The 56251-nt window shown below is 36.7% G+C and overlaps 1 protein-coding gene across 1 annotated transcript; it reads right to left on the reverse strand.

Moving 5' to 3' along the window:
* Positions 1-3733: 3733 nt before the first annotated feature.
* On the reverse strand, positions 3734-45661 carry PPIP5K2 (diphosphoinositol pentakisphosphate kinase 2). The gene is made up of 30 exons (XM_009284192.2): positions 45275-45661; positions 43540-43735; positions 42739-42829; positions 41756-41841; positions 40203-40357; positions 39676-39777; positions 37697-37858; positions 36450-36571; positions 34779-34880; positions 34133-34219; positions 33101-33176; positions 32904-33013; positions 31785-31870; positions 31006-31131; positions 30785-30906; positions 27098-27280; positions 25204-25345; positions 23885-24108; positions 22156-22283; positions 21845-21959; positions 20412-20519; positions 20209-20325; positions 19278-19451; positions 16352-16525; positions 15061-15130; positions 12881-13000; positions 11928-11990; positions 7932-8063; positions 6213-6341; positions 3734-5549 (listed from the first exon to the last, which is right to left on the reverse strand). Exons 1-30 carry the CDS (start codon positions 45416-45418, stop codon positions 5446-5448), a joined length of 3750 nt encoding a protein of 1249 aa, XP_009282467.1. The 5' UTR covers positions 45419-45661; the 3' UTR covers positions 3734-5445.
* Between the last annotated feature and the right edge of the window lie 10590 nt (positions 45662-56251).

The following is a 56251-nucleotide window of genomic DNA, read 5'->3' on the forward strand; positions in this document are numbered from 1 at the left end:
TTGTCCAAATGCCTCTTAAACACCGACAGGCATGGGGCATCGACCACCTCTCCAGGAAGCCTGTTCCAGGGTTTGAGCACCCTCTTGGTAAAGAAGTGTTTCCTAATGTCCAGTCTGAACCTCCCCTGACAGAGCTTTGAGCCATTCCCAGGCCTCCTGTCACTGGATCCCAGGGAGAAGAGATCAGCACCTCCCTCTCCGCTTCCCCTCCCCAGGAAGCTGTAGAGAGCAATGAGGTTGCCCCTCAGCCTCCTTTTCTCAAGCTTAGACTAATCCAGAGTCCTTAGCCGCTCCTCACAGGACATGCCTTCCAGCCCTTCCACCAGCTTTGCTGCCCTCCGCTGGATGCATTCAAGGACCTTCACATCCTTAAACTGTCGGGCCAGAACTGCACACAGTTTGAGTCAATGTTTACTTGTTCAGAACTAATACTCAACCTAGAAAAGGCAGGAATCTCCAAGCTTTTGCTTTTTTTCATTCTATTTCAAATACAATGTCATTTCAGTCTTTTGAATTCTTTTGGTTTTATTTTCTCCTTTGCAGACCTCAGTAGTAACTCTAGAGTTACTGTGCAAGTGCTTTTTAAAAATTACTATAGACTCTTAGTTAAGATTCATAAAAAGTTCAAAGTATTTCCCAGAGTAGTCTTTTAAAATAATTTATGGAGGCTTTAGAAACGATGTTTTAAGTCTAAATATATTCCCAGGCCTCACCCAAAAAGAGGAATTAAAAAGTTATCAAGAATCTGAAGATAAATAAGACAGGAGGTCCAAGTGGACTTACACTCAGATTTTAAAAGATTCACAAGAGTTTTAGTATTTATATTAGTGTACAATAAATAGTAATAATCTTATGAAAGGAGCAGTTATTCCCTGTTCTGGAGAGACATACTAGAACAGGCGATTTAGTGAGACGTGCACCCAGACCAAATAGGCTTTGTTGGAAGCAAAGATACTGCAATTATATTAGGAGAATTCTTGATCTGGTACAAAATGCGCAGCACCCAATTACCTTATTTTCCCTTGTTGGTAACTTTTGTCCCTTTTACTGAACAGAATAGAGATCTGTAAGTGTGGTGCATCAGAAAATGGCTTTCATGGTATTTCCGTTCTACTTGGACAGCAGATTATATAGATCAAGAATGTTGCACATGAAGTGGATTTCTCAAAACCACATTGGATAAAAGATGCATCCAGGCAAAAATAACTCCCTTTCAGGCTAATCTTGAGATACCCATGTAAAATATGAGAATTTCCTTCCCTGCACTTCTCATTTATCACTTGATTAAAACCAAAATTCTCACTAGAACCTGTCAACCACATAATCCTGTTTAGATCAATCACCACCAAATTAGGCTCTTTTTGAAAGAGAATACACCACTAGACATTGTAATTTCCACATAAAAGTTCCTCTTTTCCAGCAACTTTATGATAGAAAAATATACATTGATCTCAGTATAGCTTGGAGGAAGACAAAAAATTATTTCTAGTCATGTTCAGTGTTATTTTAGAAATCTGATTCTTCCCTTAGTAGCAGATCACATGAAAATTAATAATTCTTAGAAGTCTGGACTAGAAGTCTATTTCTGCATACTACATTCATACCTTATGTGGCGTGCTGACAAACTGTTTTTCATCCGTTCTAATTCCTTTTTTTTTTTTCCTTAAGTACATGTTAGAACTGTTTTTGTATCATCAATGCAAAAGCTTCTTGTAAGGTCTTTTCCACACTCGCTTCTACCTCTTTTATGATACGTATGTTCTCTGTATTTAGTGCATCCTCCTCCTCAAAGGCCCACATTTGATGCCACTCACACACACTTGGATCTCTCCAAGATTTTTCTACAGTGTGAACTGCAAACAGAATTTGTATCCAAAGTACAGATGATTTGCAGGGCTCTCATACTGTGTCATACTTCAACTTGTTCACTGAAAGAAGAAAGAGGGATCAGAGGCAGAACTGCACATCCTTTGAAGACTGAGCCAGACCTCCACCTAGCTATTTTGCAGGGAACTTCAGAGTTGGAATACTGTCTTTGCTATTTTTAATGGAACTGTATTTGATTAGACCGCAAGAATGTTACATTTTAAAATGAGTAGTTAGAAAGCTTACAGAAGTAATACCGTATGTGGTGTAGAGTATGCTGGGTTTTATTTCTTTATTTATAGATGTTTGGTTTATTTTTTTATTTGGCATCTGTTTTCCACAGTATCTGTGGAAAACACTCTGACTGCTTTGTTACGACACCAGTTTTTATATTTCAGAGCAGAAGATGGTTGTTTTTAAGGGCTAAGTGAGGGAGACAAGAAATTAGTATTTGGAAATACTCAGTGAAATTTGTCCTCTCCACAAAACCAACCAAAATTAAAACCATTGTTTAAAAAGAAAAATAAAAAACAACCAACTACTAGAAAGTACCCTTCTTTTCTTCCACCAGTTCTTCCAGAACTGACTTTTTGGAAAAGTTTTTGCAGTTTTTTTCTCCAGCAAGTTACTTATGGGTCTATCAACAATATAATTGCTGTAAACTGATAAAGAAAAAAATATGGGAAAAATAAAGGAACATTATGCTTCCATCTGTGTTAGATGACAGAAAACAGTGTTAAATCCCTACATTCTGCCACTTGAATACTCTATTGCATTGAAATGGCCTTTAAAAGTCTTTGTAACATCTCTTCTGCCATCTTCCTTTGAAGTCTGCTGGTTTTGATGCTATTGATCAGTGTATGATCATTATTTTTTGTATGCATACCCCCCTACGCTTGTTTATATGGATTCCTACAAAATTGAACTATGAAAGCACATCTGCTTTCTCTTAACAAATTTCACTTGCCCATATAATTATATAGAGAACTCAAATGTATGTCTTTATTATAACAAAGAAACATGAAACAGATAAGATTTAAAAATAATTTTGGAGTTTTTACAAACATTTTTGTAAAACCAAAACATTTTGCTCTGTTTGGTAATGATGCTTCATTTTTGAAGGAAATGCTAAATATTTAAACTACGTTTCAGGGTGGTAGTACTTCAGGAGTTACAGTCATATTCAACCACTGATTTTCTATGAACTTATTCTTTGACCTCTGTCAAATCTGGTTGGAATAGGATGTATAGTTAAAAAAGTTTAATGTGAGAGACAGTCCAATTGCATAAAGAAATTGGACTAAAAGTAGGTTCAAATCCGCCCAGTGCAGTCCATGTTCTGCCTTATTGCTGGAGTAGTAATAGGAAATAGAAGAGCACTCACAGTGGTTCTGTATTTAATGTTACCATTCTGGAACATGAGGAAGGACTGCAGAGTGTCTGACTACTAGTTAAAAAAGTTTAATGTGAGAGACAGTCCAATTGCATAAAGAAATTGGACTAAAAGTAGGTTCAAATCCGCCCAGTGCAGTCCATGTTCTGCCTTATTGCTGGAGTAGTAATAGGAAATAGAAGAGCACTCACAGTGGTTCTGTATTTAATGTTACCATTCTGGAACATGAGGAAGGACTGCAGAGTGTCTGACTACCGTTTACCTTTTTGAGGAGTGGTTTCAGTATAAAATGATAAACTCTCATTTCTTCATGTCCTTCAAGTCATGTCCTTCACCGCCAAGAGAAATTTTGGCTTATTTGTATATTAATGGCTTATTTGTAAGTTTTTTTCCACCAAGACTACTAAGTCAAGTACTCACTGTACTTCACATATACTCTTAAAAGAAAACAGAATAGAGAGAAGTTGCCAGCGACCTTGTTTTTATTTACGAGCACATAATAAAAAGTTATGCCACAGCTTTGGTTGACTGGAATGATACGCATACTTAAATTTTAACAGTATTTTTTTTTTAAACGGTAAACAAGTGTACATTCAGTTGTGTTCAAGACCAACACTGTCAACAACAAAATTACACTACAGAAAATGAAATGTTTTAAGTATATAGCTGTGAAACCCTTCATATTTTTGGTATTTAACCAGCATTTTTAGAATTAGTCTGCTGAAGCCATTTCATGTGTGGTAAACACTGAAAACAGACCCTGTGGCAAAGTGAATGTAATTATAGTTGCACTGCCTCTGGAGACGAGTAAGAGCCCTGCTTAAAAATATTACTCAGAAGCTACATCTTCTGCAACTTAAATGTGAAAGGAATTATCTAACTTGTAGTTTATGAATTCAGTTATTAATAATCAGCCACTTGAACTTACAAAAGTGGACAATATTTTCATACACTTGGGATAATTATAATCATTCAATAATTTTTCATGCCACAGATAAAATGACAAGAACTGCTGAGACTGGATGATTCCTCTACATAACCCAATAACTCAAAGTTCCACTGACTTACTAATGCTTCTCACAGCTCTTATAAAATCTTTAATGTGTTGTTTTTGTTTTTTTTTTGTTTTATGAGAGCTGTTGTCAACCACTTAGATTGGAAGGAGAGAGGTATGAAAATTCCCAGGCCGTGATGAATCCTGAGTATTTTGCAACAGTGAGCACTGAGTTCTGGTAGACCACAGTCTCTCTCTACTCTGAAGGGATGATAATAAAGCATAGATGGAATATTTACAACTTCTAGGATAAACTTACTAGCAGACCAGCTGTAACCATTTCTCTTTTTATAAAACCTGCTTTTTAATATCACCTTTTTGTAGAAACATATGGCAAAGCAAATAAAACTGTCTTTTTAGTAAACAAAAGAAGTTTTTGATAAAAACATATAAAAGACAGTTTTATCTGCTGGATGATATACAGGTACCCGTATACAAGCATGTATACTAAACAACAAAAGAGAAGGTGTATTTGAATGTTACAGGTCTGATGTAAACACAGAATAAAAATAAGGAGAGTCAAAAGTGACAATACATTAACTCACTCCATCATGCCTAATTATTGCAGCATATATGATATAAAATAATTCAAGTGCAGAAAACATCTGCTTATCTTCAAAACCAGGCAAAAGAGATCTCTTTGGAAATGTACTTAAATTAAAAAAAAAGCTTCTAGCCAAGATGTGTGTTACATTTCAGCCCACAGAAGAAATTCACAGGGAGATTATAAACTCCTGAAAATAGAAGTTTACAATGACAACAGACGATGCCTTCATTACAGTGACATCAACAGAGCCACTGTAACACATACCACTGCATTGGTATGTTCTTTTTGTACAAGTTTACAGTAAATATTTGAAGACACTGAAAAGGTTCATGTCCAGCTTTTCCATTAAAGGTGTGCAGTTCATCAAACCGATAAATAAATATATTTCCTGAAACGTTTTAGAAAATGAGAAAAGACATTTGACCTAAATATGTAGCGTGCACACTAGTTAAGTATGTATAAACTAAAGGTTCTTAAATGCACTATGAACTGCAGACATGAATGGCTTTTGAAAGCTCAGTAATTTAGTTGGACACACACTAAAGAATTGCTTAAGAAGTTGCTTCCAGTTTTGTCTGATCAACTTCATTTCTTCCCAGAAAGAGTTTCACCACTAAGTTCTACATCTAGCGAGGCCTCTTCAAGAGATAGCTTAACATTAGATACACAAACAGAAGATCCAGGGGTAGCTGTACAGATACAGAAAAAAAAGTATTAGGTTTTACACTTAAGAATATCAGTGCTGAAAAGCATCAAAAGCAAGAAAAATATGTTACCTAGCACAGAAACACACACAAAGCTACACTGTATCTAATGACATCAGAAATGCAATAGGATTTTGTTCTAGGGGCCCTCCAAACAGCACAACTATCCAAAAGCAGACAGTGTAGCTGGCCGACAGTTCAGACTGAATATACTAATGATTGAATACGTCGTCATGTTATCGGCAGCTTTAGTCAGAACCTGGTCACAGAGCAGGTAAATGTTTAGAAAACTTCTTAGAAATGCTGCCATTTAAATAAATAAATTTCCTTTGCTTGTCTTACTTGGAGATAGCTGGAAATATTGTCATACTTAAAAACAAAACAAGACCCCATGAAGTGTCAGGCCATAGAAATTCTTTCAAACACTTCAGAGGATAAGAGAAATTAACTATTAGCACAGTTTCACTGCTAAAATTATTTGTGCAATGCTATTGAGTTCTCGCTGACCCATAAAATGATGCCACTTACATAGACAGGGAATGTTAAGAAATAGCTGCCCTAAGAAACTATGTAATGTGTAAGAAAGAATCCTACTGCTGGAAATAATGTAATGAAGTTAGGCATTCTGCCTCTGCAGAAGTTACTTACATAAGGTTGGTTTCTCTATTGCTAGCCTTTCAGGCAAAGTTTCAAGTGGCGTTGGTTGAATTTTTGCAGGGGTATATGTATTTAAAGAAATTTTTCTTCCTGACAGTGGAATCATGTAAGTTGGAGAAGCTGAAATGGGGCGGGGGGGGGGAAGAAAAGATGCACATCATTAATAAAAAAAATACTCTCACCTGAGCAAAACATCAAAAATAGTAGCCACAGAACTGTGTATCTGTCCAGCAATGTAGATGCCACAGTTACACAACCTGCAGCTCAGCTACCAATTTTTGACTCTAGTGTCAAAACTTCAAAGCATGAAAGACAAATCTAAAAATCTCCTTTTCACTTCAGAAAGCGACACAATAACTCCATGCTGCTAAGGCAGCTAAGCCAAATTTCAGTAACAGCTGCCTTGCCAGAAGACTGGCAAAAGCATTAGTGCTACTTCTCATAGGTTATGAAGATTTCGCTAGAATAGGCATTTAGTTCAAAACCCCTATGAAAAGTTCATACAATAGATTAGTCTCTAGACAACTTCCAAACATTACAGGAAAGCAGAAGGACAACAAAGCACCTACGGCCTCAATTCTATCAGGTCTAATTTCCAACCACTCCTTTGTAGAAAGGTGACAACCAGACCACCACAGAAGTACAAGTTTTTTAAAAATATTTTTTCATCTTGTGTACTCTAAATTCTGAACTGATTTTGAAGAGACACAAACTTCCAGTGTAACAAACTATTTTAAATAGCTAAGAACTTTAAAATACCTGTAAGCCTCCCTGAATTCTTTTTCAGTAACATCAGTTTTCTTAAATTGCTTATCTTCCTTCTCAGATATAGGAGGCCTACCCTATCAAATTAGCTGCTGATTACAATCTAAACTGTATAAAACTAAAATAACAGAGAAAAAGGAAAAATCCTATAACAGAAAAAAAAGGAAAAATCCTAACATCTAGGTAGTCTTTGTATCCGTACTAGCAAGTACAAATTTTCTGATTAAAGCATGAGTCTTTAGAGATTTCCTCAAGAAGAATGATTTTCAATCCCCAACACATGAATTACAAGCGTCCTAATATGTGGTGAATCTGACCTAACTGAAACTGTTTCCAAAGACACAGCAGTAGAATCACAATGGGAAGTCATCTTCCCAGAGACATGCACATGGATAGAACTCAGTTTGCATTTCATTTCAAGATCACTTAAACATTACACATACAGCACGAACTACTAAAAAAATAAGTAACTGCAAGATACTCCACAGGTGAAACCCCAAGTAATATTGAAAGAAACAGGAAATAACACAGTTTTCAGATGCAAAAGGCTTGTAAAAGGCAACACTACTCTGCTCAGGTTACTGCCAGTACAACAGTACAGTATAAAGCTGGAAATACTCCATGCTCACTAAAAAGCATTCCTTGTAATTCAGCTAACAGCGTGGACAGTACTGAGAAGTTCTTAATGTGAGGGAATAAACCAATTACGATTTCACTGAATCCTTAATTTACTACCCCAGCCAACAGAGACATTACTTCAATGAATTATGACAGCATCCATAACGCAAAAGGATACTGCAAAAATTAAAATTATGGTTTATGTACAAATTTCATTTTTTTAAAGCAGTATTCATAGTTTACTTGTTAGCTGTAAAATATCGGAAAGATTAACTAGACAATATTTAACAATTTAAAATGAACATAATTACAAACTAAGATCAGTACATGTCTCCTGTAGATTTTCCCTTGATGGAGCAGCAACAGAGGCAAGGAATTCATCCACCTGCTTCAGAGACAAGGAGTTGTGTAGAGTTTCCAAAGGGCAAATAGAAGGCACCATGGAATATAGTTCAAAACCTGAAAGAAAAATAATAAAAAAAAAGATTTCCAAACATAAGACAGGATTTAAGCTATTGCATGGGCAAGTATTAATGCATGATAAAAAGTACTTATTTTAAATCAGCACATGCAGACATAGTACTCTTGAAATCATGGACACTAAATATTAAAGGAGTTGGAACAAGATGTGCCAATTTCCAGGATGTACTAAACTAAAGACACCATTTAACATACCATGGGATACAAATCCCATGTATGCATAAAGTGGTCTTCAAACATTACAACTGTGCCCTACTCCCAAATCAGTTCATGAAAGATAACTTTCCTCTAAGACAAACTTAGTAAATCACTAAAAAAAAATTGTCAGGAAATGGTAGTATTTCTCCAACTCATTCTCATACCTGGCACAACACTAAATAGGTAACTCATTCATGCAAGTAAAATAGGATAGCTATGTTGTAAACTGTTAGCAGACAAGAGCTAAAAACGCTACAGCTTCCAAGAAATAAATTTGCAGAATTCACGTTCTATCTTCAGTTTTCTGTGAAAACAAACTGTTGCCTTAAATATCAAAGGAAAACCACTGTTAGCACTTTTGTACCTTAAGGTTACATGTTTTAACTCTGTAAGACAGATTTACACCTACCTTTATGCATTTAAAAACAGTACTTAAAAGACTAGAAGTTTCACATATTAGAACAGGTAAGTATAGCAACCCAAATCTAAAAATTTATTGGACTTCGCTTTTCTACATTAGTATTGATCATACACCAACCATGCATATCCATATTACTAACATACTAAAAAGCACTTAAACATCTTGGCAAAAAAAAACCCTGCAGTTCTCTGAAGTGATGCAAGTTTGATAACTCAATGAACAGCTCTTCATCCAATTGCATTTCATAAGAGGAAAATATGTCCATTAGTGTTTTCAACATACAGCGGTAACATTACAACTTGGCAATTCAATATTGTAAATTTACAGTTGCTACATTTCTTTTAAGATATTTAAATGAAGAAACGATAGTGAATGAAATAATGTTCAGAATTTCAGTTCAAGGTACATTTATTAGAGATAGGATTATGACTGTGAACTGTTCCCTCCCCTAAAATAATAAACGTCAATATTCCTGTGATATCCAGTGTTCCCCATTCACTCCCCATTTAGTGCTTTGCATAGAGAAGTAACTCAACAAAATTTCAACCCCCAAATGTCTGTATTTATATTTGGATCCACCTTGGCCATACTCAAATTTGAGGGACAGTCGCTTCAAATATACAATCAACTGAAGTGTACTTAAGTCAGCTTCACTTATATTACAAATAAAATGTTGCATTTCATGGAAACTTGATTTTCATGTACAAAAGAAACACCACCACATACTTAATTTCTATTTTCCTATAAAGTCAGTAGCTAAGCTTCAGTGTAAGCACTAAGATGTTTGGCGTACATATTAATATCCTAAATAACTATGCATGCATGCAAAGCGCAAACCCTTTCTTTGCATTACGGTAAAATGTGAGATTTATCTCTTTACCCTGACAGAAAAGTCACTATCACTTGAATGAGAATTTATTTTTTTAATTTTGCAAAGAAAGTAGTGGGACAATGTCAGGTTAACTTTTTAATAACTATTACTGTTACAGTGCAGTGTTACAGAAAACCAGAAAGGAGTTTCAAAATACACCTATGCCCTTTCAAAAAAGAAAAGAAAAAAAGTTGTCTTCTTTCAGGAATTTCCCCTCCATAGGTTTTTTTTCAGTTTTGACAATTCTGCTATCAGATAGCCATATCCCAACATGTTGTTGTAGTATCTTTGCATCTAAGGGATATGACCTGGAAATCTATCTGCAGTGTTTTATTTGAATATTTTATGATAAATATTTTATGAGAAATAAATTTTAATTTTAATGATGAAGAAGCCTGACAGTATCCCTTTAAAAAAAGCAATTTCCTGTAAACTAACAGCCTTTGAGTTTTGGGTATATTTATTCTTAAAGGACTGTCCGCATCAAAAGGCAAGACAATGAAAGGGTTAACGCAGCACCTCAAAAAGCCACCCTGCTGTCTTACATTTAAAAGCTATAGAGACATACCACTGGAGCCTAGAAATTCCACAGAGGAAATGGACCAGCACCTAAAGAGGTGTGGGTGTTCTGCACAGAGGCCCAGAAAATAAGGTAAAGCACTGTCAGAAGATACTTGTTTCACCATGTTCCTTGAACTAAAGATGGGGGGGTAGTCTGAAATGAGTTAAGAGGGTGTGATAACAACATAAAAATAAGAAAAAACAGAGTGAAATGGACAAGGAGAATCAAAATGATAGTGCAGAGGACAGACAAAACAACATCAATATGTTCTTAATGTTAGTAGAAAACCCTTGGAAGCCTGCAATATACTTAGGTTTCATAGGAGCTCATACAGCATGCATATAATTAATCTTGAAAAGATGTGTGGTAAAACTACTGTATTAAATGAATCAGAACAATCAATGCATTCATTAAAAGCAATTTAGATTCTTTTTTAAAAGAATGCAGTCACAAAAAGATAGTGCTAAATGAAACAGAAAGTAATCGTATTATTAGGCACTGATACTCAAATGCAGTTCTTACTTTCTGACCTTGTATGTTTTGGAAATACTATTTGGTTTGAGTCTAAAGACAAAAAATGGACTCCTAACTTTCCTATTTGAAATAGGACACTAGAATTGGCCTTTTAGATCAAACACAGTCTTAATGGTATTAATTCAGCCTTACTATAGCAGTTTCCCTTCAAGAAGCACTGCAGTGCAAAAAGTCACTATGGATTCCAAATGAATATAATAAAGGACTGCTTTGCTTCTCAGCAAAGCCAAACAAAAACTCAGTCTTTTTTTTTTAACCTTGTTTCTAAGCAAATACATTTTGAATCTAACATGAAAATGCTGATGATTTCCACTGCAGTTTCAACAATATCACTATCACTGTACTCAGCCAGCAGTCATACACATTTTAAAACTGCAATTAAGAAATCTGGAAAAGCTACATTAAGATCCAGTGGATGCTGAAGACCAAGTCTGGTTTTCATGAACAGGATATATTTTGGGCCTATTTGATCATGTAGAAAGGTAGGCACGAAATATTTTGCTGAGGAAGAGAAAGACGTACCTCTGTCCTGTGTGTTAAACCAGACTTATTTTGTAACTATGGTAGACTGAAGACAAGTTAAATCTCACTTTTGAAGCTCAAGAGGTCAATGTAAGCAACAGGCAGCTCTCTTACTGTGATTGTTAGTGCAATATTTAAGTAATTTGCACATCTGATGAACAGAGAAGTATGATAAGGTAAAATAAATTTTTGTCCAATGACAAATATAGCAATTTAGCAGGAATGGAACCAAAGCTTCTGCTTGAGTTTTTTAATTTAGCATCACTTCAAGAAGATAGTCATAAACTCCAGTTGTCAATTCAGTGATTTATTTTAGAATCAGGAAGCTCAGGGAAACAGCTCAGCAGGAGAAAGACAAAGAAGAAGCAGCAGCTATCAAGAAGTGTATGCCCAATAAAGATCAGATTTAATTCTGTTTTTATCTTGTACCATACAGTCTGATCACGCAAGAAATTGGAAAGAATAATTTATTACAGAGATCATGATTAACAGTAGCACTTCAATTTTTTCAAGGATTTTTCTAAGGAATTTTGATGTTGTATTTATACTAATGAATGGTAAAGAAGGGATTTATAATATCTAATGATTACAAATATATTTGGAGTTGTGCTTGAAGTTAGGAACGACAGACGGCTGGATGATACTGTACACCCCGTATTTGAAATAAAAATAAAAGGGATGAAGCAAGGAACCTTTTGTTTTTGTTTTTGTTTTTAAAATAAAAGCAAAACGTACCATTGGTTGGGTGTCGAGCAAATGAGATAGAAAACCTTTTAACAGCAGAACCGCGTGTGGTGTCTGAGAAAGAGAAAAACAGGTACCTGAAATTTGTAACAGCTACCAAAAGAGGGACATTTTAAAAAAGGAAAGGAAGAAGAAAGAAAAAAAGAAAAGATAAGAAGGTATTAGAACTGAGTGGCATGCAGAAGGGATCAAGGAAAAGGGCTAAAATCTAAATAGAGGTTAAAAAGAAGAAAATTTGGATTGTTGGTAACTACAAGATGTGTAATGAAGTGTATGAAAACAAGCAGAATGAGCTGGTGATTCTGGCATACAAGGTTATATCAGGTTAGAGTTGAACACCGAGTAGTGAATTGGGGGGAAAACAGCATGAATACTGTTTCACCTCAGAGTTATAAAGGTGTGCTTTGGCATCTTTACATTCTGAAATCTAGCGAGAGTTTCTTCTCTACCCCAGATTATCCAAAACTGAAAATCTGCTGCTCCTTTGTAATCCAAACCCCAATAAAAAAAGTCAGGAATCCTAAAATTTTCACCATCAGTATTTAAGTTATTAGTTTACATTTCTTTCATTCCTTGTATATGCTCCAAGTAATTTATTTCATTTCAAGATCAGTAAGTAATGATAAACCCCAAAGTTTAAAATGAGAAAAGAATTTCAAAACTAAAATTTTAGTTTACTTTTAAAATGCACTTCCTGAAATCTCCTGGCACGTATTACAAGTCTGTGAGCTAGTGTTCAATTCAAGACAGAAACAAGAATTAACTATGCTATTAAGTTAAACATAAGCAAGCTACGGGCAATAAAGAAGCAATAGAAACTCATACAATTAATACTAAGGCAAAGGATTCTAGGATTCCATTAAAATCAGTAACCTAGGATCTATCTTTAGAAGTTTAATGTGGCACATGGATTTGTGCGTGCATGTGCGAGAGTGTGCACATACCATCTATGAAGCCAGAAGAAGTCAGCTTTTTACGATGAGTACGAGCATAATCCTGTAGGTTAGGTGCACTTGAAGAACCCCCGAGCACTGAGGTGCTAAACAGGCCCGCACAGTGAGACCCTGATGGGAGTTAGAGAAAATACATACAACAACCAGGTGTTTGTCCATTCACATTGGGATGCATGCAGCATGCAAGCACATGGCTCTTACCACACAAAAGGCAGCTTTTGGCAGTGCCTTGGACAGGTTCACAATATGCTTGTAATGTCAGAGTGGTACTTGTAGGCTGAAACTATCATAATTTATTGTGCTTCTACTCATGACACAGCACCCTCTGCTATATGTGCAAAGAGAGGACTGGCTTTAACAAAGTGAGTTCTTGTCCTGTTTTCACTTTTGGTAAAGAAAAGTTACCAGTTAGCATCAATGTAAACATAACCAAAACAACAAAACAAAACCAAGATGATGATGATGTGAAAGTTGTGTGTTTTAAAACCTGCAGTTCCGAAACAAATATAAACTGGAAAAATACTGCTCATTGCTTTCATCCAAATCAACCTTTGAGATGACAGGCTGCAATGAAGTACATGCATTTCCACGGACTTAATATGGAAATATTTCCCTTCTAACCCCAACAAAATGTTAACCAAATTGGCAATACTCTCTCTATTCGTATTTCAGCTACCATTGTTGACAATGTTACAAACTGAAAATACCTAAAAGCTCCACCAAGTTTAACTTGACTTCCTTTCCTGAGAAGACTTTTGTACATCTCCATGCAACTGAGAGTTCTTTTGCTACAAATCATACATTCCTGCCACTAGGATGGAAGTTTTAACAAACCACTGAAAGCCACAGACAAAATATAAAAATAACTTTTATAATCATCAACCATAAATGAAATTTACATACAACAATGAACAAAATGGAAAAAAATGTTGCAATTTTTTTCCTTTAGTTTTTACTACTAGTTGAAAGGAGAAGTGTTTTTTCACTCAGAACTTATCTTTTACATTTTAGATAAGTAGCAGCAGATTTTTTTTGAAAACCATCTATCTATCCAGTGACACTTCCTTTCATTACTTTTAATGACCCAATGAGGGGAAACATTACTAGCACATGTGACCAATCACAGCCAAAATAAATTGGTGCCTGGTCTATGGCAAAAGCCTTTCACACCAAATGTTATACTTTAATCTACGCACAGAAATACATCAACTTCCACAAGCCATATTGTGTCACACATTGGCAAAAGAAAAGTTGTTTAACTAGCAAGCACACAATAAAAAACATGACTTCGATAAACAAGAGCACCTGATGTATGCATTTTACTAAGGGAAAAATATAATAGGGAGAAAAGTATCACAGAAAGATTAGACATACAAAGAATACACATCTTTACAAAGATAGGCAAAACTACTTCTAAGTTTATGCATATAGCTTACGCATTTTCTACACTTCATTTTTCCCATGAAAAGACACACTTACAGAAAAAAATGCAATATTGATTTACAGGAGTGCAAGATTTCATATTTTTGCATATCAGTCATATGTTTGCCTGTTTCGAAGAAGCAACAGAAAAGCACCACTTGAATTAAAAGAATTTGAAACAACTCATTGAATTATAGCATGATTCATTCTAATGCTGAAAGGAAGAAATTGGTTTTAGGAGAGGGAATGTGTGCAAAACCCCTGATATTATCAAGAAACTTAAGGTTTGTTCATTCCCCATTCCCCTCCCCTTGGTAAAACACCTTCAATTCCATCAATTGCCCACAGTAGGAAACGTTAATTTTCAAGAAAACTGTTTTAACAGTTTCCAGTGCAGGCCATTTCAATCCAAAAGGTTCTTGCAAAACCCAAAAACTCAGTCATAAACTATATTATCTTAAAAATCTAATTTATGTTACAATAATCCTATGTACCTGTTGCAAGCAGTAGAGAGTCAGTAGTGTGAACAGCCTCAAACAATTTGCTCTTTTCAGTTATAATTTATTTAAAAACTTTTGCTGCAGAAAAATTGTCAAGTTCATAGACAGACACTCAGCATATATTATTGATAACACGTATTATTGGGTCCTGTTAACATAAAAGCTATTCAAAGAATGTACAACTGTACAGAACAATGGGCAGATGAAAAGCTGCTAACATCAAACAAAGTTTCAGTTGTAGGCACATACCTAGACCACTCTGCTTTTGTTCCAGAATAGTTCTCGGTGTTCGTAAGTTACTATTGCTTTCTGATAGGACCTGGATATAAAAAACAGAAAAATAAGGGAAAGTAGAACAGCAGCATGAAACATCCATTTAACTTGATACAGCAGCCTGTTTCAGACAGACAAGTGTTAATAAGCTGTATGATAAGTGTTAGTAAAAATATGTAAAGGAAACATGAAAGATCATGCAATATCCCCTTCTGAAGGGAGTCCATTTCACATATGAGTTCCTTGCAATGAAGTGGTGCAAAGCAAGCATTCAGAATGGGAAAGGACACAGACCAACACAGATATGAGAACAGATATTTGAGACATTTTATTTCATTTTACCAAATGCACTCTCCTAAACTGCGCCTGTATTGAAAAAAGGAGGGGAGGGAAGGAAAGACAGACAAGCTATTGAGGACACCATACAATTACTGATCCATGCACGGGCTCAGTGTGATCTTCAGATGCTCACAGCCTTTACTGATATAAAGTTTTCCTATGTAAATAGTTTTAGAATTTTCCACAATAAAAAGAAATTATGAAAATTTTCAAAGAAAAAGGATATGGTTAACAGAACACCATCCATTGTCATACATGTAAACAATATCTCGACATACTAAACAATCTTTAGATCTTCACTGGTACTACAAAAAAATTTACTGTTTTTTTCCTGCCTTTCCCCCCCAATATTTAGAAAAATCTTCAAAATATTGTACAAGTCAATGGATGATGTACTGTGTTGGGAGTTTCAGATACCTCCGGATACAGAAGGCGAGAATTATTAGTGCTAGAGTTTGTTCCCTGCAATAGTTAATACCCGGCCACTGAAAATATGATATATGCAAAACAAGTTTTGAATAGCAATATGAAGTACCAAATAAATTATTTTAAATGGTATTGGTTGCAATTATTAAAAAAAAGTTTTTCAATTTACCTACCACCAAATTAAGCAATGCTGTTTTTAAAGTCTTAAAGGACAACTAAACCAAAGCAGAAATCTGTTTCATTAGGAAGTAGACTAAGTTTTTTTACTGTGGTAACATTTGCAATTCCTATAAAGAAACCAAATTTTTACGAAAACATGTAACACATTCAGTGGAAAAACATGCACTTGCTCTTTTTCCCCCAGACATTCTCGGGAAGTAATTTTAAGAAGTGGAAGAATTTGCTTCAAACATAATCCATAACAAGGGATTAGATGTCCTTAAAGACAGTTGGTTGTTGCTTGGAATGCATAATAATGTTTAATGAAGTAAAGTTTAAAAACCTGTTGCCATGAGCCAAAAATACTGGATGTGAAAGCCAATGATTTAGGGGAGACAGGGGAAGAAGTGATTTGTTCCCCTGATCTGCGTCTTCGACGCCCAGTACCCACACCACTGGTGTAATGCAGCCAGGTACCAATACACTCTGGGCTAGACACACTCAGGGGGCTCTCTTCCTGGAAGTGAGAAAGGGGGCAAAAAACAGCAAAGCATGCAAAGTTAGATTCAACAGAGCCAAATGAACAGAAAAGAAAAAAACCCAATCTGCTTGCACCCTTTTATTTATTTACTGCTTTTAAAACTATTAAACAGCGAATAGGGAAGAGTAATATTACAATATTAGGAAGTTATCAGTTCCACTTATATCTTTTAATCCAATTGTATCTTTTAATACAACACTTCAATCAAATTTCTGGTAGACTAATTAGATATGAGAGAAAAGTAATTGTTATCAATAATTGATTCAAAATTTTAAGAATTTCCCACATGTTGGAAACAGAACATCTGTTATCCTTGACATACTGTTTAATAGTTTTCCCCCTCTAAGTACATTAAAGTTTCCTATTTATTACTTAATAGTTTTCATTTCTAGTCTATAACCTTACCTAAAAGAGTCTCATTTTTAGAATCGCCTTTGAGACTTTACAGCTGACTCACTGGTAGTAGCACCAACCAGACTGGTAGTAGTTCTCCAACCTTAAAAAAGCCCTACAAATTATCTAATGCTGGACACCTATTAAGACTTCAAGGGAGGACAGTGTCAGGCTAAGAGTCCCCCATGCCCTATGTCATTATGTATCATTAGCAATCAACATTTTCAGCAATACAGAATTTGATTTCCCATGCCGATGAGCCCTACTTTCTTGTTTTACTGTTAGAACTTTGTTTTTTTTTATTTTCATGACTCAATCACAGTTGCAATCCTTCTGTAAATATTGTTGATTATACCCCAGATTAAAACTTCCATATAATCTCACACCTGACAGTGTCCTTTCAAATTAATGGACATAGGTGAAGAGAGACTTGCCTTATAAGGAAGAAAAAAAAAAAAAAGGTTCAAGGCAGTTGCAGTTTAAGTTGCAATGACTTTTTTTAAAGACTTGAAAATACCATTTAGTTTAAATATTCCAAATACTGGTTTTGCAGATTTCAGTAGGCCAGATGAAACTTCCAATTTTACTTTTTCGAAAAAAGTTTCATAGTGTATGTTTTCTTTAAATCAGCTGTTTTCTTCCAGCAAATAAACAAGCACTGAATGCTGAAACACATTCCATCTGAGCATATATTATCTGCACAGTCAAAATTTAGCAATTTATCTTATTGATACCTTTTGAAAGTAAATTCTACATAATTTATGAAGATGAAAATAGTTAAGAGTTTGAAGTAATAGACTATTAAGTTGTGTGTATGTGAACTCATAACTAGGAGGGGAGTTTGCATGATCATAGTGAAAACAGCTTTTAAAAATCCAAAATATTGATGTTGTGAGCATTTGTTTATGATAAAACTTGGAAATAGAAAATGTAAGACATTCACATTTATTATCTCTGTTAATTTATGGGAGTAATGTGAAGTTATACAGATATCCTTATGGAAGGGAACCATGCATCTTTTTCTCTCCACACTACCAATAACCAAGTTACTTGCAAATCTGTAATACTTTCATTGCATACAAACAGCCCATTCCCAACACAAACATGAAAGGAAAAGCTTTTGGTGTGAATCTTCATTTCTGATGGTTTTAAGCAACTGAAAATGAGGCAATAAGAAGCTGTTAGTCTGCTTCTAGCATTAATATCACTGAAGTGCCACTATGCACCATCTGAAGCTTTGCAACTCAACTATACAAATGGTATCAGTGGTACTGCCGTGCATCCCCCCACCTCTGTGACATTAAAGCCATATCTGTGAAGCACACCTGGATGTCATGGCCTTCAAGACAGAAGAATAGACTGTTCAAGATGTTATCTAAAGAATTAATGAAACACAAACCCCACCCACTTAAAAAAAAGCTTCCAGTTTATTCTCTTACCTTCAAATGCTTGACAAGTGGAGTCACTTTCACCCCACGTGAAAGCAAACACAGCAGAAGACATGTCTCTCACCTCCTGTACCTCCCCTACCACCCTCAATCCCTCTGTTCCCTCTCAGCATGATCACCCTGAAGGTTTGCTTAATTCCCAATAGCAGCTGTCTTGTAAGGATGAATACAAAAGAAATGTATGTTAGTTTGAAGATGTAGGTTTAGACTGAAAAAGCCTTCATTTTCAAATATCAGCTTTTCTAAAATGGCTTAAAAAGAAAAAAGGAAATAAGTCTTATCGCAAAATAATAATTAATTAAAAAAAAAAAAATCCTTCAGACAAATTACTGCCATGGAGAATTTCCCATAGAACAAGAGCAACCCTTTTGTGAGACATAACATCATACTGGTTCTGCGTAATCAAAAGCAGAATTACATTTGTTTTTGTTTTGTTAAAAGTAAGCAAAAGTTAACTTCTGTGAAAGACTTTATCTGGAACATAAACACCTTCAACAGAACCAATCTTCCTGGATCTCGTCGGGGGTGACTTTCTGTGTATGTGAATTGGGTCTGATACCATTGGCTTGAACATCACTACTGACCGATCTGTTTCATCTCTTTTAGAAGCATAAGCCTCCTCATCACTATCATTTCTATGAGAGGTTTTCTTCGAGCCTTCATTCTACAAACAATACAAAAATAATAATTAATTAAAAAAAAAAAAATCCTTCAGACAAATTACTGCCATGGAGAATTTCCCATAGAACAAGAGCAACCCTTTTGTGAGACATAACATCATACTGGTTCTGCGTAATCAAAAGCAGAATTACATTTGTTTTTGTTTTGTTAAAAGTAAGCAAAAGTTAACTTCTGTGAAAGACTTTATCTGGAACATAAACACTTACTTCAACAGAACCAATCTTCCTGGATCTCGGAAGGGGTGACTTTCTGTGTATGTGAATTGGGTCTGATACCATTGGCTTGAACATCACTACTGACCGATCTGTTTCATCTCTTTTAGAAGCATAAGCCTCCTCATCACTATCATTTCTATGAGAGGTTTTCTTCGAGCCTTCATTCTACAAACAATACATAATTAATTTTCAATTTAGCTGCACACCTTGCAATAAGTAGACAGAAGTGGCTGTCAAATAAGTCTTCTGCATAAAGTAAGCCAATTTTAAAAATACAAGAGGTAAATCACATATTATTGAACAAATTGCTCTAGACTTTAATAATCTATGTGTATTTGCTCCTAACCAGCCACTGCATATGATAGTGTGGCCCTAATTAACCACACTGTTCAGCCAACATATCTTACTCCAATTTTCTGTTGACATAGTAATAAAATCCTGGCCTCCCATGTCAACAGAAGAATTCCAGTCAAGCTTTGCTTTCATTCATTTCTCAAAAAGCAGGTGGTCAACTCCACAGACCTGCCCATACATCAATATACAAAAATATCAATCCTTCCTCAACAATCTGTATTTACAAACATGCCAAACTACCTTACCTTCTTAAATATTTCTTTCAGTTGTCAGAATATCATTGATGTGACATTGATGTGGATATCACTTTTCTTACAATGACTATTTCGTATTTCTAGCAAAAAATTCTGGCAAAGCCATAGAAGGTCCAAATTATCTGTGTCCATTACCTCACTGTCCATTCAAAATGGAATAATACATTGGGACTGCCTATATTTTACTAGATGTTTTTCTACCAAAATAAAAATCACATTTGTATTTTTTACCTAACAATTTCCAAGTGTTTATTTTAGGTATATCCACATCCAGAAAAACTAACTTTTGCTTTAAAGAAAAGCATAATTATTACCTCTCTAGAGGCAGGTCTGTATCCATATCCAGCTGGTAAATTTTTATCTTCCTCACAGCCTTTGGCTCCTGGACTAAAGTGCAGTTCTACATGAAAACGTTCTTCCGAAGAAAGTTCCTGAAGAAAAATTATTAAATAGGTTTACACTTTAATACATAGCTTAGCACTACTTGTTTCTGAAGATATTTATCCATTTTAAATACCTTGTTTGGATCCTCATAAAGCATGATAACAATCTGTGTCATGTAATTGAGTTCATTGACAACATTTAAATAATCCATAGCTCGTTTCCATTGTTCATCTTTTGATTCCTTATGAAGGGGGAAAAAAAATATCAACAAATAAAAACCAGCTATTTTCTTTAAAAAGACTGATGATTTCCCTTTTTCCCCATTTACATGGATTTTACATTCACAGAAGTACGAAGCTTTTCACAGCTAAGGAAAAAACAGAGATACAACCAGAAAAAAAAAAAAGTCACTTAAAATTACTCATCAAATGAATGAAAAGTGGGGATCAGAACTTCTCATATTTTATTTCAGTGTATCTTTCATGTTCTTTCGCCAATGATGACATATGTCTTGTAGACAAGAGTTTTAAACTTTCCTGATGGGAGTTGTTAACTTTGCAATAAACTCATTTCAACTAATATATTCTGGAAAATGCTTCTAAATATCACTCTACCAGTCAAACAGACAGAGTAAATGAAGACTTCCAGTATACAGAGGAAAAACAACCATCACATCCCAAACTATTTAAAATGAATATTCACTTTTTTCATGCTCTAGAAAAAATACATTTAGTAATCCACCTTAAAGGAAACTTAAAAGTTCATCAGCCTAAAACTAGAAGTGTATCTGCTGTAGCATGTCACAGAGGTCTAGGATTAAAAATGCTTTTGCCATCAGTGAGTTTAGTCACCCACTACCAGAAGCAAGTATGTCAATACATCCATTTCAAAAGTTAACATTTTAATCAAGCTCTGTCTTAGAAGCAGCCATGTAGGTTTTGTGGTGCTGCATTTATCCTCTCCAAGAGCTCAGTTAGGTAATTTCTGAATCTGGAGACCTTGTCTTTTTTAGTGCTTTGTTTCAAAGTTAATGGGATGGAGAATAATGCACCACCATCAAGGTATTCTATGACAGTATAGGAAAGTAAGACAATCCACTGAACAGGAGAACTTTTCACTAGATGAGCATTCTTGAAGTCAGGTAGGGAGGTATTGACAATATGCCAATGGTCAAAAATAATAAGTGAGTCCAAAAGTGAATTCAAGAGAACCCTGAATGATAACTTGAAAGAAAAAGAGTTGGAAGACTTGAGGTGACAACATAAGACAAGAAAATGGATTATCTGCCCTTTTCAACCTCTTTGAGACCATAACATATACAGCTGAACACAACAATGGAACTCAGCATTACTTTAAAGGGCATGCTTATTTCCACCAATGTGCATGCCAGCAATTTGAAATATGTCTCCGCATATATAATAGGAAATAAATTGTTTGAAAAAGTACGATAAATTTCAAAGCCACTTAAGAAAATTAAGCTTTCAATTGATACAATTTTAGTGAGATTGAGTCCTTTTGGTTCCTCTCAAAATATCAGAGCTTTAACAGAGAAAGTGTTCAACTTACATCACATAAGGCACCATAACGAAGGGTAGATAACAGGGAGTGGACATGACTCTCGCTGGTGAAATACAGCCGTGTACGAACATGGCGTTCAGGGGACATAACACCCCTGGAGTAACTTGAAAGAAAAAAAAAAATCTTATTAGACCATAATGAGATGTGTTCCTATTTTAGAAATAGCTGTCAACAAAGAAATAAATCATACTTTTTAAATTACTACGAGCTAGTAAGACATTCCAATATGAAAGCTATGGAGTATCTCCATTAAGTCTTACGGAAATCAATGTAATCATGTAAAAAAGTAAAAGACTTACAGAGGGTGAAGCTTATTTACAGTATCATCATCTTGAGTTCTCTGAAGGTCAGAACGGATTTTTCTAACTAGAGGAGTGCAGTAACCTTTGGCAATCTCTAGTTTCTCAGCCTTAGAAATACCATATTCCTGTGTGAGAAGAAACTGACTTTTAAAATTCAGTTAAAGATTAAAATGCCTTCTCATTCAAAGCTTGTATATTAAAGCCAATTAGTTATCTACTAGTTTGCTCTGGCTGCGAACTGTTTTGTTTAACATTTTTATTACATTTGATTACTACGTTCCTTCAAGTAACAAGGAGTTTGCCTTTTTGCTGTTTGATTTGACACAGAGAAACAGTTTTTCATTCACTAGTTAAACCACAAAAGTGGATTCACCTTCTGGTATGATGAAGCTCTCTTTCTTAAGCAAAACATCTAGGGAATTATTCCTCTTCCTCTTCCCCCCCTCCCCCTCCCCGCCTTGGATTTAGACATCTATGATGCATTTCATCTCACTTGATTTCAGGTAACTTTTTTTTTTTTTAAAACCAGTCTATAAAGAGACATAGGCACATTACGTTTTTAATATGTCTATCTTAGTTTGGGGTAAACCACCCCAAAGAAGATCTTCTATTCACCTCAGATAATACTGAAAATGGTAGTTAAAGACAACTGGAAAATATTATATCTGTTACAGTATCTACAGTATTTAAAAATATCCTCTTCCAGAAGCTTCATGCTCTGTGCTGCAAATGATATGAAAGTGCTTTCATCGTTTTGATGGATCTTCTGGTTACCCAAAAAAACAACATAAGCACTTTTCCTTTGCATTGTGTAGGCTTATCAAGTTTTCCTTGTTTTTCTTCCTTCAGTATGTGTCCTCAGTTTTAACTACTCTAATACTCTATTCAAAATTTAATCTTAACAGGCCCACATAACAAAACACATACTTAGTATCACTGCTCTTTTTGTCTTCCTAGCTGTCATGGAATTTGAGAGATGGGCAGAGGAAGAAGGTCCCTCACTTTCTGCATACAGTACGGATAATACCTCTCTTACAACAGTACTCTGTAACTGCAGGGACACTTGGGGAAAGCTTTAGTCTGTTCTGTCCTGTTATCACAAATCAATTTTATGTGCTGCAGCCTACATCATTTTAGAGCTAACCTGAGTTTAACAGCCTATCGTATATGGAAGTTTAACTTGTCTGCTTCTGGCCTGAAATTCTGTGAAACTTAATGTGTACATTTTTATCAGGGAGTGTTAGCATTTCAAAGCAGCAGAAAGGTCTTTTTAAATTTAAATTGATTAAGACAAGTGAAATTACATAGATTAGGATTAACAGTGTCATTTGCAAAGAGCCTGAAAATGAAATTTCTAAAAGCAGGAGGAATGAAATTAAATGCTATTTCAGAATACACAGTTGTTCACAGGGGCTCCACTTAAATCTATGAAGAATGGCTGAGATGAACCACTTTATTTTAATACACTGCATTAAAGGAAGCAGACATGTTCACAGCTTAAATTGCTAGAAAAATTAATTTTGAACACAGCTTAATGAATTATGAATCACATTTTTCTTACAAAAAATAATCAGCTTGCTACCAGAAAATAAGAAGGAACGTTAAAGGCTTCTATTACTGCAAAATACAGGAACCTTCAATAGAAAAGACGGATTAGATATTTTCACAAAATCTGAAAAATCATTTATTCTACAATTTATTCTATTTAATAACTGAAAATGCTTACCTGAGGGATCACAATGTCAGCTAAAGCCTTTGAAAGCCTGTATAATTCCATTGTGTTTTCTAATTTTAAGGAGCCATTGTGCTGCACGTCATATTTTATACAGTCATAAATATCAGGAATTTTGCTAATATCATATCTTCCATTTTTTGTTTTAAAGTCTTTTTCCAGCTTGGCCCACCTGCGCAGCATCAGTTCTAGTGTTTCACTGTGGTACAGCTGAATATCTGGGTAGACACATATCTCTCATAAGTAATCAAGACCATCCAAGTAACAAAAGGGAAATTTTAATTACATGGTAGTAACAGTTGAATACAGAGGGATAAAAGGGATCAAATAAGTTAACTGCATTACTTCTAAGGAGAGGGAACAGATGTGCATATGGTTAATTTTACTGCTGAAAGCATCACAGCTACATTGCTACATCAAGACAGCAGAAAGCTTCGCTGCAGAAATGCACCACTGGCCCTTTAAGCAAAGTTACAGCACCAAGAATAAAGCGTCCTACAGCACAGATCATATATATAAAAAAGAGAAGCAAAAAAAGCTGCAAGAAAATTCTAGCAGGGAGGAAGAGCAGCAGGACAACATCTCTGTTTTAGAACAGACCACACATCCCATTTGTCTCTCTCTCTTGCATGTGTCAACAGCAAGAACCAGGAGACTGGCAGAAAGGATGGATTATCCCCATCCCAGGACAGGAGATTAGATCAAATAGACAAAAAACACTGATACTATGTAGAGGTGACACTTGTACTGCTCAACCTCAGAATAGAAGCTGTTTGCATACTATACCACTGCAGAGAACACTGATAGCAAATATTCCAGTATTTAGCTAGTACCAAAAAAACACTGTGGTCACTTCCAGCTCTAGTTTTCCTGTGTCATTGGTTCACCACCATTAATACTGAGCATCACTTTATGCAATACTACTACACATCATACAGCAAGCAACAGATCTTCAGCAAAGATACTTAAATATAAAAGTGTACCTATGTGACTTAGCTTTAGTACCATCTGCTTTTCCTATTACTCTTGTCAACTGCTGAGTTTCAAATAATTAAGACAAGAATTTCTGCAAACATTTGAGGACTAGCCTGAATTCTGAACACCACAAAGAGCCCTTACCTGCAATACGACCACGTGTTCCTCCTGCTTTTTACTCTAAAATTATGCACATGGAATCAGACTGTGAAAATCCCTAACCCACTGTTGATTAAAGTTCTGCTAAAAGTGAGTTCAATGAAGAAAAGTTACGGTACAGTTCTCTCTCAGATTGTAAACAAGAGAAACTAAATACAACTACAAAAATGTTTAAGTACCTGCAGACTTTGGATCTTCCATTCTTTGCCTGATCTGAGAAGTCAAGCTCTGGATCAAGGAATAGACCTTGTCACATGTCTTTACAGGATTTTTAATAACCTGCATTGATTTTATCAATGAGATGCTTCCAGATGGAGTAAGCTGCAATTTGAGATAAACACAAAATTATCTAAACAAACTGACTAGATTTGAAGAACTCGGGAGATAAGATGTTCCAAGACAGGAAAATTGGAAAGACATTTAAAACATTGGACATACTTAGCAACTTTCCATAACTTCCTTTCAAGTAACTATTGTATTCAAAAGCTTACAAAAAATTCTGTAAGAAATGTTATTGTTAGGCTATGTGCCTAACAAAATACTTTTTGTTCTATAAAGTACTCTCCTTAGCAAAACTGAAAGGAAGAACCAGATTGCAATAGTAACTGATACCTAAAAAAAGTTTCTCTCTTCCTGTTTTAGGTTTCTGTTTCTATAGGACTGCAGCACACAAACACAAACAAGAAGAAACCCTTTAAATGCACATATATGAAGAACATACAAGATGTCCTTCAGAGCTGACTTAATTGTAGAAATTGTAGAAGCTACAAATTATCACCATCAAGTTGAGTGTCACTAAAACAATAGAGTCAATATCCATGTAAGTGAGGCTGAGCCTCATTTTTTCAGAAAAGTCTGCATAATCCCAAGTAGGCAAACAATGATATTAAGCAGTAATTTATATACATAACACACATACATATTTGCACTTTTCCCAATTTCCTCAAATGCATAAAATAATTTGGATATGGAAAACTTCTGCCCTCTACCTAATAGTAAGCAGTTCCTACCTCCTTATTATGACCAAGAAAAAACCCCCATATTGTTTTCCCAAATCACAAGTTAGTTTAAAAAAAAAAACCAAACCAAAACAGTTATTATCACTTTATAATCCCAAAGGTTAGTTACTTTCAGTGACTGTCTTAGAAGAGTGTGCTCTATTTGTTCCAGCCACCTTTCAAATCCCATTATATCTAAATCCCATTATATCTAAATAGCAAAAAGAAGGGGGAATATAAATAAATCCTTGAGACCCTGTACCCTCTCACTTTTTACGAGTACTGCTGAATCCACTGCTGGCAGTGGTTTGGATGATACTTTTAATCTATATGTTTAAATGAATCCACATAGACTATACATGCAGGGTAGTAAAATTATTTTTTGCTAATTTGTTCTCAATACCTTTTAGAAAATAGCAGTTTAAGCTTAAACCTCATTTGAGGACTTGTATTTGGTTGTTATACCAGACAGAGTAAGGGCAACTGAAAGAGAAAGAAGTTTCTTAACAATAACAAACATTACTTACATTTAAAACCAGGAACAATTGTGTGTTCTGTACTAAGTCAGCATAAACTGTATTAAAATTTAGCATGTTAATGAGACATTTCCTTTCACTGATTAGAAAGTATTCTACTGGTTTTCAACTTCTTAATATTCTTAGAGTTAAAAAAAGAAAAGGTCTTGTAGCAGATTAAATATTGAAACAACTGCAGTAGGCAGGCAATACATTTTGTAATACCACACTATCAAAGTAAAGATTACATAAAATGTAAACGATACAGTTTCATTTCTTGAATATTTGAAATTTTTTTAATGGAACAGTTAAAAAGATTCATGAATGAGGTCCTTATCTACTCCTATTTCGAAGTTTGTAGCTATTCTGATTACCCAAATGGCAGGGCAGCTCAAAATATCTAATACTGCAATTGGTACAGCTTCCTTTGTAGTTCAAACTATTTGCAAGGACACAAGTAATTTTTCAAAATAGATACATAAAATCACAGCTCATTACTTTTACACAAGCATTTGCGTGGCTATTTATTTCATTTCATAGGAAACTAATCATATGCTAACCTTATCATAGTCGTCAGCAGTAAATTCTCTGTCTCTCTGGAGAATTTCATGGAGTCTTGCTTTAACACGATGCTGACAGCTGCTTAAAGAATCACTGTCGCTGTCCAACAGACCATTCATATTAGCACTTTTTACCATCTGGACAAGAATAGGAGTCAGCTCACCTTCTAAGGCCAGTAGTCCCTGAAGCAAATAATACAATTAATCAGGCAAACAGATAAAGATGAGAATATAACAGTACCTTAAAAAAAAAACCACCCAAAACACTAATTTAAATTCAAGATTGTATCACTTGTCTATGGGTTACATAAACAGGGACTTGGCAGACAATGCAGATGTTTGCATAGAAATGGCCCCCAAAACACTGCCTTGGTGTGCAGGATTGCTACAGTTGGTGCAACAGTGATGGTGACATGTCATAGAGCATGCTCTCCAGCACCAGCTGAAGTGACCCTAGCATCTCAGTGTGCCAACATTACTCCTGGGAGGCCACAGATGTTCACGTCTTGGGTTGCAAGGAGTGCATGGTGCCTTCTCCCTGAGGCTGGGAACAGCAGCAGCCTGACTTGTGGGAGACATGCTTTGCTCAAGGCATTAAGTCACCAGATAGTAGCTATGGGAACAGTTAGCAAACCGAATAGCATCTCAGATGACAAATGGGAGATAAACAGGGTCTTTGCAGAGACCCTAGAGAGGCAAAAGCCCAAAACCTGTGTGGCACAGGACAAACAAAGGCTACAGCTCAACAAGATGTGAATGGAGACTTCCAAAATGGAGAAGGCTGGAAACTTTTGTGACTTTTCTGGCAACAGAAGGACTCTGGGATAAGGAAGGAAATGGGGTGATGTCTCCTCAAGCCTGCTGACCAAGGAGAAAGAGGACAGATGGCTGAAATAGTTCTTCACCAACACATGCAGCATGGAAACAAATAGGAGAAATAAGAAGTCTGAACACTTGCAGAGCTTTAAGTTTATTCAGATTAGAGAGATGCGGTGGACTAGTTCACACGAATGGAGTTTTGCTATAGCTAGATACAGGGCCCTTTGGAAGCCAGGAAGGCAAGGAAGCAGAGTTGGGCTCTATATAAAGGAGTAGCTTGAACACCAGGACCTTCGCTTTCAAACTAGTGACAAGCAAGTTGAGATCTTATTTGTAAGTATCAGAGGACAAATAAGCACAGGGCAACATCATAGTAGGCCTCTGCTACAGACCACCCTATTTAAAAGGGGAAAAAGATGAAGAAGCCTTCTTAACACAACTGGAGAAAGCCTCCTGATTGCAGGCCCTGTTTTCCATGGGGGCCCTTAGCCCTGGGTACCTCATGCATGGGCAATGTTGCAGGGGACAAGCAATCCAGATTTCTGGAAGACACCCAGGACAATTCTTTGACACAGGTTACTGATGAACTATTGAACAGAGGCATTCCCCTGGACCTGTTACTCAGGAGTGTCAGGAATGTGGAGGTCAATGGTATTCTTGGTAAGGGAAACCTGATATTATGACAGATCCTTGGAGAAGTGAACAAGACAAATAATTGCATTAGAGCCCTGGACTTCAAATGAGCAGACTTTAGCTTTTTCACAGAATCCTATGGAGGAGTGTCCTGAAGGACAAAGGTGCCCAGGACAGCCGGATGATCTCCAAAGACAACCTCCTCAAAGCACAAGAGCAGTCCACTCTGACATATGGAAAGTCATGCAGAAGGCCAGCATGGACAAAAAAGGAACACACAGAAGGTGAAAGCAGGGATGGGCTACTTGGGAAGAACAGAGACATGACCTGAAAATGAGAGGTGGAATTAAAAACCTGGAAAGGCTCTGGAATCTCCATTCCTGGAGAAACTCAGAACTTGACTGGATATGATTCTGAGCAACCTCATCCAAACTGGCTCTGTGCTGTGTGGAGCTGGACTAGATGACCTACAGAGGCCCCTTGAAACATAAACCTAACACACTGTATTATAACTGAAAACTCTTTCACCCAAAAGTAACACTTGCGCTGTGTCCTCTCACACGATTAAAAGATTTGTATCACTGAAATGAGGAAATAAGTGAATAAATTATTAACAAGCAGTAGTATTATGCATGCAAAGGGTTACTTGGAAGGAGCAAAAGAGGAATTTGCCTAGCATGAAGAGGGGTAAAAGAATATTTTGGCAAGCATTATAGACATAGAAAGTTCTGAATTCTGTGGTTTATATTAATAGTTCCTATAAATTCACTTTTGTACTGAAATAAAGAGTTCATGCTTTTTAAACATCACCACAAAATTTTTATAGTTTCACATCAAAAAATACATGTAAAAAAATACTTCTATAAAGTGCCAAGATGTAGTACTACTACCATGTCTTACTTATTAGGCATCCATTTTTACAGGTCCAAAGTAAAAATTCTCCTGTAACAACTTACAAGAAACTACTTCTATTAATTCCAAAAAAAAGCATGAATGTATAGTCTGTAAAATTTCCCATTAAAATATATGCAAAGTATTTTATTAATTCCACATTTCTAATAGCTTCAAACCCTCTAATTTCCTCTATAAAGTTACAAATCAATGAATGAAAGATGGTTTCAATGAAAAGTGTTGCCTTTTGAATTCCAAATCTTCTGGTCCAAATCACTGAAGTGACTGAAAATTGCAATTTTTGCTCATGTAAAATGAATACATTATCTCAAATCAGTTCTAATGTCTGTGCTTTAACCAATACACATGTGTAATCTGTCACAGAAATCTGACAAAATTTGAGGAAAGTAGGCCCTAAACAAATAAGCAAGGTGCAAACTAAAAATGTTGCAAATCACACATCCTGGGTTGCATCCAAAGAAGCGTGGCCAGCAGGTCGAGGGAGGTGGTTCTGCCCCTCTACTCTGCTCTGGTGAGACCCCACCTGGAGTACTGTGTCCAGCTCTGGGGTCCCCAGCATAAGAAAGACACGGACCTGTTGGAGTGGGTCCAGAGGAGGGCCACAAAAATGATCAGGGGGATGGAACACCTCCCCTGTGAGGACAGGCTGAGAGAGTTGGGGTTGTTTAGCCTAGAGAAGAGAAGGCTCCAGGGAGACCTTATTGCGGCCTTCCAGTACTTGAAGGGGGCCTACAGGAAAGATGGGGAGGGACCCTTTATCAGGGAGTGTAGTGATAGGATATGGGGGAATGGCTTTAAACTGAAAGGGGGGTAGATTTAGATTAGTTATTAAGGAAGAAATTCTTTACTGTGAGGGTGGTGAGACACTGGAACAGGTTGCCCAGAGAAGTTGTGGATGCCCCATCCCTGGAAGCGTTCAAGGCCAGGTTGGATGGGGCTTTGAGCAACCTGATCTAGTGGAATGTATCCCTGCCCATTGCAGAGGGGGTGGAAGTAGATGATCTTTAAGGTCCCTTCCAACCCAAACCATTCTACAATTCTGATTTTGGAGGTTATTACTGGAAAGGACTAAGATATATTGCTAGGGCTGTATAATTAAAACCTGTCTGCATCTGCTCAAAGAACTTCAAATGCTTGGCACATTAATTGGATACTTTTTCACACTGAACTAAATATGCTTTGAAAATACATTTCTTTTAAAACACAGCCTCATTATACACTGTGGACTCTAATAAACCATAAATCTCCCCCAGTCTTCAAAAGAAAAACCAAACTTGAGAACATCATCATTTTTAAAATTGAAAATACAATTTCACATTGTACCTTTGCAAAAGCTGCTGCAGTCATCTGAACTCGTCCCTCATCAGAAGCGTAGATTTTGAGATCATGTCGGTAAGTGCTATGTAATCTAAGTAAACCACATCCAGGAAATCCAGCATAATCTCCTACCAAACAAACATTTTGCTCAGACTCTTATTTTGCACTTGATTATCTTCAAAAGGGATTTATGCCATTCAAGATATATATATATTTTTTTTTTTTACCTTGTCCACCTGGATACATACATCTGAAAGCCCTTCCAAGCTCCTCTGCTTGAACCCTGCCTGCAGGGGTCAATTCTCCTCCCCATTTTAGAACCAGAAGCAGGGATGGCTCATTTCTTCTATTATCTAATTGCATACAGAGAGAGGAGTTTAGTAGTGAAGTATATTATAATTTTTTTTTTTTTGCATGTGAACAAAAAGATTTGGACTATGTAGGGCTTCAGTAAAGGATGTCTTCAACATTATGAATCTTTAATAGCATTCTAACATCAAGAAAATATGGAACTGTAGAACTAAATGGGCACTTAAACAGAGAAACGTGAAGTAGTTAAACTACAGAGAAAACATAAGTGAAAAATATTTAGCATGCAATCTGAAGCAAAAAGTAAACTGAGACAGAAAATTTAAAACAAATTGGATGCTAAATATTCTATAGTTATTTCAGTCAATAACCATGGGTCAAGGACCAGAAAAGCTGTAAATGTTGAGTGAGATTTTCCGATCCTGGCCCCAAAACAACATTTTTTGGTGAATCACTGAAGCTTCTTTTCACCCTACTTTTCTGTTACAAAAAAGCAATGTTACAATACAAATTTACTACATAGTTTTAGGTGTACAATTCAGCAGATTAAGAGACTCTGAGTATCTGCCAACAACACAAACATTCATTCAAAACAACATATTCCTTCTTCTTAACATCAAGACATGTTATACCACTAGTCCGTGACTATTTAAACACACATGATATTAAGTGATTAGGTGCAAAAGTAATACAATACCTTCCTCTTCACTGGAAGTCTTTGGGCAACCATGAGGAAGATATGTTAACTGAACTTTGCGATTTATGCCTGAAAAATGCCCATACCTGAAGTAGGAACAGGGGAAAGTAAGGGGGGGAAGAGGGAGAGAAGCATTTTAAATATTTTCCTCCAAACCTGCTATGCTCCTGTAACAGGATATAATAAATCTATGCTGGTCATTGATTTGTGCATTTGACCACCATTTATTGGAGCAGTGCTTAGAACAAACCTAACTTAACAAGCATAGAATGACTACAGAAATTTCAACCATTCTATAATGAAACATTTAAAAATACTATCTACTAATTTTTTTCCACAACACTAAACATAAAACTGAAGGGAAGAAAAAAAAAAAGCATTTGCAGATTGCACGAGTAATTCATCTATTCAGATCCACAATTACAGTGGCTATCAGTATCCAGAATCTGATCTGGCAGTGTAGATGGCCACTATTTTGTTAGCCAATTAAGTTCTCAAGCAGAACTCAGTATTTCAAACAATTGTCATAAATTTCAATAATAACTGTCTTTGCCCTGATTTTTTTAAACTTAAAGTTATCTACCACCATTTAGAGTCCTGAGTCCCCAGATGTTTAACAAACCTTGAAGCCTTAGGTTTTTCTTTTTTTTTTGTTTTTTATTATTAAATATTTCAGGCTTAATATACAAAGCCTTATTTATCTGGAATCCTCCAAGTTTGCTGCAAGTAAACAGTACACATGGTGAAAGTTCTTACTGGCTCCATCAGACTTCATTATGTCACACACTGCAAGCAGCAGACCCTGCACTCAAATACTTTAAGTTTAAAAACATGCAAGAAGGTAAAATTTTAGATCAAGGAAAGTAACTTTTTCATGTAGAAGGTATACTGAGACACTAAATAAAGCAGTAAGTTCAATTAAAAAGGAGAAAAAGCAGAGCAATGGCCCAGTTCTCCTTCATAATGTCAAACACATCCTTTCTCTTGATAACCCTTATGCTTGAATTAATATATCATTACATATTTGATAACCATTACAATCCAAGCAGTAACTGGTCAAACAGGTCAAAGTAGCAGATACAACTTTGTTACTATGGAGCCTGAAATTTAGACACTTACATTTCTAACACAGTCTTTAGCTGTTCAAGTTTTGCTTTACTTTCTTCAATTTCAGAATCATTGTTTTGCCCAAGTTCTACAAGGAGTTGCCTTGCTATATCAAGCACTTCCTGAAGAAAAGAAACGTAGGATTTACTTAAATAAGTAATTTTCTACTTACAAAATACCACAGCAAGAAAATAAAAAGACAAACTTGCCTGCAACTGTTTTGGTTTTTTCAGTTTTAGTTTTCCAGATTTATATCCATCACATTTTTCAAAGAGATCAAAAAACCTTTAAAAGAAAGAATATTGATTAAAAAACATAGTTAATAAGTTAAAACATTACTTGAACAAGTGGCTCTTAAACTTAAAGCTGTCTGAAATTAGCACCTTTACACCATTTAAGAAGTATATTAAGCTTTTCACTACACAGGTCAAACCAACCTTTATTCAAATCAAATTTCCCAAGAAAGTCTTCAACATATTAGAGAAATCAGAGCACTAAAAATGTTCTCTTACTGACTGGCTAAGTGTCAAAAAAAAAAAAAGGGAAGATATTCTATATTTCAAATGACATAGCATTCGAATATACAGCTATATCAATTCTTAATCTTCAAGAATGATCCTGAGCAGAAGTAGGGACCAAAAATACCAAACGAGCAGTCCTGCACATTTACAGCATGTATCTCTGAATGCAAGAATCTAGTCCCGAAACAAATAATTACTTTTTACTGAAATTGCACTTAATTCGAGGCCAATTACGTAAGGCACTTTATGAATGCTAACATAAAGATGGTATCTACCAGAAATTCAGTCTCATCAAACTTTGCCAAAAGTAAAAGACAAAAAGGTGGTGCAGTAAGATGACAGCTCACTCAAGAACAGTTATGATAAAAAGAGAAAGGCAGAAGTCAGAGTCAAATGGTGAACCAGAAATATTCTCTGCTGCATTGTTTTGAATAAAGACATCTATAGAGACAAATGCGTTTTCATTAAGACCAAGCAGGACTGTTCACAAGCACAGCATGTGATGAAGGAAGTCTGCACAAGTAATTTGACAGTCCTGTTAGAAAGAGAGGTGGATGCTTGTTAATTAGCTGCAACATCAGTTAGATTTAAAAGAAAACAAAACAAAACAAAAAACAACTTGTATGATGCAATTCCTGCTCAATTCATTGCTTGCACATCCCCAAGAAGTGAGCTCTGCTCTAAAACACCCAAATTAATTTTTACCAAGATACTACTTACTTCTGATGCTTTACTTCCATTTTCATTTTTTGTTTTGGTGTTCGGTCCCCGTGGCGTATTACAGCTATAACACATCTAAGCTCCATCCTGAAATTTCACGAGAGTTGTATTTCACAATTCTATATGTGAGGGTCTTTTATTTAATATTAAAACCACCATGAATCAAGACAATTCACAAAGTCCTAGTTATCTGACGTAACTACAGAAGTGATGGAAGGATATGCAAGAATATAAGGTTAACTGAAAATGATGTAAGATATAAAATATAAATATTGATTTTAAGACTTCAGTAACTACAGAGTATCTATTTTAAGTAGTTTTTAAAACAACGATTTTGAGGTTTATTAAATGACAAAGCATGTTTATTAGAAGCGCATATTAAGTTGGTGCTGGAACAATGATTAGCAGTGAAGGAAGCTATGCATAAAAGACGCTACACTTGAAAATCTGCTGTTCTATACTCAGCTTGACTAAGGATCAGAAACTCTGATTGCTGGCATAGCAATTGTGATTCCTTCCTTGTTTTCATCACACAAAACAAGCGTTCATAGGCCAAAGTGGGCACACCTTGTGAAGAGAAAAAAAAATTCACACAAAAGTTACATTAGGAGTTTGCACAATTCAGGTGTAGCTACTGTTTTCTTACATTGTTCCAGAGGTGGTTGGCACAATAGGGATGTCTTCAGCTTCCAAAGGAATCGACCATGGTATCTGAAACTGGGGAGCAAGTTCTCTCATTATGATATTTCTAAAAAGGGTTAAAAAGAAAAAAAACCACTAAGTTTAAAGCACAGCTTACACAACACATACAAACTCCAAACCAAATAGATAATATATACATGCATTTTTATCATCACAGTTTTAGAGTACTAGTGGTCATGGGTCTCTAGATACATATTTTTCTTTTAATTGTATAATAAAAACCTACTTAAACAACAATTTAAAGCTACTACAACTGCTACACAGACAACGTTAGCCTAATGGCCCTGGATTTGTAAGAAATCTCAGTTTTTGAACTCCAGTTCCTAAAAGAGTTCCTGGGATTTGATTTAGTCTTGTTCATTTAAATATTCAGATACCTGACTCCATTGCCTAACTGAAAGTCCCCGATAATCAGCAAGCCATTCTCATCAAAGAGTAACTGGTACCTTTAGTGGTAATTTCTCAGAAGTTTCTGTGATAGAACTGGAAAAACACGTAAAGTCTCTGGTCATAACTACAAAATGATAACACTGCCTCCACCTACAGAAGGTTGTTAAATCTTGCTAACGTTCTGTTTCCCAAGTATTTAATCAAATATACTGAACTTCAGATTAATATCTGCATAAGAAGCAGTAACACTGATGGAAAAAATTGTGCATCTTAAAGTAGCATAAGCCAAAATTTAATTTCTGAAAAGCTCGAGAAAAATCTGCTGTTACTTAACACTGCAATGTATTACCTTAAGGAATAAAGCATAAGGAAAAAATGATGAGATAACTTTTTTTCAGAGAATTCAACAGCTACAACAATTTGAATAAAGAGAAATCAAAATGGGTCTGAGAATTGTAACTCTAACTCAGAAAGTGGCCTAAAACAACAGGACTATAGCTGTTATCTATGATTTCAGCTTAGCTCTTCCTCCATTTAATAAGATCCTAGACCATTTGGTAATGCAGAAAGTCATGCTGCATCTCATCAGTGCAATCTTACTGTAAAGCCAGTTGAACTGACCAAAAGGGGATCAGCCTACTCTGAGGGCAACATTTCACTGGCATAGAGTTCACTACCCAATTCTGTTTGATCCCTTGTTATACCTTTTTTTGCTCCCAGTAGCAGAGAGAAGATGGCATGACAGAAGACACCTTGATACTACATCAGTTTGGATTTACCAGTATGAAATCCACAAATATAAAAGTATACTGCAGCTTCAGATCAAGGACAATGTACATTAATTTGGGCACATATTAAACAGCAGCAAGCATAACCGTCCAGTGGTGCTTCTCTACTTGACAAAAATTTCAACTACCTTTAAGAACTTAATCCGGCTTTCAAAGCCGGATATACTTATTCAGTTAGCTTTAAGTGTTCACAAAACACTCAGACTCAGATGTTTTGGATTATTTTAGGAATAAGGAATTTATTTAGGATTTTTTTATTGATTTAGGACACTTTGTAATATTTTATTTATTTTATTATTTAATTTAATTACTTATTTTATGTGTGATTTCATTTTAAATATTTAATTTAGGAATAAGGAGTAAGTAGTACATAAACTATAGTCACATACAACAGAGTGAATAGGCAAAACTCCTGAAATAAATCAGCAAACTCTTACCCCAGTATCTTAGCACAGTCATCGTAGTATTTCATGGAGTTTTTCACAAAACTGAAGCCATTCACATCACAGACATAGGACTGTCCATTGGCACGTAGCAAATCAAAGCCACAAACTGTTTGCTGTTTTTAAGAATAAAAGTTCAAGTCATTGATCACCTTCCTTAGGATTGCTTGTTCTAAATAAACTTTGTATTTTAACATGGTATTCATCTGAAGACATTTCAAAAATATGACAGTACCTTTTGCCAGTTCCATGTTAGGTTCGCTGATGTCATGCAAACATCTTCCTATTTTTAACTTTATATCCCCGACTTGATTTTACCCTTCCTACATATCCCTAGTAGTATCAGTATTGAAGGTGAAGGTCACGTGTGCACAAACTTAACCTTCAAGATTTACAGCATAAGCAATGATGGGCCTACAAATTCCCCATTCTGACAGTGGCTTCCCCCTACGCATACTTTTTAAGGGTGGCAGGCAAGAAATGACAAAATATCGATACAAAAATTTTTGTCCAAATTTAAATTTGACAAGATAGTTTTGACATTGACATAATATTGACATTATTAGTACAGGATATGAGATGCTATTTCAACAGATTACTTTTTTAGATCTCAAAGCCCACTTTGCTAGGTGGTAGAGGTTCACACCCTACAGGCTCCAGAATGCCATCATAGTTACACACAGGTAATGAGACAGACTGAAAGACAGCCTTGTAATAAGACAGGTGAAAGGAGGGTAAGAGAGTGAATGAAGTTTTGAACAAAGGAATCTTAAAACTATACAAAAATGGAAACTATCAAACACTTCAAATAAAGAAAACCTAGTCATGTCAGTACCAAATTAACATTTAATTGGGCCCAATGTAAACATTAGGTAACAAAAGTTACAAAAACTTGACTACTGAAATTGTGTTTCGTTAACTTAGAAACCGTTAACAAAATGCGTGAACATATTATGCATAGAACAGATACACTGTGGACTAGCAAAGCACGATAGCAACATGTGAATCCAGGAAACTTATGCAACATAAGCAACCCATCCAGAACTTTTCAATGCATTAAAGGAAGAATTCTTCTAGATTAAAAAAAGATGTGGATGTGGAAGTTCAACTTTTCACCTTCCTAGGAGTTCTGCAGCAATTATCACTGCTGGCCCTGTGCACTAAAACCCCGCAGAAGTTTCACGTAATAAACAATTGATTAACACTAAATGTTTGATCAGATAGGAAAGTAATCAGCTTACTTTAAAGGCAAGGCATACTTTCCAAGCAATTAACTTCTCTCTTGCATTCAGGATGACTGGATACCTCACTTCTTTTCCTTCACTATCTCGTTCTACCTTGCCATCCAGAGCTGGAGACTTCCGGGCTTCAGCATGAGCATAATCTGGACCTACTGTGTACACCTTTATTGAAAAATAGGAACTCTTGATTCAGTGTAATTAAATTACATTACATATATGCATACATCTTGCTAAATTTATCTCAAATGTGATAATGACTTCAGAAGATACTAGCTGCTTTCATCATTAATAAGGTCACTCTGAAGTACCTTCCTCAATGGCATTCTCTGCCTTCACAGAACACCCACCATTTACTGACAACCTAGGATAAAGCAAGAGGAGAAAACAGCTGGAGCACAGGTAAAGAAAAATAGCAATTATAAAACTTGATGAATAAAAATTAATTTCTTAATTATGGTGGTACAGAGGTAAAGAATAATGTTTTCCTCTCCAAAACATCTGCAGAACTTGGAGAGTAGATTAATTTGAAAATTATTTTGGTTTACTTGATTATGAAACTCTGGCTGCAGGACTAAGTTAAAAAATATTTTCATATTTTAGGCAGGACTAAACAAAGCAAAGATCTGCCCAGTTTTAGCATGACAAGGCAGGTGCTTGAGACAATGATTGTGCTATCTACTCTGCTGCAGTTTTGATGCTTATTGAAAGGAATGGGTCATATGCTAGAAAAGACTTCTCAGCAGCTCTCAAAAACGGGCTACTGTCACTTTAATTAAAAACAAAACTCTTAAGCTTTGATTAAAAAATGTATTCAATTAAACCAGTCTTAAGCATTGATTAAAAAATGTATTCAATTAAACCAGATGATTGCAAATACTGTCAATGTAGTCAATTCAGGCAAGAGGGCGAGTTGGGTGAAGCTGCCTAATATAAAGCTGACAGTCTTGTTACTTGAAGAAAAGCCATTATTTATTTGGGGTGTTAAAAAGTCCACAGCTGCTGCTTGATGACTACGGTACAACATGTAGTCAAAATAGTCCCCATCCCTCAAGTCATCTCTTCAGGTTGCAAGAAACTTTTCTTTTTGGAAGCAGTTTGTAAAGCTCTTACACAGATATCTATAAACTCAGATTAACCTATTGCAAAGTGTTGCACAGTATAACCATCTGAAGAGTATAGCTCATGAAAACATAGCAACTTAAAGAATGGGGAATTTGTCTGAAAACATAAAACAAGAATTCCCCTCATGTATCACCAAGTGGAAGAAGTTGACTGCAATTGATAAAAGGGCTCTTTGGCCTAAGATTGGATTAGATCTCACACTCTCTAAACCTCCACTTTTTGTCTAAATATAGTGATCTCTCATGCATATTGTAAAACATTTGTTTCACGTTTTGTGATGGGCTTAAAATAGCCAGAACTAACACAAAGGGAAAGAAAGCAATCTCCGTACATGGCTGGCTTAACACCTATTCTGTTATTGCTCTATTTTAGCACTCTTCTATGATACCTAATCTTTACATCTGTAAAGAAAATAAATGAACAAAGGCGTGAAAATAATTACAGATAAGGTCAATGCATTATTTTCTGCAACTTTATATAATTTATCTTAGAATACCAAGATAGTTGGTGAATCTATTTCAATTACAGATTTCTTTGTAACCTTCAGACAAAATACCTAGGCAGTATCTATCTGTCTACACAGGAAAGTATATGCTGTTCTGGCACTAATACAATACAAAAAAGAAAGATGATGTGTTGGGTAATAAGCCTCCAGCACCTGATTCCAACAACATAAGCAGGTCTGCTCTACACTACAAGTACTGTGTTTAGCTAGAATAAGAATTATATTCTTTACTGTATCAAAACTTCATTAAAATTAATCCTTGACACAAAGATATACTTTCATCTTTAAAACTGACAAGCTCTTGGAGCACTTGATTGTTCTAAATATAAATAAGAACATGCAGTTGTCATACCTTCACATCAGTGCCATCTGTAGGCATGAATTCCTCATAAATATAGGAGCCTGTTTTTCTCACACTGCTTTCAGGGGAATAAACACTGCTTCTGCTGCCAATCTGAAATGAATATTTTTCTATTAATAAACTCGTAAGCTACTGCATGAGAAACTTTAAAACTCCTTAAAATAACACACTTGTACTGAGAAAACACTTCCTGTACCATATGAAATAAGTAGGTTTTGATCGTTCCCAAAAGATTTTTTATAAGATTCTAGAAGTGCATGGATAGTGTATGTATGTACATATGTAGATACGTAGCTTCTTTTACCTATAAGAATCTGCAGTGGCTGATGATCTACTGCAAGGAACGAGGGTTTTCATTCAATCTACATGTTCTCCTGAAATTAATTTCTCTGATCTGTCACTACTCCTACACAAGCAGGACATGACAGAACAGGTCCCAGCTAACACATGGATAGGACAGAATTACTCTGCAATTCTGTTAGACATCTCTAACTTTTCAATAGCTTTAGTACCCTCACCTTTCGAAAGAGCCTCTGGCTTCCACCCCCAGCAGATGTTGGATAATAAATGTAAACATTGTGGTCCTCAGCACTAACTGGCTTTTCTACAAAAGGCTTTTGGAAAACTTCTCCATTCACTTCCACATGATCTTCTCCTTCAATCAAGTTGCATTCTGAAGAAACAGTGCGAACAACAGAGATGTAATAATATATTCATGGAATGAAATTATTAGAGATTTGGGGTAATTTTGTAGGTTGAAATAAAAAAATTATATTACATTTTTGGTTCACTGATTTGTTACTGACTACACAAAGACTTGATGATCATGTGCTGAACATGTCTGCTGTACCACATCTATATTATGTTACTTCAATACTGTGTTCCAGGATTTCTGTTGATTCCCTCAGTGTCAGACAGGAAATCGTCTCCTACAGATGCATAAGCTTGCATGGCTGGTATTTTTTTGGAAATGTTTTGAAGACAGGGCGTAGGGCTGTTTGTCTCTTTCTTTAGTGCCTTTCTCTGAAATATCAGGGAGATGGCAGGTGGACAGTGAACATGGTGTGGTGCCAGGTGCAATAGTACTTTTAATAGGCTGAGAACTGTCTCATACTGTGTGATTGATGCCCCTTGCACAGAGGATTAGGTCCTCTGGAATCCAGGGATCAGGAATCTCTTCACTACTGGTTGGCTGCATGCAACTGCTTTTACTTGACTTTTGTAGCACAAATGAGTCCTTTTCCCCCTAGATTACGCAGACATTTTAACCTAAAATTGCCTACCTCTTAAGAGCTACACCACAGTAATACTTCAATTTTCTTTATTTTTTCTTATCTCTTACTCTTGTGTCTTGAACTGTCATTGCAAGCTCCTATTGTTGCTGTAAGTTTTTATTTTAATAGAAAAAGCTGTTTCATTTGTTTTCAGGTACAGAAAAAATTAATTCCAATTTATATTCAGAGTATATCATCTGCAGATCTGTCTGGACTAGACTTCCCCTACATGGTTGCTTGTACTTAGAAGGGAAAGTATTCAATAGCCTGACTTGTTTCTGTCAATATTACTTTACTAAGTAAAATTACTAATTATTGTGGGTAATGTAACATCATGAATGCTGCTCTCTGGTGACATATTAGAATTAGGTTTGAGTTTGGAGGCCCTTATATTCTACTTGTTCTATGACGGCTGTAAGAGGATTATGACCCCGGGCTTCAGAATCATGCTTTTCAGATGCATACTTACACTGCCTTTGGCTGAGATGGAGTTAATTTTCTTCACAGCAGCTAGTATGGTGCTATGTTTTGAATTTGTGACCAAAACAGTCCTGATGTTTTAGTTACTGCTGAACAGTGCTTAAACAGCCTCAACACATTTTCTATTTCACATACTGCCCCCACAGCCAGTACTGGTTAATCCACAACAATACTTTAAACACTGGAGGAGAAATCAACCTCTGCACCAATGAATTAGTTGTCTAGCAAGTAAAATTTAGCTTTCCACTATGTATGTACTGTTCTCCAGTGGAAACCAAGATATGCCAATGGTTGATACTTTAGGCATCAGTTTTTACCTTGGGGATTGTTTGGATCACGGTTCAGAACTGCATAGCGAGGAAGTAAAATGCCTTCAGCTTTAAGAATACCATATACTTCTCTCCTAGAAGAAAAGAACAAAAGTTGCACAGTAAGACAGCAAATTCTGCCAATATTTGTATTTTACAGTCCATGAGTAAGGGAGGAGAAAAATACATACAATTTATTTTTTTAAATCACACAGGATAAGATTACATATATAATACTGTACTTATTAATATAATGCTTTAAAGGTCACTGACACAGCTGTACCTTTGCAGTGATCTCATCAATATCAATAAAAATGTAATTTGCTATGCCAGTCCTGTCCTCTCCACTCTGGCAGTGCAACAGCAATTTACATAGAACAATTCTCTTGTTAAAGGAGATTATTAACATGAAGGGTTGAAAAAGTTTATACAGGACAGCAACTGCAGGCATCCAAAATAGCAAGTCTGCTCACTGTTCAGAAGGCTCCAATATTTATGTATTTTGCTCACTATTGTTTTATTAATATTTACTATGCATGATTGCAGCCCCAAAAGAAAATTCACTTTGAATAACCACATGATCTTTGAATACCAACAACTTCTGTTAAGTATCCACTTCACAGAAAAAAAGACCTTTAGTAAGTCACATGAATTCCACAATTATAGGAGGCTGCACAGTTGCTATACATAGCTATGCTATACTTATTTTCAGAGTATAAACTTCTTTATTTGCTAAGCTTTACACAAACGTATCACCAAATTTCTACCTTGTTAAATCTTCAGACGTATCAATTATAAAAGCAGCAAAAGAAAAAACACACCTAAAGACATATCCCATAAAACTATGCATATATTAATAAAACATAACATTCACTGTAATTTTATTTAGACTACTGTACAATACACTGGAACTGTTGCTATGCAATACCAACAGATTGTCAGTCTCCAACTTAAAAGTAGTTTGCTGTTTACAGGTAATTAGTGTTACTTACCTGTCTTGTATGTGATACTGCATATTCAAGTCATTGATTATGAATGGATTCCTGAGTTTTGCATAGGCAACTGCTTTGTCCAGTGGAAATCCTAAAACATTTATTAAGGCAAAAAAATTAAAACTACAAGACACACCACCAGTGAATAGTGTGGAACCTTCATATTCAAGCTTTAGAGTACAACCAGAGATATGGCTGAAGTGGGAGGATGCTCCCCCAACTATAGACACACGTAACATCAGCTTAAGACAATCGTGAAACTACAGCATAATTTCAGTACAGGCTGCTAACAGTAGTTGTCCTGTCTCCAATTCCCTCTTCCTCACTCCACATGCCCTCCACTTCCACAGGGCCAGAACTAAGGCTTTTATTTTCAGACAGAGGCAACATGATTTTTTTACTTCAGTCTACTCATCTTTGGCTCACTGCCCAGCCCCACAAAAAGCCCTAGATATTAGCAGAGATACATGAACGAGTGGCCAGAGACCCATTGAGAAAGTAGCATGCCTTCACAGTTACCGCACCAAGTAAGTATTAGATCACCATTTCCACTGGCTCCACAAATATTTACCAGTGGAACAGCTATTTTAAATACCATGTCAGACAGGACTTTCTCGAGCAATGAAAACAGTATCATTTAAAAAGCTTGCATTTTAAAAGTCAGTTGTATTATATTAAACAAGACAAATGAATTGCTTCCTAGGAAAACCCAACAAAACTACAAGACAAAAAAAAATAAGACGACCCTCAAACTAGTTATTTAGATATCAAGAATATTTATGGTATTATTAGAAGATTTACCTTTAGAATGAAAAGAAATGAGACAGTCACATAAAGGCCAGTTTTCTACTGGCTCATTCAAAATAACATCCTCTTCAAATATTACCACAGTTATGTACTTAAACATGGAGAGGCGTTCAAGAATTTCTTTCATTGGTTTGGACTTAGATTTCTTAGCCATTGAACAAATCCCAACTGCGATTTGTCTTTCTGGTGGCTGAAGTGGGGGGAGAAAAAGCAATTATTATTTTTAAGTTTTCTCAGAACACAACAAGGTTTTAGCAGCACAATACTAGAGCAGATATTTTCTCTTAAAATTCACGTACTACTTTTAATTTAATCAGGTAAATTGCTAGCAGGTAACAAAATGCAGCATGACAGCACGCCGCGCTGCATCCTTATGAAAAATGCCTCAAAAAATGAAACTGTTCAATAGCTCTACATTACTTTTTGTGAGTACCGTATCAGAAACAAATACACAGGATCAAAATCTAAGTCAGAAATATCAAATCTGAATGAAATTATACTTATGGCTTACTCTGAAATTAACTAGCAATTCATTTTTAAACTATTTAATTTTTCTACATCTACTTAGTAGTCACAAGGCTTCTCACCTTATTACCTAATATTACAAGTGAATTATGAAAAGGAAAACCAGTAAACCAGAAAATACTATTCTAGATTTCTGAGCTATTTTGTGCACAGACAGTTTCACTTTTCTTCTGTATACTCTATGTTTTCTTCATGTTATAAGCCTTTAAAAATTTCTTTCCCCCAGTGGTATTCCTAAGTGCAACAGTCAACCTACTCCTCTGTTTAAAAAGAAACAAAACCAAAAAAAAAAAACCCCAGAGCAATCCTTTATTTCAACTTAACTGTTCTTTTAAAACATAGCCAATTACCTTCCCTTGCTAAAATACACTGACTGAATTGAGCTGAGCTGCTAATTTTGCACTACTTCTCTGCATTTCCAAGTTACTTTTAATCACATTGAAGTGTTTTAACAGCTCCTTGCATTTAAATTCTTTAGACATGCTTGCAATCAGTGAAAATTTAATCTGACTATTCCCTAAAGTGAAATGTTACAGACTAAAAGAACAGCAAAAAACAGCTAAAAAAATGACATAACGACTCATGCATAATAAAATTAAGAGTTTGTTTTAAACAAACTAAAAATTGGTAAGCACAGTGCTAAAATACAATTCAGAACACTCTGCAAGGATAATAAACTAAGGTATAACTTAAGATTGATTTAGCATGCACTTTCTATACACCAAGACAAGAAAGAATGAAAACATGTCAGATCTTAATGAAAACAACAGTAAGATGAAAAAAGAAACGTTGAGTCTGTTCAAACTGAAAAATCAAAAGTTAACTCTGCAGCAGCTGACAACACACACGAGAAAAACTCTATCATTTTTTTGCTACTAATTATCCAAATAAATAAAATGAAGGCTTATGCCATCAAGCTCATTCCCAGAATCCAAATCAAGTCTGCAAAGTTGGCACATCAACCTCAGCTGCCCTGAAACTCTGTATTAACGTCCAGCACATCTCCTTCAAAGTTCAAGGTATACTTACTTTTCACCTGTGCTGCACTTCCAAACATAACTGACAGATCACTACCTGAATATGAACAGCTTCCCAATTCAGAACACCATTTCAGTATTACACTTTTGTGATCTAATGCCATTTCTAAGTAAAATAATGCTAGAGAACATACAGAATAGTACACACATGCCCCTACAGTACATACAGAATCATACTCTTCCTCCTCTTCTTCCCCGTGGTCATAGAAGTGTTCGTAACCTGTAGATCTGGCTGAATCCAGTAATTCTTCTCCGTCTTCTCCACCCACGAAGAATCTAGGAGGATCATTCTCTGTTGCACTAACAGACATGGCTACAAGTTCTATAGAGATCTATGTAGAAACTGCAGCCACTTTGGCAGCTGAGATACTGGGCATGTTTCCCGCTGACTTGGGAACACAAAAGTCCCTGCTCTCTGATGTTGCTTGTGCGGTGTTGCCACTGTGATGACGTTGTCTGCCAGACACTGTTTAACTGGTATCATCTGCTCATTATTGTTTTGAGTTGCTGCTCCAAGAAACCCACAACAGGCTACTGCTTCCCTGAGATGATACAACAACTTTTTAACCTAGAAGAAATATCCAAACAAACAAACAACAAAAAGAAAAAAAACACACTTGATAAAGGCATGTAAAAATAAACCCTTCTCATTTACAAAAAGCATTTGGACATTTGAGCAATACCTCTGAGCAAAGAATCAGAAATAAAACCATGCACACTACACTCAGTCTACACAGTATTCTACAGCAGAGAGAATAATTTCAAGATATTTTCAAACTGCTGATGCAGACATTTTAAAAACAGACAATATAACTCGCAGAAGTAAAAACTGTCAAATGCATTTTTTGCCTAACTTAAGAAGGGTAAAGTGCAGAGTATATGTTTCATACAAAAAATAAAACAACAAAAATCATCTCCAATATTTGCGATGTTTAACTCACCATCCCTGTCATCAGCTGTTTTTTCCCCAAAGTTTCCTGATCAAATGGCAATGGCAAACAGACAAAAATGCTAATGAAAAATATAACCCCCCCATTAGGACTATTCTTAAATTGAAACCTATTCTTTCAAACACTGAGTGAGTCTTCAGTGTGAAAGCAGAATGTATGTGCCAGCTTGACGTTTGCTTATTTATTTCCAACAAAGCATTGCTTTATTTTCACACTGAAAAATTAGTATTTACAGAGACGTACACTAGCACCACCTTCTGTCAACAGTACTTCTAACCACTAATGTACTAGTGAAGTGAACACATACCAATCATGTGAAAATAAAATCTTGGCCAAATAACTTGTACACAGAAATAGAGACTCAGAGCTCATTCTTCTGTTGTTTTAACCAGGTAACTGTTAGTGCTCTAACTTGTGCATGGCTTTATACCATTAATTATAACCCATTATTACAACTTAGAAAATTAATAAGCAGTTACTTGTTTAGAAGCTTATCTGATAAAACGCTTTAGGTTAAGTTGCTTATTAGTCAGATCGTGATGTAAGTGCCATTCAACAATGATGTCTCAGCAGAACTGAATTTGTCTTTACATATCTGTCAAAATGACTTTGGCTGTTCTATGAACAAAGTGAAGCAATAGTAAATTCCCAATGGTGATCAACCATTCAGCTTCCTGTGAAAGAGGGTGGTAAACAGAGCAAACGTTAGCCAGAAAGAATCTGTCCTAAGTCAGAGAGCAATAGGTTAAGCTTGGGTAAACAATACAGCTGTTTCAGATCCAGAAGCTTGAAATGGAGGTCTGAACAACAGATCCTGGATTGACAGCAGGGGATTAAAAGATTCATTTCTTAAATGTATTTGTTATATATCTGCTCTCCTTCAATTCCGCTAATGAAAAATTACTTTCCCTTACAATGTGAAACTGCAGGCATTTGTCCTTCAAGCAACAAGAACAAAATGAAATTTCAAACACCTAATTCATCTTGCTCCCACGAGAGTTAGGAATTAGATACTGAGATAAATCAATCCTGTTTATGAAAGGGTGAAGAAAGCGAGCTTTCCAAATCCTATTTCTAGCAAGCTTCAGAAAGGCCGAGGTTATTGCCAACATATACTGGCAACTAATACAGAACTTTGAAATGGTATTCTTGCATCAGCTTCCCCCTCCCACCACCCAAATTCTGTAAGTTGGAAACAAGTGTCTTAACAGCCTTTTAAAACCTAGGGTTTTCTCATAAAGAAGGAAAAGCAACCACTTGAAGCAGATAAGCAGGAGGTCATCAAAAGGAGTTTTTTGAGCTTTCTTTCCCCTACCTATTCCTGTAGTGCACTTCGTGAGAGCAGCAGCAGTTGGGAAGTTTGTGTACAATTAATGACGAGTTATTTCATGAGGATCTCTGGCGCTACCTGAATCTCTCTAACCCAAAGTGATTACTTCTCAAAGCAAGTAGAAACCATAAAAATAAAGACTGAAGGGAAAGCACGACATATTTGTCTACAAATGACACAAAAATATAACCTGACAAGCTTAATTCCCTAACAAACCTATGTGAAGCTGAAGTGTTTTTCTACCTTCTTAACTCAAGAATCTGGAGAGTGTTGGTGTTATTGGTGACAAGTAGACCTGTCAAGTGGAGCTTCACTTGCGGAAAACAGACTTTGAACAGTCGCATAGTCTGCTTGGAGTTAATAGATTATTTTCTGCAAGGTTTATTACATTGTTCACCCGTCTGAAGGTGGATGAATTACTAGATTGCCACTGCATGCTATTTTCACTGGGCCCCAGAGTTTTCAGACAGTTTGTAAAAAAAAGACCAAAGACACAGGATCAAGAAAAGATACTGAAACTTTTCAGGCTTGTAAACTACTGCATGAACTCACTGAATTGCATATAAATTGGCATTCTGAGTGCTGATGGTTACCAGCTTATCTCCCAGACAGCAGATGCTGTAAGCTACTGTCATTAGCATTAACTTGAGTCAGGATATAATGAAGAAATTATTTATTTTTTAGAATAAATGCTTTCAGAGATGGGAATTAAAATTCTTTCCCTCCAAATGCTTTGGCTACTATAAAAATTGAGGAAACCCCTTCTTTCTTGTGGTGTGTGAAAAAAAGAGTCCAAGAAAAGAGACATGGAAAGAGAAATATGAGAGTAAGTGCCTGGAACTACAGTGAACAACTTACACAAGTCTCCTAAAAACATCTACAGTTATCTGATGTCAAAAATGCAGTAAGACCGTGCTTGGATAAAAACGTGCTTCTGAAGTACACCAAGGAGAAATAATAAATGGCAGAGCAAAAAGATGGAGCTGTCTTCCTGCCTCAGAAGTACTGTCAGTGCTGATGGGAGAAACTTCTAACACACGTTGCCCTATGCAGAATTCCATCTTGCTGCCCCTGGAGCAGGGAGGAGTCTTCCCAGTACCATTTTTCTGTATTAAGAAGTGAGCAGCAGCAGCAGCAATATAGGGGCAGAGACGCTCTACGTTAGATCCTCTCGTACTGGGTGCATGAGCATAAGCCTCACCAGACAGTGAAGATTAGAAAATTACATGCATGCCTCAACCACGGAAGATTGCAATGTAAGCAAGACAAAACCCAAAGCTTCGTGTTGGAATATACACTGACCCATTTCCAAAGAGATAGAATCAAGAATATCCAGGCAACAATCTCCTGCTGTGCAATGACCTTTCCAGGTAAAATTAATTAGACTATGCTCCCTTCAAACCTCAGCTATTACACAAGGCTTCTGTTTTACAGCTTACACATAAAACTACCTCTGCTAATTTTGAAAAACACAATTTAACTAACAGTGTTGTTTCTTAAAAGCACTTCCAATCAAATGTGTGGCCTGTTCATTCACCTGTCCTAAAACTTTCTATTCATGACCACCCCATGATATGCCTTGGCCAAAAAAAAAGGGAACAAAAAAAAGAAAATGTTTAAAAAAAACAGTAAATCTGCTCATTTTACATTCTTATCTTAAAATAAACTCATCTCAGTTTTTCCCTAATAAGTTAGATGGCACTAGAATAGTGCACTGCAAAGGAGAAGTAAAAATCCTTAAGTTTAACTGCTATTATTATCACTTACTAGTGGAAGATATACAAAATAACATTCTAAATATATAAAATGACACACAGACAAACTTAACATTAACATACAAATAGGGCTGTATTTGAATCACAGATTTTGGTAGCCTGCTAAGCACTCCAAGTCCACTGTTCATTCCAGCAGCGCACTACAGACTTTTTTTCTAACAGAACATTTTTCCATTTCTGCAAATATGTTCTAAAAGAATTCCACAAGTATATTCTAAAAGAATAAGCCAGAACATAGTCCTCACTAAGTGTTAACATATATTCCCACAAATAGTTTTCCTGTCCCCATTCCACATGTTTCAGCAGCTCAGGAATCCAGCCCTGGTGTTTCCCATATTTACTTAGACCATAAAGATTAGCATTCCAGTAACTGTCAGCAACAAATCAGCTCAACATAGCAGCAGTGGTCTGAACAGTCATGTAAAAGAGGCTCAAAGTTTTAACAGCTATGTTACGAATACTAATAAAAACATATACAACTCCTGTATAAACAGAAGCATTTCACCAGGTTTTCTGTTGTGTCGCTACAGCGATCAGAAGAACAAATATACACTGCCTCTACTGCACTCTAATGGAAACTAATGGAACAAAACTAGACTAAAAATCCGTCTCATCTGTTATCTCAAGGAAAAAACCAACACATTATACATTAAATAGCTATAAAACATTTCTAAATCACGAACCACTAGGAAAACAACTTTTGGAAATGCCATTATAACAAAACAACCACGAAACACTTTGTGACATTTACATTGTGGAATTTAACAAACAGGTAAGTGTACAAGCGTAAGTGGTGTTCATCTGTTACATGATTCTGTACATATATATATACACATATAACAATAACAAAACAGCCCACTCCCCTGCACCCGCTCCCCATACTGCTCCTTTGAAAGTTTCAGTTCTTACCGCTGTAGGGATATTCAAACTGCGTCCATTACCAGCTGCCTCCAATTCAAATTAAGCAGTTAAAACCCGCATGATTTTAAAGCAATTTTTCAGGTAGTCTCACTGAGATGTCAAAAAGCTATCAACATCTTCCTGCTAGAACTGCTATACCTAACATTTTCATTAACAGTGCATTTAACATCAAAAATGTTTGCCTCCCTCCTGCTGAGGCATTTTACGTGTTTTAAAATTCCAATTCTGCACCATGATTTATGGTGTTAACAAACCAGCAAAGACAGCCAGTTTGTTGGGTTGCTGGTGGAGCACAAAGTATGGGGAGGGGGCAAGGGGGAAGCAGAGGGGCGACAGAAGAAGAAAGAACCGGTGAGTTCGGAACTCTCAGAGCCGACAGCAGTGACTGCGATCCCTAGTGCTCTGCGTGGATGTGTAACACCTTTCTACAGATGATTCAAAGAAACTTGGTAATACTTCAGATTTAAATGTGAGACTGTAGAACTACTAACAAGGCCCATGCTCAAGAATAGCATTTCCTCAGGTCTGACTAGGAAGAGAAAGGAGACAGGACAGGCAAAAGGCAGAAAAAGAGGGAAAGGATGTCAAGACACAGAAGCTGCTTAAGACAACACTGTGAGCAAACCATACGTGACTTCTTTATTGCTGTACCTTACACAGCAAGATACACACCCTCTCCAATTTACTGAAATATTCAATGTCTACTGTGTCATGTAGTCAGTAATACAGAACATTAGTATTTACACACAGATGTTGTTCTGTTCTACCACACATCCTGTGAGCTGGTGAGTAGCTGCTGTCAGCCCGTTACTGAGATGGACTAAATCTAAAAAAAGATGTAAAGCAGTTCTATCCCAATATCCCTTAACCACAAAGAACATTGCACAACAAGAAAAAAACCAAAAAGACCCAAACCAAACAAAATAGTAATCACAGAAAATACAAAGGGATATAAAGGTTTCCAATAATTACTGGAATTTGCAAGGTCCAGTGGTGTAACAGGCTTATTAAGAAACATGAAACTGAGAAAAGCCTTTAGCTCTCCATCAAATACAATCTTCAACAACAGCCTTAAGAAGTTTATCACCATCTTCTGTAACTCAGCTCTGCTCAATAACACAAGGCAAGGAATTTTGCTGATGTACAACAGCACAGACGAGAAATAGGCTAAAAAAGGTAGCAAAGGAAAAAGATGCAATTATAAAGGCTACACTACATTGCGTTACAGGAGCTAAGTCACCTGCTACGATCTTGCATTAAACCAACATCAAGCTCTAGATTTCACAATATGCTGACATCTTCCCCCATCATAAGTAACCTACATATTAATACAAGCTTTTCCAAAGTTTCTTTTTCATTCTGTTAAGTATTTTCACAGGAAACCAGATGCAAGATTTAGTCTGCTCTCCCCTGCCAAATCAAGATAGGTGATCTGCAAAATATCAGAAGGCAGGGCAGACCACTGCACATTCCCCTCTCCACTGACAGGCAGTGTGGCATGGGCAAAAAGTGGCAGACACCCACACAGGGAGTCACTAAAATAAAAACAACCCTTCTCTCTCTCTACTCCATTCAAAAGCAGCTGACTTATCTGCTCCAACCAGGAGGCTGCAACCCACTCTCTCCTCCCAGACTCTCCCAGCACTCCACCACGACTTGTTTCACTGCACTCCAGCACAGGGACAGCCACACCTTACACCTTCCTCTCCCCACATCAAGAACTCTGCACCTTTTTGTCCCATCTAGACTCCCAGTCCAATGCATCAACACTACTAGCTCTACCTGCTAGTCCCAATCTCCTCCATTACAGGCAATGGGGTAAGGCGATGTCCAAAATCTGTCAGGAAGTGATGACAAGAACCTCCCAAAAGAGAAGATGAAGAGTAGCCTTTATTTGTTGCTTTTAGCCAGCCACCCAGTTATGCCTACAAGCCAAGCATAGCTCTCAGACTGCCAGATGAAGAGCCATAATCTATGCTAAATGACAACTGTGAACATGCTAAGTTATTTCTGCTTGCAGGAACACTGCAAATATTTTATACAGTGTTCCAAAAGCATTACTATGTAGTACTTTATGCATTACTCCACCAGAAAAATCATAGCAGCTCGCATTCCCAAACAGACTACTCACCTTTCAGTTTCGCTCTACTGAGACCTGAAGAAACATTCTGAAGAATGAAGAGGAGCCATGAGTCTTCCTTGCTAGGTAAGTGCTTGTATTGGGTTTACATGGCAAGGTTTTGGTAGCGGGGGGGCTGCAGGGGTGGCTTCTCTGAGAAGATACCAGAAGCTCTCCCCATGTTGGACAGAGCCAGCTTCAGCCGGCTCCAAGACGGACCTGCTGCTGCCCAAAGCTGAGCCCATCAGCAACGCTGGTGATGCCTCCGTGATAACATATTTAAGAAAGGGTAGAAAACACTGCACAGCAGCTGGGAGAGAAGAGTGAGAAAATGTGAGAGAAACAGCACTGCAGACACCAAGGTCAGTGAAGAAGGAGGGGGAGGAGGTGCTCCAGGCATCAGAGATTTCCCTGCAGCCCGTGGAGAAGACCATGGTGAGGCAGGCTGTCCCCCTGCAGCCCATGGAGGTTCACAGTGGAGCAGATACCCATCCTGCAGCCCATGGAGGACCCCACACCAGAGCAGGTGGATGTGCCCTGAAGGAAGCTGCAGCCCACAGAGAGTCCACGCTGGAGCTCCTGGCAGGAGCTGCAGCCCATGGTGAGGACCCCATGCAGGAACAGGTTTTCTGGCAGGACCTGTGACCCTGCAGGGGACCCACGCTGGAGCAATCCGTTCCTGAAGGACTGCACTCCATGGAAAGGACCCACGTAGGAGCAGTTCATGAAGGACTGTCTCCCATGGGAGGGACCCCATGCTGGAACAGGGGAGGAGCATGAGGAAGAAGGAGCAGCAGAGATAAAGTGTTATGAACTGACCACAGCCCCCATTCCCCATCCCCCTATGCTGCTTGGGGGGATGAGGTAGAAGAGTTGGGAGTGAAGTTGAGCCTGGGAAGAAAGGAGGGGTGAGGGAAAGGTGGCTGTAGATTTTTTCTTATTTCTCATTATCCTACTCTTCAACTGGCAATAAATTAAATTAATTTCCCCACATCAAGTCTGTTTTGCCTGTGATGGTAGTTGGTGAGTGATCTCCTTGTCCTTATCTCGACCAACACGCTTTTTGTCGTATTTTCTCCCCCTGCCCTGTTGATGGAAGAGGAGTGATGGAGTGGCTTGGTAGGCACCTGGTGTCCAGCCAAGGCCAACCCACCACAGTGCTCCAAATGCGTTTCCTGGGCAAAAAACTATTGCAGTTACCTGCACTCCATCTTCAGCAGCAAAGTATATGTACAGGTGCTTTTACCCACACTTTTTTCAGCTTGGTGGTTGGGACATTTTTCTGATAAACAGAAAACAGGGACTTGAAACCACTGAGACAGGAGGGAATAGAAACAGTATTTGTCCTGTTCCATTCAACTGTTCTAACCACTAGGCTACCATAATCCAACTTCACTTTCCCCATTCACCACTAGTTTTCTTTAAATGTGGCCACTAGGTTTGTTTTTACAGGAGAGGGCTCGCTGCTCTGGATTCCAAGCAGAAGGCAGGTACCTGATGTGCAAAATCTTACCAGTGAGACAACTATACTCTCAAGCAACAGGAATCCAGAAATACCCACCTTACTGGCATTTCCTACTGGAAACAACTCTCGTCAGTGTTACTTACAGAGGCACTTACACTTCTTGAAATGCTATATAGCTAGGTTAGCCAACTAACTGCAGTTGCCTAAATCTTCTCCCGGGGACCTGAATTATTTTCCAAGAACTGTGCCACCTAAATGTTTGTGCCTAAAGTAGAATTTCAGTCTGACCCTCCATATTACAGTAGCTTAGCCCAGGGGACTAAAAACTTGTAGTTGTACCGTGCCATGTGAACCAGGGCTCTGTTTAGAAGCCAGCTTCGGGAGGAAAGACATGCCTTTTAGGTTGTTGACGAATGAGATTTCTAGTCTTAAAGCACAACTGTTACAGTTTTCAAACAGTAATTACTTGACTGATTTCCCCATGTTTGCTTTCTTTCCTAGTAATTATACAGTTAGTTAAGCAGAATATTTCCAGTCATTTAGAATTACCAAACTTAAAGTGAAATAACTTTTCAATGCAAGTATCTTAATCTTTCCCTTACCAAATTCTTTGCTCACAGAACTTATTTTTCCCCAATATCTCACCAGCAGAAATGTGACTTTTCAGCACATGTAATGACATCTGCTAAAACTCTGAGTTTTAGCCTCAAACATTACACTATCACAGGGCATCTTTCAGCTCTTTAGCAGTCATAAACTGCAGAACGAACCATCGCCATCCTTCAACAGAAGTGTCAGAACAGCCTTAAAATTCTAGAAAAACCGGTCTGGTAAATATCACTGTCTTCCCTTCAAGACAGAAAGGCAGTTTTTTTTTTTAAACTGGCAAACACTACTACCAACTGACATCTGGCATGCGTTACAAGTGTCTCCTGCCCAGCCACAGAACAGATAACCTTCACATTTGTTAACCTCCAAGCTCCTTTCTAAATCAAACCTTGTCAAACACATCAATTAAAAACATTTATATTTGTGGGAAGCTTGAATCTTTCAATAAAGGCTGGCTTCCAAACTTCTAGAGATCCCACTCAAAGATGTCAAAACAGCTTCTCCATATTCTTACAAAGAACTTGTTACTTTAGCTTTGTAGAGATGAGAAAGTTTTTGCAAAGATGAGAAAGTTTTACAAAAAATTCTGTACCGAAGTTCATTAGGCTCAGCCTCTGGAGGCCTGATCTGTTCTAACCACAACTGCCAGAAGGATGAAACTCTATTCCACAGAAAGAATCAGCCAACCAAGACAAGCCAACCAGTATAAAAATTCGTATTTCTCACATGTTGAACCATAAAAGAGGCATATTACATCAGTCAAATCCTTATGCCAAAAACAGTTCTACATAGCAAGAATAGTTTTGTTATTGGTTGAATCAAAACTTGTTGAAAGTGATACGTTTAGCTATCTCTCGTCATTTACAATCATGCACTTTTTCACCAAAACAAAGGAAGATTCTATGGGAGTTTTGATACCCCAGGCAAAAAAAAAAGTTTTGCTTGCTACTAGAGTAGAAAAATGATGCAGAAGGGATGCAAAAAAGATGGAAACAGAGCAGCTTAAATAGATGAAGGGAAACAACACTTAGAAAGAAACATACAACTTAATGCAGAACTACTATAACAAACAACTGTGGAGAGTAGCTTTTCAGCTTAGGGCACTAGATACAAGTGGTTTGGATGAGAAAGGAAACCACTTATTTCACTGTGGTTGTGCTACTGATCTCCCCCAGTCTTCCTGCTTGTGTGAGGAGAGTGGCTAACTGCAATATCAACTACTACAGGGCATAAAAATAAAAGTATAAAATAAAAACAGAAGTGCTAAAAAACCAGTGTATTCAAAACTTACCAATACTCTGTAAAGTCCCCAGTTCAGGAAAACACCACTAGAACACAGAGAAACATTACACGGCCCACTCTATCTATACATCTAAACCATCTCAGTTCCCAACAGGTTATTTACTGGTTACTACGTGTAACTGATTCTCAGCCCTGGGAATGCTGCTGCTTTTCTTTCCTAGCTTGATTACAACGTAGGTAACAATCTCCCTTGCCCCAAGTGAATTTATCATCAGTTTTTGGGATGTTAACAGAGTGCCCCAAATCCAGTGGTTAAAGAGATGTCATGCCCCACCGCCCCGCGGTTTAGGAACACTGCCTTTCATCCCAAGCACTTCTTTGCACTGAAAAGCTTCACCTGCCTTTCTGACAGCACAGCACGCTGCAAACTCACGTCACTGCTATTTCAGTAAAACTGTTCCCGAGAACAGAATAAACCACAAAACGAGGCAAAAAAGCTAGATATGCTTATTGCCCATGCCCACCATGTTTTACTGATGACTGCAGCTTCCTGAACAGCACGTGTTAGGTCTGCGCGAAAGACAAAGAGGACTAGAAGGGTTTTGGCCATCCTGCCATCAGGTGCTGGGACCGGATCCGGCCAAGAGACTCCCACCACAGGAGTAAGCTGACCGCTGACCCGACTCCGCTTCTCATGGGACCTCCCGCTCGCTGCGAAGCCGGCCAGAGCCGC

The sequence above is a fragment of the Aptenodytes forsteri genome, unplaced genomic scaffold, assembly GCF_000699145.1.
Source record: "Aptenodytes forsteri isolate BGI_AS27 unplaced genomic scaffold, ASM69914v1 Scaffold69, whole genome shotgun sequence".
Taxonomy (NCBI): domain Eukaryota; kingdom Metazoa; phylum Chordata; class Aves; order Sphenisciformes; family Spheniscidae; genus Aptenodytes; species Aptenodytes forsteri.

Coding starts and splice junctions, on each gene's coding strand:
- PPIP5K2 (XM_009284192.2), bottom strand. CDS start 45,418: ATGTCTGTTAGTGCAACAGAGAATGATCCTCCTAGATTCTTCGTGGGT. Junction 40,358..41,755: donor TGATCCAAACAATCCCCAAG/GTAAAAACTGAT, acceptor CTGTTTCTTCAG/AATGCAACTTGATTGAAGGA. Junction 33,014..33,100: donor AAAAACCAAAACAGTTGCAG/GCAAGTTTGTCT, acceptor TCTTTTCTTCAG/GAAGTGCTTGATATAGCAAG.